This window comes from Oncorhynchus clarkii, chromosome 2, assembly GCF_045791955.1.
Source record: "Oncorhynchus clarkii lewisi isolate Uvic-CL-2024 chromosome 2, UVic_Ocla_1.0, whole genome shotgun sequence".
Lineage (NCBI taxonomy): Eukaryota > Metazoa > Chordata > Actinopteri > Salmoniformes > Salmonidae > Oncorhynchus > Oncorhynchus clarkii.
This window is the reverse complement of record NC_092148.1, coordinates 14278311-14348962: the sequence shown is the minus strand read 5'-3', so window position 1 is coordinate 14348962 and position 70652 is coordinate 14278311. Positions and strand designations below refer to the sequence as shown.

At 45.3% G+C, this 70652-nt stretch overlaps 4 protein-coding genes and 1 pseudogene across 5 annotated transcripts in view; 3 read left to right on the top strand and 2 right to left on the bottom strand.

Annotated features, from left to right (window-relative positions):
• Positions 1-13151: 13151 nt before the first annotated feature.
• Positions 13152-26098, bottom strand: LOC139422372 (DNA-binding death effector domain-containing protein 2-like). 2 transcript variants are annotated; one of them, XR_011635733.1, is made up of 7 exons: positions 26030-26098; positions 24807-25330; positions 24514-24642; positions 24242-24388; positions 15257-15644; positions 14933-15045; positions 13152-14817 (listed from the first exon to the last, which is right to left on the bottom strand). XR_011635733.1 is itself a non-coding variant. In XM_071173583.1 (6 exons), exons 2-6 carry the CDS (start codon positions 25291-25293, stop codon positions 14811-14813), a joined length of 1158 nt encoding a protein of 385 aa, XP_071029684.1. In that variant the 5' UTR covers positions 25294-25330; positions 26030-26098; the 3' UTR covers positions 13152-14810. The 2 variants fall into 2 exon arrangements, 1 of the variants encoding a protein (XP_071029684.1); XM_071173583.1 differs by lacking the exon at positions 14933-15045.
• A 6333-nt stretch (positions 26099-32431) lies between these two features.
• Positions 32432-34274, top strand: LOC139379716 (zinc finger protein OZF-like). The gene is made up of 2 exons (XM_071122491.1): positions 32432-32672; positions 32877-34274. The coding sequence occupies exons 1-2, from the start codon at positions 32501-32503 to the stop codon at positions 34085-34087; spliced, it is 1383 nt and encodes a 460-aa protein (XP_070978592.1). The 5' UTR covers positions 32432-32500; the 3' UTR covers positions 34088-34274.
• Positions 34275-35137: 863 nt separating this feature from the next.
• Positions 35138-39882, top strand: LOC139419169 (zinc finger protein 37 homolog; annotated as a pseudogene).
• A 3869-nt stretch (positions 39883-43751) lies between these two features.
• On the top strand, positions 43752-45887 carry LOC139379700 (zinc finger protein 37 homolog). Its single transcript, XM_071122490.1, has 2 exons — positions 43752-44020; positions 44184-45887. The coding sequence occupies exons 1-2, from the start codon at positions 43825-43827 to the stop codon at positions 45329-45331; spliced, it is 1344 nt and encodes a 447-aa protein (XP_070978591.1). The 5' UTR covers positions 43752-43824; the 3' UTR covers positions 45332-45887.
• A 14903-nt stretch (positions 45888-60790) lies between these two features.
• Positions 60791-70652, bottom strand: part of LOC139422363 (atrophin-1-like) — a 23273-nt gene continuing 13411 nt past the window's right edge. The window contains exons 6-10 of the mRNA XM_071173568.1: positions 70608-70652; positions 69020-70499; positions 68687-68830; positions 61636-61816; positions 60791-61447 (exon numbers count right to left, since the gene is read on the bottom strand). The exon at positions 70608-70652 is cut by the window's right edge and continues 172 nt beyond it. Of these exons, the coding sequence (XP_071029669.1) occupies positions 61414-61447; positions 61636-61816; positions 68687-68830; positions 69020-70499; positions 70608-70652 (1884 nt within the window). The 3' untranslated portion in view covers positions 60791-61413. The remainder of the gene's footprint in view (positions 61448-61635; positions 61817-68686; positions 68831-69019; positions 70500-70607) is intronic.

The following is a 70652-nucleotide window of genomic DNA, read 5'->3' as shown; positions in this document are numbered from 1 at the left end:
GGCAAGCATTTGAGTCAACATGGTCCAGCATCCCTGTGGAATGCTTTCGACACCTTGTAGAGTCCATGCCCTGACGAATTGAGGCTGTTCTGAGGGCAAAAGAGGTGCAACTCAATATTAGGAAGGTGTTCCTAATGTTCTGTACACTCAGTGTAAATCATACAGTATAAAAACACACAACAGATAGAAATGTTATAATGAAAACAAATACTGCTTTTTATTCATTGCTCTGTTTTGTTCGACATGCAAGAGAAGAAACAGCACCCTCCACTCCAACAGCGTCCAGGCTTCTCCTTCTTCTTCTCATCCCCCTCTTCCTCTCTCACTGCATTCTCTCGCTGTTCCATCACCAGCTGGCAGCACGATGACTGGGGCGCCATGGTCATCAGGCTCTGAAGCTCCTCCACCTCCTCTCCTTCCACCTCTGTCACCATGACAACCACCTCATTGACCCCGGTGACATGGATGTGGATCTGGCTGGCATCCCTGGTGCTCATTGGCAGAGGGCTGCTGGGCTGGGAGAGCAGAGTGGTGGCGTCAGTGGGTTCCATGGGGTCGGAGAGATGCGCGGCGGCGGTGGTGGGAGCATCAAACTTCACCACCTGGGGCCAGGGGTGGGATGGGCTAAACCCTGGCTCAAAGATGGAGTCACGGCAGAGCTGAGAGCGCTGAGCCTGTTCCACCTGTGGCAGGGCATGCTGGGATAGTAGCGGTGTTGTCGGGGCTGAGTTCGGGTCCAGACTGAGGTTGTTCATAGAGCCCCTGTCGGGTCCATCATCGCCCTGGGTGGATCCACAGGCTGGTGAGTAACCAGGAGGGGGTGCGCTGGTAGGCAGCAGCAGGTCAGTGCTACTTATACCACAGCCTGGTCCGAACACTTCAGGGAACATCTGTGACTGGAAGAGCTCCTGAAGGGAAGGGGCAGTCTCAGCCGCCAGGTCCACAGGGAAGACAGTTGGCGGTTGGCTTGGAGAGTCAGGCCCAGGGATGGTGGTCTCCAGGAGCATGGTGTTGGTCACAGCAGGCTGGGGCTCCTCCATGGTTGAATATGTTGCCCCAGAGTTCTCCAGGCCTAGATCCCCTAACTCTTTGAAAAAATGTTTTTTTAGAGAGACAGGGTCTTTATTGAGGAAGTCACTGCTCAGAGCTGGACCATCGAAGCAGCCTTTCAGTTGACCGTCCAGTTCTCTGCTGAAGTCAGAGTTGGTGCGCATGAGCCTGGGTGTCCCTGGTTCCTGGCTTGGTGTTGAGAAGGACAGGCCTCCAAACATCTCTCTGCTCATCAAGGGATTCCTCTGGCAGTCTGGCTGGCCATCGAATAATACCACCTCTGAGAAAGGCAGTGAAGGCCCAATCAGATTTTTCTCTGGGGGTTGGTCCCCCTTGCTGTTCTCCATGTCTGCTGATCAAACTATGAAGACATTTGAAAATTCCTAGGCTTTATTCAAGGTGGGCGTGGTCAGAACGCAACATTATTACCCATAACATTGTTACATCAAAGTTGTGATCCACAATAAAACAAGGTAGTCATCATAGCTGTGAACCGCGAAACACGTAATAATGTGTTTCATGGTTCTAAGACTTTTACCGTCATGGCGGGAATGGAGAGAACAGGAAAATAATGAATGATGTTTTCACCGCTGCAGAACACACACAACATAGCCTACCTGTTACCCAAATTGCCAGAATATATGTTAATATGGTAGCCTAGGCTATTTTCGTAGCTTCACACTATAATAGCATATAGTTGCACAACTAAATGCTACTTTGGAACAAGCCCATAGAAAGGTGGTTTTAGGCCAAATGCGGAGCTTTGGGTCTCTATTTATACTTAACCAAATTTACACCACATATTTTTTGTACAGTAAATTTACACACAAAATGGATGGATCTTCCTACCTTTTCAAATTCACTAGTCACTCGCACAATGACCACAGGCCCACATGGAAGAGATGGGTAGATTATATTTGAACCTTGGTTGTTTATATTTGAACAGTGATTAATATAGATTTCAGTACCTTGAGTTAAGAATGCTGCAATATTATTTTAGTCTTTCTAACTTTAGATAGTAGCCTATGTTGAACATTAGAAACACCGTGGAACTAATTGACCAACATCAGTAAATCCGCGCGGATTAATTGTATCGTTGTTGGACACCTGATATTATTCCTGCTGGCACCGTTCGAAAACCTAGATCCCAACCATTGTGAGCGCGGGCTGAAAAAGCCCACGTCCTTTCTGGAGATGAAAAGCGAGAACCAGAGTAGAAAGACCAAGCTTAATATCCAGAATAAGACCAAGAGGTGAGTTATGAAATATACATATACATGTATGTTTAGCTTATCCCTTTTTATACATTGAAAACCTGTTAGCTCCTCGGTTCGGACCAAACATGTCCAGAACTGATTAAACAAAATAGCAACGCTTCCATTTCAGTTCAAGTTTGGGTATGAAATTAGAATTTATAAAATGGCAAGTTTGTAGGAAATTGCAGCCAACATTCATGTTTTAAGCACATCTGATTTTTAAGAAGACGTTTGGACACAGGCGCTCTGGATCCTTTGACGATGCCGACGATATCTCATCAAACAGTGGATGCCTTGGCACTAACAAGTTTCTGTTTTAACTAAATGAGTTATGATTAAAGACATTTACCTTTAGGTACAGTTGAAATCGGAAGTTTGCATACACTTAGGTTAAAGTCATTAAAACTCGTTGTTCAACCACTCCACAAATTTCTTTTTAACAAACTATAGTTTTGGCAAGTCGGTTAGGACATCTACTTTGTGCAAGTCATTTTTCCAACAATTCTTTACCGACAGATTATTTCACTTATAATTCACTGTATTTCAATTCCAGTGGGTCAGAAGTTTACATACACTCAATTGACTGTGCCTTTAAACAGCTTGGAAAAATACAGAAAATAATGTTATGGCTTTAGAAGCTTCTGATAGGCTAATTTCCATAATTTGAGTCAATTGGAGGTGTACCTGTGGATGTATTTCAAGGCCTACCTTCAAACTCAGTGCCTCTTTGCTTGACATCATGGGAAATTCAAAAGAAATCAGTCAAGACCTCATAAAAAAAATTGTAGACCTCCACAAATCTGGTTCATCCTTGGGAGCAATTTCCAAACGCCTGAAAGTACCACGTTCATTTGTACAAACAATAGTCCCCAAGTATAAACACCATGGGACCACGCAGCCGTCATACCGCTCAGGAAGGAGACGCATTCTGTCTCCTAGAGATGTACGTACTTTGGTGCAAAAAGTGCAAATCAATCCCAGAGCAACAGCAAAGGACCTTGTGAAGATGCTGGAGGAAACAGCTACAAAATATCTATATCTATATCCACAGTAAAACGAGTCCTATATCGACATAACCTGAAAGGCCGCTCAGCAAGGAAGAAGTCACTGCTCCATAAAAAAGATAGACAACGGTTTGCAACTGCACATGGGGACAAAGATCATACTTTTTGGAGAAATGTGCTCTGGTCTGATGAAGCAAAAATATAACTGTTTGGCCATAATGACCATCGTTATGTTTGGAGGACAAATGGGGAGGCTTGCAAGCCGAAGAACACCATCCCAACCGTGAAGCATGGGGGTGGCCGCATCATGTGTGGGGGTGCTTTGCTGCAGGAGGGACTGGTGCACTTCACAAAATAGATGGCATCATGAAGCAGGAATATTATGTGGATATATTGAAGCAACATCTCAAGACATCAGTCAGGAAGTTAAAGCTTGGTCGCAAATGGGTCTTCCAAATGGACAATGACCCCAAGCATACTTCCAAAGTTGAGGCAAAATGGCTTAAGGACAAGGTTTTAGAGTGGCCATCACAAAGCCCTGACCTCAATCCTATAGGAAATTTGTGGGCAGAACTGAAAAAGTGTGTGCGAGCAAGGAGGCCTACAAACTTGACTCAGTTACACCAGCTCTGTCAGGCGGAATGGGCCAAAATTCACCCAACATATTGTGGGACGCTTGTGGAAGGCTACCCAAAACGTTTGACCTCAGTTAAACAATTTAAAGGCAATGCTACCAAATACTAATTGAGTGTATGTAAACTTGTGACCCACTGGGAATGTGATGAAAGAAATAAAAGCTTAAATAAATCTTTCTCTCTACTATCATTCTGACATTTCACATTCTTAAAATAAAGTGGTGATCCTATCTGACCTAAGACAGGGAATTTTTACTAGGATTAAATGTCAGGAATTGTGAAAAACCGAGTTTAAATGTATTTGGCTAAGGTGTATGTCAACTTCTGACTTCAACTGTATACTCTACACATGCATCTAAATCTATTTACTTTGTTTTAGTCCAAAAGTCACCAGACGACTGAAAAGGTGTCTTTGGATTTTCCCACCTCTTGACCTGTGAGTAAGTGTGAATAGGCTACACGTGCCTGTACTGTACTGTTTTCTATATGAAAGGTAGACTCTGCAAAATGACCTTGGCACAAGCAGCACCACAGATATTGAGATGAGCCAGATGCCAGACTTTCCTCCCCATAGACATTAAAACCCTTCGATAGCACCGACGTCATTCTCGTATCCCTATGGAAAAATCCCGATGGCTCATGAAGCTGGAAATATTTGAATTTGAAACGCCCCATATTGCTGAATGGGTCAAGGCTAGATGGTATCTGGCTTTTGTCAAATTAGCATCACAAGTTGAATCTTTTTGGATTTTAGATAACTAACCCGTTTCCTAACCTTACCTTAACCTATATATCCTAACCTGCTGTTAATTATCCTAACCTGCTGTGTAAGTTCTCCTAACCTGCTACGAAGTCAAATCTAATGTTAATTTGTCAAAAGCTAGATCCCTTCTAGTCATGACCTGCCTAATAGGGCTGAATGGCACCAACATTTCTAAGGATAATTGAGAAAGTGGCCAAAAGTAGCAAAGGACACATGCAAAGAGCTTGCACGAGGAAGCACACCTCTTCGTAGCCTGGCGGCCTGTGATTGGTCTGTGTCAGTACATTGGTCTGGTCTGTGTTGGGTTCCCGAGTGGTGCAGTGGTCAAGGCACTGCATGTCAGTGCTAGGGGTGTCTCTACAGACACCCTGGTTCGAATCGATGCTGTATCACAACCAGCCGTGCTTGGGAGTCCCATAGGGTGGCGCACAGTTGGCCAGTGAAGGCCGTCATTGTAAATAAGAATTTGTTCTTACCTGACTTGCCTAGTTAAATTAAGGGTAAAACTTTTTTTTTTTAAATGTTGTCCTGTGAGGACTAGTAGTCAAAATGGATCAGTATTTAATTTAATATATTGATTTGTAGCGAACTTTAAAATAATTCACTGTGGGATCGAACTTGATCATAATAAACACATTTTAGCGGCCAAACCAGCTGTTTAAAAAAATTGTTTGGCCATTCTAGTTATCATACTTTATATAGGCTTTCTAAGGCAGACCAGGGGTTTTGGCACCACTAGGTTGCTATGCAGTAGCTGACCAGCAGAGCACTTGGCTTCACGCTCTCAAACAGTCACACACAGTATCTGCACAGGTTTGCTTCACACTGTTACAGCGTGGTAGCCAGGGGACCAAAACAGCAGAAGAAGTTGAGCCTTGCGCTTCAATGCTTAGTTGTTGTGGAAATTGACCTACTATGCTGTTTACTTTCTGCATCTACGTCATATCGCTGAATTTACATTTAACTCAGTTCTTGTAATACATTTCCTCTCTCAGGGAGGAGGATGCAGCTCCGGTCCCTGTGTCAGACTCCACCAGAGAACCACCAGAGACTAGGATGTCAAAGAAGAAGAAGACTTCCCCAGACCACCTGTCACACAGGATGCACAGGATGCATGATGGCCCAACTGACACCAGTAGGCAAGTCTCAAACATTCAGTACTCGTTTTTGTTGTAAAAAATCAAATTAACACACCTGACATGCATCTAAACCCATTTCCATTGTTTTAGCACCAATACCATCCCAAAGAGAAGGTGCCTTTTCCCAACCCTGTGAGTAACAGAGTTACACAATTAAATTAAATGAACAATTCATGATTTGTGAGTGTGACTGCGCATTTGACCACCTCATTCAGGAAGTCTGAGCCAGACCCAGTCCCTCTCTCTGATCCAGTCCCAGTCCCTCTCTCTGAGCCAGACCCAGTCCCTCTCTCTGAGCCAGACCCAGTCCCTCTCTCTGAGCCAGACCCAGTCCCTCTCTCTGAGCCAGACCCAGTCCCTCTCTCTGAGCCAGACCCAGTCCCTCTCTCTGAGCCAGACCCAGTCCCTCTCTCTGAGCCAGTCCCAGTGCCTCTCTCTGAGCCAGTCCCAGTGCCTCTCTCTGAGCCAGACCCAGTCCCTCTCTCTGAGCCAGACCCAGTCCCTCTCTCTGAGCCAGACCCAGTCCCTCTCTCTGAGCCAGACCCAGTCCCTCTCTCTGAGCCAGACCCAGTCCCTCTCTCTGAGCCAGACCCGTCCTTCTCTCTGAGCCAGACCCAGTCCCTCTCTCTGAGCGAGACCCAGTCCCTCTCTCTGAGCCAGACCCCGTCCCTCTCTCTGAGCCAGACCCAGTCCCTCTCTCTGAGCCAGACCCAGTCCCTCTCTCTGAGCCAGACCCAGTCCCTCTCTCTGGGCCAGACCCAGTCCCTCTCTCTGAGCCAGACCCAGTCCCTTTCTCTGAGCCAGATCCAGTCCCTCTCTCAGAGCCACACCCAGTCCCTCTCTCTGAGCCACACCCAGTCCCTCTCTCTGAGCCACACCCAGTCCCTCTCTCTGAGCCACACCCAGTCCCTCTCTCTGAGCCAGACCCAGTCCCTCTCTCTGAGCCAGACCCAGTCCCTCTCTCTGAGCCACACCCAGTCCCTCTCTCTGAGCCACACCCAGTCCCTCTCTCTGAGCCACACCCAGTCCCTCTCTCTGAGCCACACCCAGTCCCTCTCTCTGAGCCAGACCCAGTCCCTCTCTCTGAGCCAGACCCAGTCCCTCTCTCTGAGCCAGACCAGGTTCCTCTCTCTGAGCCAGATCCAGTCCCTCTCTGAGCCAGATCCAGTCCCTCTCTCTGAGCCAGACCCAGTCCCTCTCTCTGAGCCAGACACAGTCCTTCTCTCTGAGCCAGACCCAGTCCCTCTCTCTGAGCGAGACCCAGTCCCTCTCTCTGAGCCAGACCCCGTCCCTCTCTCTGAGCCAGACCCAGTCCCTCTCTCTGAGCCAGACCCAGTCCCTCTCTCTGAGCCAGACCAAGTCCCTCTCTCTGGGCCAGACCCAGTCCCTCTCTCTGAGCCAGACCCAGTCCCTTTCTCTGAGCCAGATCCAGTCCCTCTCTCAGAGCCACACCCAGTCCCTCTCTTTGAGCCACACCCAGTCCCTCTCTCTGAGCCACACCCAGTCCCTCTGAGCCACACCCAGTCCCTCTCTCTGAGCCAGACCCAGTCCCTCTCTCTGAGCCAGACCCAGTCCCTCTCTCTGAGCCAGACCCAGTCCCTCTCTCTGAGCCAGACCCAGTCCCTCTCTCTGAGCCAGACCCAGTCCCTCTCTCTGAGCCACACCCAGTCCCTCTCTCTGAGCCACACCCAGTCCCTCTCTCTGAGCCAGACCCAGTCCCTCTCTCTGAGCCAGACCCAGTCCCTCTCTCTGAGCCAGACCCAGTCCCTCTCTCTGAGCCACACCCAGTCCCTCTCTCTGAGCCACACCCAGTCCCTCTCTCTGAGCCACACCCAGTCCCTCTCTCTGAGCCACACCCAGTCCCTCTCTCTGAGCCAGACCCAGTCCCTCTCTCTGAGCCAGACCCAGTCCCTCTCTCTGAGCCAGACCAGGTTCCTCTCTCTGAGCCAGATCCACTCCCTCTCTCTGAGCCAGACCCAGTCCCTCTCTCTGAGCCAGACCCAGTCCTTCTCTCTGAGCCAGACCCAGTCCCTCTCTCTGAGCGATACCCAGTCCCTCTCTCTGAGCCAGACCCCGTCCCTCTCTCTGAGCCAGACCCAGTCCCTCTCTCTGAGCCAGACCCAGTCCCTCTCTCTGAGCCAGACCAAGTCCCTCTCTCTGGGCCAGACCCAGTCCCTCTCTCTGAGCCAGACCCAGTCCCTTTCTCTGAGCCAGATCCAGTCCCTCTCTCAGAGCCACACCCAGTCCCTCTCTTTGAGCCACACCCAGTCCCTCTCTCTGAGCCACACCCAGTCCCTCTGAGCCACACCCAGTCCCTCTCTCTGAGCCAGACCCAGTCCCTCTCTCTGAGCCAGACCCAGTCCCTCTCTCTGAGCCAGACCCAGTCCCTCTCTCTGAGCCAGACCCAGTCCCTCTCTCTGAGCCAGACCCAGTCCCTCTCTCTGAGCCACACCCAGTCCCTCTCTCTGAGCCACACCCAGTCCCTCTCTCTGAGCCACACCCAGTCCCTCTCTCTGAGCCACACCCAGTCCCTCTCTCTGAGCCAGACCCAGTCCCTCTCTCTGAGCCAGACCCAGTCCCTCTCTCTGAGCCAGATCCAGTCCCTCTCTCTGAGCCAGATCCAGTCCCTCTCTCTGAGCCAGACCCAGTCCCTCTCTCTGAGCCAGACCCAGTACCTCTCTCTGAGCCAGACCCATTACTTCTCTCTGAGCCAGATCCAGTCCCTCTCTCTGAGCCAGATCCAGTCCCTCTCTCTGAGCCAGACCAAGTCCCTCTCTCTGAGCCAGATCCAGTCCCTCTCTCTGAGCCAGACCAAGTCCCTCTCTCTGAGCCAGATCCAGTCCCTCTCTCTGAGCCAGATCCAGTCCCTCTCTGAGCCAGACCCAGTCCCTCTCTGAGCCAGACCCAGTCCCTCTCTGAGCCAGACCCAGTCCCTCTCTCTGAGCCAGATCCAGTCCCTCTCTGAGCCAGACCCAGTCCCTCTCTGAGCCAGACCCAGTCCCTCTCTCTGAGCCAGACCCAGTCCCTCTCTGATCCAGACCCATTCCCTTTCTCTGAGCCAGACCCAGTACCTCTCTCTGATCCAGCAGAGACCAGCAAGCCCCAGCAGAAGGCAGGAATCTTCAACCCACTTGCCACAAAGCGACTGAAGAGGACCAGGTCAGTTTACACTTTAGTCATAGTTATTTCATACTATATTCACACCATTAGTTAGTTGAATCCCAATTTCTAATTCCACATTGTCAATATTGTTTTCTATTCTAAGATTTTATTTTGTGTCAATTCTACCTCAGAAAGTCTGAGCCAGCCCCAGGTGTAACGGTTTTCTTTAGGTGAAGGAGAGTCGGACCAAAACGCAGCGTTGTGATGATTCATGTTTGTTTAATAAAGGAAAAACTATACATGAATAAACTACAAAATAATGAAATGTGAAAACCTAAACAGTCCTATCTGGTGCAAACACAGAGACAGGAACAATCACCCACAAAACCCAACACCAAGCAGGCTACCTAAATATGGTTCCCAATCAGAGACAATGACTAACACCTGCCTCTGATTGAGAACCATATCAGGCCAAACATAGAAATAGACAAACCAGACACACAACATAGAATGCCCACCCAGATCACGTCCTGACCAACACTAAAACAAGGAAAACACACACGAACGATGATCAGAACGTGACACCAGGCCTTCTCTCTGAGCCACCAGAGAGCATGAAGTCAAAGAAAATGGAGATCCCAGGTCCACCTGCCCAAAGAGACTTAAGAGGACCAGGTCACTCTCCAGTTCTCATATTATAGTCACACTATTATGTAGTCAGTTGAATCTCAATGTCTTATTTTCAGATTATATTGTCCACATTGTTTTCTGTTCTAAGATATCTGTTTCATTTGTGTCTGTTCTATCATGTTCTACCTCAGGAAGTTGAAGCCAGCCCCTCTCTCTAAACTTCCAGACACCAGGAAGTCAAAGAAGAAGAAAATAATCCCTGGCCCACCTGCCACTCAGCAGGTGAAGAGATCCAGATTTCCTCCCAGCCCCTGACCACTAACCCAGTGAAGACTAGACGTAGGCCACCTTCAGCCACACCCCCTACCTGTGAGATAGGTGTAACTACGTTTACCTTGAGATCGAAGGTAGCGACAAGCCCTACCTTGATGTCAGGTGTAGTCACATCCCCATCTAGCGGTGAAGCCTTTTCCACATCCCCTGAGAGGAAGAAGATGAGGAAGAAGAACCGGAAGAGGGCTAGGTGCTGTCATGACGTTGGCCTCTTTGGCAAGCCCATCCCCCTCTCCCTGCCTCCCCCTTTCCTCCTTCAACTAGGTTGCTGTGGTCAGAGAGACGTCATAAATTCCTGAGAATCTCCTCATGGACACACAGTATAGAGAGAGTAGATTTTCATGGAGAACAAAGGAAATCCTTCCACCTCACAGAACTTGAGGTACAAACAAATGCCATGTTCCGGAGTAAGTATAAAAGATCGGTGAAGAATCCAGCTACGAACTAGTCTGTTTGTCACAACTTGGGGAAGCTCATGGGAGACGGTGTGGCCACATTACCATAACGCTGTTTATATAATAGTCTCAGATATGAGGTTTACATCTAATTGTTGTATAAGATGAATGAGTGAGTATGATACTGTTTGTATAATTGTGTAATATGATTTTGGACTGTTTAATGAAGAAAAATACAATTCCCTTTTGATTTGAACTAAATCAGAGGACCGCTCCTGACCCCAGTTAGGGTCAGGCCTCCTGGGACAGCCCCTTTTCTGCCATTCTGAATAAAAACCAATTTTGAGAAATTATCAACAGACCGAGCTTACCTCAATTACGAGATGGCTAAAGGTTGAAGACCATGTTTTTCTCCATTAGGGGAGACAAAGGCTGTAGGCCATTGCTGAATCTTTTAACCATACCACGTGGTTAAACTCTTAGACTATCGATACCAACAGAATAAGAACAAGTCTTTGATATGACTTACTAGTCTGCAGCTAGGAATTCGGTATCATTGAACGCGAAGAACGACAACCGCCAAAACATCCATTCTATAACGAATTCTATCATTCTATCACTCTGAACAATCCCCTCTAACCACAACCGAGAGAGAGAGGGAGAGAGACGGACAATTCTACAAAATAAACAAACTTTTCACCAGCGATCAAGACGATAAACTGAGCGTAAATATATATATATTGATTGCAATTGTACCCGAATGAGTGAGCGTTCATGTGTAAAGGATTAGCATTTCAATTGTTATAATTATCACTCTGTAGTGACTTCTCAGCTGACCCCCACTCCCCATTTTGTCCACCAAGCCGCGATGACGGTTTAGCCCACTAGGGCACATTCTCCTATCATTTCTTGTAACCATATTTACCTTTGTTTGTTTATGCATTTCTGTGAATTACTTAGTTAGTAATAAATAAATGATTTAAGACAATTGATGTATGGATGACTCATAGTGAAGACTGGTTTCTTGCAGATTATGACGTTTGTAATGAGACTACCGTGAGGTAAAGTAAATAATTAATTAATTCGAAGACTAATTGATCAGATAAAATATCTGAAAAGTTATTTTAGGAAATGATAACTTTGTAATCTGAATATTTTTCCTTGGTGCCCCGACTTCCTAGTAATTGCGGTTACATGATTAATCAGTCTAATCGCATAATAACTAATTACAGAGAATCTTTGATAAAAACTGTCTTCAGTTAATGATAGTAAAGACACGACAGTGCAGTGGTGCGGCCTCCCTGAGAGGAAGATTAAGAAGAGGGCGAGGTGCTGCCCTGTCCCGTTGAACAACCCCTTGTCTGTCTGTCGGTTGCAGAGGGCCACCCAGGGCAGGAAGCCCTGTGTGTGGTGTAAACGGGAGAAAGAGTGGATGAACACCATCTGGCAGTGTGAGGCCTGTCAGGTGGCCCTCTGTCTCATACCGGGCAGAAACTGCTTCAGGGCCTGGCACAAGACTCACAAGTGGAACGAGGAAGTCATCTTCAGTCTGTTTTCTTAAATGTTGTCAAATATGTGGGTCTGGAGCCTCAGCATGAGATGTTAGTGGTTTGTGGTCAAAAAGGCCCACTTTCAGTTCCTGGTTCATATTGTTTTAGTAGAATTCAGGCATACATACATTAAATAAGAAATATTTCCTTTGTGGATGTTTTTGCAAAAAAAGGAAGTTTGAAAAGTTTGCTACATTTTCTTAAAAGCCTTTTTCCTCATGTTGTTTAAGTTGACATATTAAATACATTGTTAAAAAACAAATATGCCTCTTTCAAATGTGTGCACTTTGAACATTACTTTACAGTTCTTGTTCTTACAGCTAACCATGGTCCAAACAGTATCTTTCAATGCTACTTACAAAGACAAGGGAACCCAAAAAACAACCATGCGCAGTGCCTTCAGAAAGTATTCATACCCCTCAACTTATTCCACATTTTGTTGTTACAGCCTGAATTCAACATGGATTAAATCATTTTCTCACCCATCTACACACAATACCACATAATGACGAAATGTGTTGTACTCCGTGATGTGTTGGATTTTCCCCAAACATAACACTTTGTATTCACGGCAAAGTTAATTTCGTTGCCACTTTTACTTTAGTGCCTTATTTCAAACAGGATGCATGTTTTGGAATATTTGTATTCTGTAATTGTTAGTATTGTGGAGTAACTACAATGTACATCCTCAGTTCTCCTATCCCAGACATTAAACTCAGTAACTGTTTTAAAGTCACCATTGGCCTCATGGTAAAATCCCTGAGTAGTTTCCTTCCTCTCTGGCACCTGAGTTAGGAAGCATCTTTGTAGTGACTGGGTGTATTGATACACCGTCCAAAGTGTAATAACTTAATCATGCTCAAAGGGATATTCAATGTCTGCATTTATTTTTAACCCATCTACCAATTGGAAAACCTCCCTGGTCTTTGTGGTTGAATCTCTGCTCGACTGAGGGACCTTACAGATAAATGTGTGTGTGATACAGAGATGAGGTAGTCATTAAAAAGTCATGTTAAACACTATTGCATTATTATTTTTAATTGTTTTACTCCTTGACTTATTTAGGTCTGCCATAATAAAGGGGTTAAATACTTGTGGACAAGACATTTCAGCTTTTCATTTTTAATACATTTGTAAAAACCATTATCCCACATGAACATTATGGGGTATTGTGTGTAGGCCAGTGACACGTCTCAATTTAATGCATTTTAAAATTCAGGCTGTAACAACAAAATATGGAAAAAGTCAAGGGGTGTGAATATGTTCTGAAGGCACGGTTACATCAGACACAAGAAACCTTCGATAAATCATTTATTTTTATTTGAAATAATTCCAACTTTCCACTGATATATTAAACTAATATACAGCACTTTTGCAGTGCCTAAATAAAAATATCCAGATACTTAAACAAAAGTTCACCCTAAATTAATGAACTAGAACACACAGTATTTTTGTTATTTTCTCTTATGGACAATACAAAGCTACACTAACGAATCCATATACCAAAACACGGAAAAAGCAAACACTACTAAGGTTTTCCTGAGTGCCTCTCTAGTCCTCCATCCCTGGTCCCATAGGGCTGTGTGAACCAGACACAGTGCTGTAGCAGACCAGGCAGCATGGTTGTATCAGGGGACTTATCCTCCAGAGGATGAGGCGGCTGTCCAGGAGCTGAAAGGCGGGATGGAGGTGGGGATCCTTCTCCCTCTTCCTCTCTTTCCTTCTACCTCTCCTCTCTTTTTCCTTCTCCTACCTCTCCCCCTTACTATTTCTCCTCCCATGGTGGTGGTGGAGAGACAGAGGGGGTTATTGATCCCACTCAGAAGAGTTCAGGCATTAGTTCCACCAGGGTGAGTAGACTAGAGACAGACAGCGCTCTGTGAGCCACTAGTGGGGCCTACAAGTCAGGGCTGAGTGGAACTAGGGTGTATCCTTCTGATATTGATCTCCTCTACATCAGTTTTATTGACTGAAGCACTGTCCTGTGCTTCAGTTCCAAGCCGGGGTGAGCACAGCCTAGTGTGTTATCCCAGCTGCTGTTCAACAACTTGTGGTGATGAGTTCTCCATGGTTGGCTGAGGTTGAGAGGTAATCTCACTCCTATCATCTACTGGCATCTGAGATGAGATGGCCCCTGACCACAGCCATCAGGCCCTGGGTTAGCATGATGGGACTACCAGTGGCTTGTGATCATGATGTGTGTGTGGACTGGAGTTCTCGAAGGACCAGCTATTTGTCCACTACACTGTCCTCAGGTAGTCTTCACTTCGCTATCTATTTCTAAATCTCTCCCAAAAGGTCAAAACATAATCTTCAGTCATTTCCCCATCATCTCTCCCTCAGTGTCTGAGAGCTGCAGTCTCGCTCATCTTTTCAAAATCATACATTTCAATGGAAACACAAACTAATATTAAGATGGGTGAAGTTCGCCTTGCAGGGCATCTCACACGCTCCTCAAACATAACCAGGGATGCTCAGCATTAGCGCAGTCTAGTTGGTATCTGGGCTGTCACTGTTAGCAAGAAATGTCTCTTGGCTTCAATGAGTCTTACAGGCAGCTCTGATGGTTCATCGTGTGGATGATTTTAAGAGTGTTTATGTTAGATACAGTGGTAGTTTGTGTGTGTGTGTGCTACAGTGGAAGTTTAGTTTGTCTCTGTGTGTGTGTGTGTGTGTGTGTGTGTAACAAAGGCAGTCTCTTCCTCAGTGCCCTGAGGGCATCTAGGCTCAGCGCAACTTGTGTTATCAATTCCAAACAGAACAGTGTGTCAAGTCTTTTAGTCCAGTTTGCCTTTGCTCCAAGTTTGGCTGTTTTCCCTGGGGACTATTCATTCCCCTGACCTAGGAGTGGCTGTATCCTCTATTCTCAGCATGAGAGACTTAAAAAGGAGAGAAAAAAGAAAAATGTTCCTCTTCATATTTTATTCTCCTTTTCATTCCTCTATCCTTGGGCTCATGACCTGCAGAGGGAACATGGTGGAGGACGGTGGTTAGAATTACAACTATTATTCATCGTCTCTGAGGATTCTAGAACTGTTGTGTGAACTGACATGAGCCGGAAATGATTAACACAACCTCGCACAGCTGCCTGTCTGTCTGTCAGAGCCGAACGTCCATAACCAGCTTTCTCAGGTTGGGTCTAGGGAGTATGACAACGTGAGACCAGGTAGTGTATATGGCTCTGATGCCTGTGGGCAAAGTTTGCCATCTAGTGGTTATTGGTGGCATTACATAGCTATTCCAATTCATGACCACCAGTCAAGTCCACATCTATGACCCCCATCCCCTGTAGCGGTCACCATGGCCCCAATACATACCACAGTGTAGATAAGTACTTTAATCAACCAGCTTACTAACACAGTATAACAGAACCAGAATGGAGAGAGCAGTGAGGCTCACCTGTCTCGTCCCCAGCAGCCGGCCTGTTGTTCCTGTGCATCCAGCAGCAGTCTGCGACCCTCCTCGTAGTCATCCTGGTCCACACTGATCAGCAGCCGGACCCCCTCACTCCCCGCCGCCCTCCGCAGAGAGTCTGTGATGAACACCCCCTTCAGGGCCTCTAGCAGCGCTCCACTCAGATAGTCCCCCCAGAAGGCCTCCAGGTTGTCCAGCTCAGAGAACTTGATGTCGCAGATGATGGAGCCCAGATCGCGGGCGCGCAGCACGGAGGTGGCACGACTGAACAGCTCAAACTGCCGCTCCAGGGGCTGCTGCTTGTCCGAGGAGACGCTGCCACGCAGAGCCGACTCATGCTCCCAGTATTCTGCTCGCACACGCAGACGAATGTCTGCAGGGAGGGGGAGGGTGAGGAGAGGAGATGGAGGGAGGTAGGGGAAGAGTGCAGAGGAATGGGTAGTAGAGGGAGGGTGGTGGAGGGGAAGATGTAGGGGATCAGAGAAGAGTGGTAGATGTAGAGTAGGAAACAGGTGGCAAAGAGGTGAAACAATCAAAAAGGGACAGAGGGAAATGGTGGAAGCAGGAGATTGAGTGGGGTGAGATATCATGTACACATGAGAGTGAAAACCAAATAGGAGGAGGGTGGGATCATTGAGTCAGAACAAAGGGAAGAGAGATGGAGGGACAAAAACACAAAAGAAAATGATGAGAAAACTTTTCAAATAAAGCCGTAATCACAGAATATTATCTGAAAAAAATGGTCAAGAACAGGCTATGGGAGGGTTGATAGACAAGTGCCAAAGTAAAGAATATTTAAGGGGAGCATACTACATTCAACAGGACTGTATCTGACATTAAACTAGTGATTAGAGTAGGATACCACATAGAAATACTTACTGGTGTAGGACACTGCTGTATCATTAACTACAGTTGATAACAAAAGTCTGTCTTTAAGAGTGATACAGGTGAGGCAGAAGACAGCTGTGGAGCACAGAGGTGAATGTAATACCAACCAGGCCGTCCGTCTACCATCACTAACCTGACAGTGGGAACAAATATGACCTGTTCGGGTCCAGAAGAGCATCACTCAGGATTTACTGTATGACTAAACAGATCTATTTTTCACAACACCCACTAAAAAAATCTGCTGTTGTAGTACTAGAGTGAAATCAGAGGATGGATAACAAGCATATTCATCAGGGAAGAACACCACAACACCACTCTGTACAGTTCTAATAGTCCACTCCCCATCATTATTCACCCAGGAGATTTCAGCCAGGCACTGTAATCTACACAAAACCTCTACACACTGAAAGCTAGAGCTATAACTATGTAATCCATTTCTCTGAGCAATTACAAAGCGTGTTACACTGTACTTACAGTAATAATTAGTTATAGGTGGCACAAAACAGGCATAAATAAAATGCTATTTGTTGCAAGTGTTGTAGGATTTTGTTAGGTCACTCTTTAACACTGTAAACAGCCCTTGGGATGGATAGCAACCTTTCAGTGACATGTTTTTGTTCTGTTTCAGCAACAGGATAATTAGCGGTCATGCAGCAACAGCACAGTGAGAAGGGTCAGGAGATACATACTGTACTGAGCAAAGGCAAGCAGACCTCTGTCTCATCCTCCTCTACTGCCATTATTCACCAAGCGCCCAGCAGAACCAGCGTCCTTCCGACTTTGCTGCAACAAAAAATCCAAACCTTCCCAGTCCCACACTACCCCACCCTACCAGAGATGTGCATAGATTGGCAAACTTTGTTTGAGATACATTAGTTTCACGGCAACATGTTAGCACCAAGCTAAAAAATATATATTAAAATTAGAATATTCTTGTCAAATAATGTTTGTCGCCAACATGGAGGATAGTTTGTCAAACTGTATATCTGGATTTACCCCACCCACCTTGCCCTCCCCAACTTCATGTAACAGAAAATGGAGGAACGATAAAGAGTAGAACTGGATTTAAAAAGAGAGAGAGAAGGAATATGGAACAGAAAGGGCAGAAAGGATGGGGGGGACCAGAGGTCCAAAAACTCACATTGAAAATTAGACCACAGTCTTATCTCTCAAAACACCTGTGGATGTGAATACAGGGAACCGGGTACCTACACATACCTTGGTCTCTGAAGACACCGAGACAGGTTTGGTTAAAGGAGACACTGACAAATAGTTGCTTCCTCTAACGAGGACACAAGAAATAGAACCAGACAATTTAAACTAGAATGTTGTACCAAATGAACCAGGGACATGACTGTGCCTTAGAATATGTGATTCATTTGAGTTCTTTGTCTCCATCCACATTATTGTTCAGGCCCATGGGGGACAGCCCCTGGAGGGGGCAGCTTTGGAAAATGCCAACATTAGAAATGCAAATGTTGAATTGATTATGAATTTCTTAACATTTGTAAGAAAGAAAACCAAACACTGGATCCTTCTTTCTTTGCTTCATAAGGTTGTAATGAGGAGGCTATACAAACACATACCACTTGGACCATCGGGGAGGTTAGACGGCAGGTAGCCTAGTAGTCAGAGCGTTGGACTAGTAACCCAAAGGTTGCCAGATTGAATCCTCGAGCTGACAAGGTAAAAATCTGTCGTTCTGTCCCTGAACAACAGGCCGTCATTGAAAATAAGAATCTGTTCTTAACTGACTTGCCTAGTTAAATAAAGGTCAAATAAAAAAGACATCCTCAGGTTAGACAGATCTCCTACATTTACTGCCAACATTGAAAACATGCTCTGATGTACAACACAGTGTATCAATGATGTATCTTAAGATCAACTGCAAGTAGATTTGTAGATAGCTAAAATATGTGTTATATCACATCAGGCCAAATATGATAATCATGATCATATTTCATGAAGGTCAACTGTTAGTTTGCACACAAAGAAATCGGATACAGAAGGTGTTTGGAATTTTTTTTTTCTTCCAGGAGGCAAAGTTATGGTACAAGGAACATTTCTGTCTCTATTGATACAGCAGCTCTTAGGACATTTGTCAATTAGGTTGATAGAGAACAGTAAGACGCATACAGTCCCGAAAATAAGACTAAATCCACACAGCCCCATAATCTGACATGTTGTGAAAAAAATAGTTGAAGGGTTGCCTTCCCTCATCACTACTCCAATGTCTCACCAACATCTCCACATTGTTACTCTGGGGAGATGTTTCTGCATGTAAAATCATGGACCATTTCAGGAAATACAGATACCTCTCGTCTAAATTGTCAATTTGGGGGTATTTCGTATCATAAAATACACAGTTTGTCCTTAAGGCAGTGTTTCCAAACTCGATCCAGGGGACCCTAAGGGGTGCACGTTTTGGTTTTTGACCAAGCACTATACAGCTGACACAAATAATCAAAGCTTGATGATTAGTTGATTATTTGAATCAGCTGTGTAGTGCTAGGGCAGAAACCTACATGTGCACCCAGGGGGGGCCCCAGGACCCAGTTTGGGAAACCCTGCTCTAGGGGATACATTTATCTCTCCCTGCCAGCAGGGTGTCAAATCAGCTAAAACAGGATGTGCAGCTGACAAGGCACAGTACTGCTCTGAGAGGAAACTGAAAGTCAGCTTCAAGCTAATAACATCTGAAAGTTACCAGGACCAATACCCCTGTCAATTGTCGATATGGTAAAACATGTCAGATAAATAAACTGAGTAAAACTGGAACAATTGTGCACTTTTGCAATGTACAAGTCTAGTGACATGGGTCATATACTGTGTGGGGACTGTGACATCAACACCTACTACACAATGTCCCCATACTTCTAAATGACTGCTCCTTCCTACCTACTTGTGAAAAATGGACTTGCTGAGAGCACCAGGAAAGAAGGCCCTTAAAAACAATGGGAACATAGTGATTTTGTTAAGGTTACAGAGTCCTTTACACTTCATCAGAGACAGATAGATCCATTTAGACAGAACATTAGGAGGGACAACTTTCATTTTCTCCCTTTAAAACAAGGAGTTGGTTAGATTCTCCATTCACCCCACAGAAAAGTACCCATTTACGAGGAGTCACTTGGTGCGAAGAGCTTCAACTCTTTATCGATCCGTTTTTCTGCTGAACGACAGACCAAGAGAGGGAGGGAGGGAGAGAGGGAGGGGTAGAGAGAGACAGGTAGAGAGACCTCTCTCTATTCCCCTTTGACCAAAGCTCTTTCTTTTTTTGGTTTGTGTGGTTTGAGCGTTTAGTGTTCGTTCTCTCCCTCTCAGTGTGTGTGAGAGGATGTTTTTTCCTGACACACGAGTCGGTCTGTTTTGAACTGCGAACATAGAGAAAGGAGAGAAAGAGAGAGAAAGAGACAAGCACAGTTGGATTGGATATCTGTCAATTTGGTTGTTTCTCAAGATCAAGCAGGCAAGCTTAACACTGGTTCAAAGGCAATCACTTGGAGTTTGAATTGTTTTTGATGTCTCCAAGTCCACTGTTTAACATTACGGCTTACGTGGACTGTTTTACGTCGCTTCTAAATCGTAAGTTACAGTTTGGCATAAGAAATTGTAACCACAAATAACTGAAATACTGTAACTGAAACGCTTGAACTGAGAAAAGGAACTGATGTGAAAACAAACTGACTGGTAAGATAGTAGAGGTAGTAATGGGTTTGGTCTGAATGCTGTGAGGCAGCATTGGACTGGACTGCCCCATCTATCTCTGCTCCCCACACTGGGAGCTCATTCAGGGGTCAGAGATGAGATACAGCATGCGGTTACACAGCCCTTAACACAACACTGTTGGGTCATTTTCCTCAGAACTGCTCGAGCAAAGGTTCCAGAGAAGCTGTCGGCGGCCATTTTATGTTCATATAAAGGATAGATTTCGAGTTCAGACTGACAAGAGGACTGAGATCAATGGATCTCTGAGACCAGTTTGACATTTTTAAATTGAGATTCCAGAATGGTTTTGGTCTCTTTTTGTTTTAGTAAACCAGAATCAGTTGGGTTGTTTGAATTCTGAGAAAGGTATTTGTGATCACTGACCAGAGGTATCTACTGAAGTTGATGCCACAAGAACCACTGGGACTCCATTTTGATGGCTGCTTTAGAAGAGTAGTTTACCCCCAAACTAAAGTTAATCAGATGTTTTCAGTATGCATGTAGTGGGATATACACCAGACTAGACAGTGTGGAATATGCACTCAGTTATCACTTTTGAGGAAAACATCTGTCAAACTTTGGCTTTGAAGTGAACTACCCCTTTAAGAAAAAAATGTTCAGGTCAGTTTGAGCTTTGAGTCATTTGGAGAGTCAGAGCATGGTATTCAGAAGAGGGGTCAGGTTCAAGGTTGCATTACGGTGATTAAGAAACTTCTGGAATATTCTATGCATATTTCCGAGGACACTTTGGTCAGTTCTGTGAAACACTGAGGCCAACACCCCTCTTTAGAGTAATAGACACAAAAAAAAATCATGGAACATTCCAGAACACTTTGTGGAGAGCACACTTTTTTTCTGAATGGGGTAAGGAGGAACAGGATAGCTAGAATAATACACAGGCATTGAACACAGAGCAGAGTGGCAGCCCCCCCTCGTTCTGAGGGGGAGGGCCTCTTTACCTTGGGCATCGGGCCAGACTGACGAGAGAGAGAGCGACTGAGGTGAGCACACACTGCAGATCGTACGGACAGAGTGAAAGGCCAGACCAGACTTTTTTTTTTGTCCAGCCTTTCTCTCCGCTCTCTAGGTCCGCTCTCTAGGTTACTCGATCTGAGTCACAATCCTGAGTCAACCTGGTGGGGATCAAATGCGGAGTCAAGACAGCAACATGTTCAGAGGCAAAGCAACAACACTGTGTATGGTACATGGCTGGGACTGTGAGGGCAAGGCTACTGCAGAGGGCAAGGGGCAGGTATCCCTCGGTAGATTGTTTAGGGTTTGATCACTGGGCACTTAGTGCAGTTGATTTAGAGAAGGCTGTTCTGATCGACGGGGACAAAATGGCACATTTGAAAGGGTTGCAGTGTTATGTTGGAGCACTACGAAGTCAGTGGAAAATCATAAACATATTTGTCTCCCTGAAGAAGAAGAGACTTCATGGATTGTGAAAAGTTGTTGAAATCAGATCATGTTGATAAATAAGCAGTATCACTCATCAGTATGTGTCAGGCTGTGGGAGTGGCTGTGTCTGGGATAGCCACAGTACGAGGGGTTAGTTGGCTGTCAGGTAGGCTAGGTACAGCAACAGAACTGGAAGGGCTAAGGGCCTATTGACCTGGGCCCGGTTTCCTGATAGCGATTGAACTTAGGCTTACGAGTGTTTTAACGATGCATCTTTCCTATAACGGCCAAAGATGTAACATGTGTTTGCCATGTAGAGAGAATGCGCGTCGTTGTGGCTTGTGTCGATACTGACAGGATCGAAAGAAAAGCAACGCTGCTCTCGGATCAGCTCTTTCTCCACTCAAATCTTACCTTAACATCCAAATTATTCCACAACACTGAAGACGGATCAGCTCCTAAAAGCTTATCACCTATGGCTTCCAATATTTAGGAGGCTGATTCTAATCCTTACCCTGTGATAATGCACTCAATCACTATATGGCACATTATTGCACACATTAGGCTGCACAGCATGAAATAAATACAGACAAATTACAGACTGTAGCCTACAAGTACAGTAGCCAAATAGAACTCAATGATTCAAATAGCCATTTAGCCTACTGTATATATATTTTAATGTACACATCTGTTTTAATTTCAAGCATCTTTTTATACGCTGCTTGTTTGTATCAATTGCAAAGACATTGCCAACTTGTATTGGTTGTCTGAAGTGATCAGTGGTCACAGAGGCGGAGAAGCCATGTGATTCTATGTTTAGCGGAGCTCTTCTGTGTGTAAAGTGACGCGGGAGGGCAAAAAAAGCATCTAACGACCCACTTAGCGGTTCTATGAGTGGTCTGAGACAGGCGTTAGATTACAAGTGTAATGTTAATAACAAAGGTTTTGGGAAACAGCTCTGAGATGTAATAAATGCCCCGACGAAGGTTCTAACAAACTTAGCTTTAAGATGCTTTTGGGAAACCGGACCCTGGTCTGGGAAGATGTCAGCAAGTGTGAGGCTATCAATTCAACTTATATGTTCAGTACACATTCAGAAATTCAGCGGGACTTTCTCTAAACTTTATGTTTGGGATCGGAGAAGACAGACAGTACTACCAACATAAGAGACAGGAGACCTACCAGGCAGGGTTCTTAAGAACAGGAGCTGAAAAAAACTGGGTAAGAGAGAGAGAGGGAGATACGTGGGGGGGAGATGAAAAGTGAGAGAAGGAAAAGAAAAATGGAGAAAGGGATAGGAATCTCTCTTTTTGGAACACCAGCAGTAGTTATGTAGCCTGGATACCAGCCTGTTTGAGGTATCATTCCACTCGTTGTCATGCCAAATGAGTGACAAGGAGTGGCATGATCGCACAAGCAGATCTGGGACCAGGCTAGTAGTTATGCTATATGAAGAAGAAAGACAAGCTCGGCTGACAAGTGTATAGCAGACGTATAAGTGAAAGACAGGTGGTTTACTGTCTTCTACACTCTAACTGTCCTTCCCCTGGGCCTCAGTCTGGACCACAGGCTAGTTATTACGAGGCAGCATTCCAACCATGTGTGGCAGCTATAGTATGTAGGTCTAAAGCATACATTTTCCACACAAGTATTGTCACAAAAGAGCAAGACAGCGTAACATTATTTTTGTCTGCACAGAACAGACTAAATTGCTCTGTTTAATGAGCTTGTGGGTTGACGCAGAAACGTCCCATTGAAACATAACACACTTGTGAGTTTAAGGTTGAATGCCACATTGAAATGCCATGTCCTACTACTACACGAAGCCTGCTGTGATGTGTGGAGCTCAGACAGAAACGCTGACTCACACTGCTGTGCATTGGGTGTGTGAATTCCTCTCAGGGTACATCTCAATAGCCTAAAGAGGCTTCCTTCCATTGTTTCCTCCCCTTTATCAGAATGGCCAGGATAGGTAAAAAGCAAGTAATAAGGCTGGATGCTTATTTAGTTTGCGACACTAGTGGGTAATGGTGAAGACAATGGCTGACATAGGCATAGTATATTTGATAGATGGAAGTTGTAGGCGAGCCAACCCAATTCCCCTCTGTGCTAAGGTCATCATGAAACAGAACAGATAGATTTCATTTCATTCCGTTTCAGGTTGTTGTTTTTTGCTTGGCCGTGCAAGCAGACTATCCTTGTGTGGACGTCTACAGAATCCCTCCATTGTGAGGATGTTAGTGTGGCAGGAAGCACACAATCAAAGACCCCGGGAGTGTGTAAAACGCTGTCTGAAACCCTGGTGATAATGATTGAGTGTGAGACAGTTTGACCACCACAGAGAGCATATGATGACCAGGTTGAGGGGTTAAGTCAGGTCAAACACAGCCAGTCAGTATGGGTTGTATTTACTGATGAGCGGTCACTCATTCACACATGCTCTGCTCTGACAGTATTGTTACAGCACACTCAGTCCAACATGCCTGCAGGATAGTATTGATCTCCCAGGAGGCCCATGCAAACCATTCTCAAACCAGCAAGGGTGGGACAGTCAACTTATGGTCAGGGTATAAGCTGAGCAGAGGGAGCAAACTGAAGTCGTTATCTTATGTGAGGACATGAACACGGCACTGGCTGGATTTAAGGTTGTTTGATATGGGTATTTTAAGTTTAAACTTACTGGTGAGACAAGGTGGTGACTGGGACATTCTGATATGGCAGAGATTTTTAGTATCATCACTGTTAAGGGCTGTTGGGGTGATGGTGCTTACAGCTTCTCATTAGAAGTGATATAGAAAATGGATGTAAGCCAGAGAGAGAGAGACTCAGACACATGTATAATGGCAAGAGAGGAACCCAGAGAGAGTGTGGTGAATGAGCAAGTGGGTTAAAGAGAGAGATGGAAAGAAAATAGAGAAAGAGAAATGGAAGGGAAACTAGAGAGAAAGAGAAAGACATGGAGGCGGGTCTTACCGCAGGTCACTTTCTCAGGTATAGGTGGGGGAGGAGTTTCAGGGATGCCCGTTCTTCTCCTGTGGGCAGTGGGCTTGCTGGTCCAGCGGCGGCCTTTACCCCTCTTCTTCCGTAGGGGGGCGGGCGTTGGCCTGGCAGAGTCAACACCTATTGGACAGACACAAATCCAGCAATGCTTAACTGGTGCAAATCCAGACAATTTCAGAAACAGTCACTGACATTTCTTAGAGACAAGTTCAGGCATGCACAGATTGTACCGGAGTGTAGCTTACCCCCCCTCCATTGCTGTGTGGCGTGTTCGTTGTGTGATTCTGTCTGTGCACAGGGGTCAGTCAGTCCAGATGTGCACACCTGTCTTTTGTCCTCTGTCCCGTAGTCCACTCTGAAACGTTCTGGTGATACTGAGAGGTAGATTAAGGTCAGACACTGACACAGCAGAGTGTAGACAGACAGGCAGATAACACACAGCTGGGAGGAGTAGGCCTACAGGTGATTATGACAACATTGTCTCTATTACTGCATGTTGGCTTCCAGTTATGAACAGCACTCTGTTACAGTCCCTTACCTGTCCTCCTTTTCTTGCGGGACACCAAAGGCAGGAGGTCGTGTCGCGTCAGGACTCGTAGCAGCTGCAACAGGGGCTCCAGGTTACCCTCACTGAGGTACCCACGTCTCTCCAGCTCCAGCAGCAGTTCTAGCCCACTCTTGGGCTTGTGGCGGGCAGCGGTAGGGCAGGCCAAGGCAGGAACCTTGGGCTGTAACCGCCGCCAGGCCTCCAGGAGCACTGGGCTGGGGGAGACTCCTTTACTGGCCTCAGGGTCTTCCTCACCGGGCTCGCTGGTCCAGCCAGCTGGGTCCAAGGGGTGCCCTCCAGCCGGATAGGTCTCATCCAAGAGGAACGACAGCACCTCAACGTCTGTCTCTGTCAGTTGAGAACCGACAACTTCAAACATCTCGTGTAGAGAGAGCATCCCATAGTACGTCAGGCACTCAGTCTCGTCCCAGTACAGAGAGTCTCGGAGAGAGTACCTTGGACGACGCATGGTTGCCATTGTTAACAAGCTAGCTGGCTATCCTTTCCCAATGCACCTAGGCCATTGTGATAAGAATAAAGTTAATTAGACAATGTGGGTAGCAATGAAGTAACGACTCAAAATGTCAAACTAAACAACAGGACTGGCTAGGTTTATCAGTTTATCAAATAACAAGCCAGCCAGCAGCCACAACGCGAATGGACCACGAGATATTGACATGCACTGTTACAGGCTTTAAAATGCAACCAACTGTCTAATAATAACCGATTTGGCGGTGAACACAAAGCTACTTCGTTTTCGTTGTGGCTACGTTGGAGAGCTCGAGATCTCGCCGAGCCACCATACCTTGCAAGTACAAACTGTGTTGACAGTGCAACAAATTACGTTACGTAACAGACGTTCCACTGCTGGAAGAAAAAAAAACTGCACTTTACATTTAGATTGACAGCCCTTGAAAACGGTCAAAAATAGAGATGGTCATTCAAACATTGCTACATTTATCTCGATTTGATAGTAAGCTAGATGGAAACATCAAAATAATTAGTTGCAGCTGGATGAACCATTTGGGTAGCTAGCTAGCTAACGTTAGCTACGAAATTATCGCTAGCTAGCAACAACAACAGCTGACTATACCATAAAGATGAATCAAGACGTTCAAATACACGTAAAGACTAGAAATGCGGTTATTCATTGTCAATATAATATTGTTAATCGTTGCAACAAGCTAAATAATATGTTATTTTGTGAAACTCACCTTCGTTGTTCGACGATGGTCAGTGTTGTCAACACAGCTGGGGTGTATTCATTAGTCAGGTTCGGTTCTAAAACGTTTTGTCTGTTGCAAAACGGAAACCGTTTACTCTCGGAACCAAACGGAAGCAAACAGAAAAAATGGAACAGAAACGGAACGAAGCGGGGAGGGACCTGCCTAAATGTGTCCAATATAAACTCTAGTTTTCGTTGCAAAACGTTTACCAACAGACAAAACGTTTTGCAACTGAATCAACTAATGAATACGCCTCGTCTCGCACGCAGAGCTGGCAGTAGAACAACAACAAGCAGTAACCAATCACTGCACTTATTTTTAGGACGTGTTGGCGAGGAGACGAAGATGATGCTGTAGTCAGAGGCCTACTCATTCTATACATGACGAACGCGAATGAGGCAGTATTGCAGATTCAAAACAGTATAGTGACCTATCAGATCATTTCCCCCAGAATATCTAATACATATCCTCTTATGTACATGTCGTTTTCACCATTTACTATGACCAGCACCGCTATGCTATTGCCACAAGAAATCACGCCCTATCGTGTATTAATGCTATTTTAATGGAGGATTTTAAGGCTACATATAAATGTGCTCTGTGCATGCGTGTGTCTATATGGCAGTGCTGACTATATGAGCGCTGAGCTCCCACAGATCCATCCGGACATGATGCTGCAGGTCTCTTCTCCAGCTCCGAGAAGGGTTGGTCTCTCTGATGGTGAAGGCACACACTGTCTCCCCTCACAGCACTGGGCTCTTTCTACCTGGGAGAGTCCACAGAGATACATTGATTTTCTATACATCCAATGGCCATAATCTATGCGTATTATATCCTGTATTATTACAAGAGTAAAGATTGTCTTGGGGCCCAACCACTTTGCACCATAGATCTAACCCACCTCTGTGCATCTCCAATACAATGTCTCTCACCTGTTCCTCTGGACTGTCAATGACCACCAGATCTCCGCCCTGTTGAACACAGTCAACTCGACCGCTGCTCCAGCTCCTCCTCAGTGGAGAAGAAGTAACACCTGGAGGAGAAAATCTTTCAGCCCTTAAGAAAAGGTGTGTGAGGTGAATGTACACAAACACACACACACGCTCACACATAAGAACACATTCATGCACGTTGCACACACACATGCACAAACATACAGAAACAAGCATACACAGACAATAACATATACATGCACATTTCACAAACACACACAATAACATATTCATGCACATTGCACACACACACAAACACGCAGTATATAGTGCATATAGATGTAGAAGGACAGATAAATCAAGACACTGCTGACCTTGGGTGATCTGGTCTCTGAGTGGACAGTGTCGGTCCACAGGCAGGAAGTTGACCAGCTCTGTAGGCATCTTCTGAAGGGAATTCCTTTCCCTCACCGTGACAACAAAGTCTCTGTTCAAAATCGCATCAGTTTCAAAGAGACTTATGAGATCTAACTGAAGTTGGTTTTTAGTCTCTGCGACCCTCACATGCTCTCACCTCAACTGGTCATAACGCTTTGATCACACCAACAGTGTCTTTGTGCAAAATGTTATGCAGCATCATCTGGATATGTTTGCAACAAAATTCAACATTTACCTTCTGCTACCATTTCTGTCGAGCCATCGAGGCATACAGTTTGATAATTCCAACGTATGCACCACACAGAACGCACTGCAACTGCCTCTGCAATGCTGGAAGGCAAAAGTAGCATTCCATTGGAAATGAATGTACTTCTGGTGTACCAAAATGCAATGACGCTGTCGGTGTGATCGAGACGTTAAGCTGCACTGATGTTCAGGTGTTGTCTCTGTGACCGTTCCCTGGTTCATCTGAGATCTTTTATCTCTCTCTGTAGTTGGTTTTTAGATACTGTTGGTTTTTAGATGCTGTCAGGTCTATGTAGTTTCTTTTTTTACAATTAGTTGTTGGATGTCAGTAGGCCTTCATACTCTCTTTCTAATTCGTTATGAGAAGCAGCAAGATCTCTGTGTTGCCTCTCTGACTGGTCCTTGGTTGCGACAAGTTACATGTAGTCTCTCTCCAGTTGGTCCTCAACCACAGCCACATAGCTGTTCATTTTCTGTAGCTCAGCTTGAGTTGAAGTCAAAGCATCATTTTGGATCCAGACCTGGTTCTTGGATGTGAGGACGGTGTCGTAGTTGTCCCTCATAACCTGAAATTATGCCTTCAGTCAGGTGCAACTGAGAGAAGCTGTGTAATCTGGTGAGATGGACACAAAGTGTGAGTGTTAACAATTAGAGTATAGTATACCGTCTTAGTATATGCTGCCTTTAAGGTTATAGTGTGGCACAGAGCCATGTATTTAGATTTTCTAAATACATGGCTCTGGAGTGGCCAAGGTCCATAAGGATGTGATGAAGAATATGCCTATTGTGTACTCTTGTAATCATAGACCTGAGATGGTTAGGATTGATAAAAGCAGTATCCAGGGGCTTGAGGCATCACTACAGACCCGGGTTCGAACGGGAATCCCATAGGGTGGCGCACAATTGCCCCAGTGTCATCCGGGTTGGGAGAGGGTTTGACCAGGGGGCTTTACTTGGCTCATCACGCTCTAGAGACTCCTTGTGGCGGGCCGGGCAGTTGTAGGCTGACTTCGGTCGTCAGTTGAACAGTGTTTCCTCAGACACATGGGTGCGGGTGGCTTCCGGGTTAAGCGGGCAGGTGTTAAAAAGTGCGGTTTGGCGGGTCATGTTTCGGAGGATGTATGACCAGACCTTCGCTTCTCCCGGGCCTGTTGGGGAGTTACAGCGATGAGACAAAATCGTAATTGGATCGCAATTGGATATCACAAAATTGGGGAGAAAAAGGGTGTACATTTAAAAAAATAAAAAAAGAATAATGCATTATCCAGGGGCAACACTGACCTATTCAAATAAGAATCATTATACAGGTCATTGTTTGAAAAATCAAGGTAGTCTAGCTGTTAAGCGGGTTGGTCCAGTACCCAAAAGGTTGTTGGTTCGAATCCTCGAGCCGGCAAGGTGGAAAAATCTGCTGTTCTGCCGTTAATTAACCCCCAACAACTGCTCCCCCTTACAAAAAATTACTGCGGTTTTGAAAGTGCAGAAAGTGCAGTTCACTGTGGTATTTTGGATGCAGAATAACTGAACTGTAGTTATACAGCACTCTAACTGCAATTACACTGCTACATTTCTGCAGTAAAAATACAGCTGTTGTTTTGGACGCAGTACTGCACTCTGACTGCAGTCTTTTTCTGAAAAATTCAGTTGAGAATGTAAACATTATATTTTCGAGGACGGGTGAAATAATGGATGTTGAAATGAAAAACCAAACAATTGAAAGCAAAATGTATAGAATTGTAAACAAAGACATCAAAAGCAAAACCCAAATAATTTGTTATAGAGTTTTGCTCTCGCTTTAAAATTACTTGCTTACAAGTTGAGAGCAAAACTCTACGAGAAATGATAAAAAATATATATATGAAAACGAATGCAAAAATAATTTCCGGTTAAACTTTCCCAGCAACCAATGCAATTGAATACATTTTGCCTACGCTCTTGCCTGCATTAACTACCTTTTGGTTGCGCTACTCGTATCTTTGCTTTCGATGTCTGTTTCTTTGCTTTCACTGCCAGTCTTTTCGATTGCGAGTTTTGGCATTATTTTCCGTGAAGGGTGTAAACAATGAGTCTCCATTGGTCCGCTAGTTTTGGAGTGACGGTTGTGACTGTCACCACGGATAAATCCACTATAATTGAACATTTCAATAAGCATTTTTCTGCGGCTGGCTATGCTTTCAACCTGGCTACCCCTACCCCGGTCAACTGCACTGTACCCCTCACAGCAACTCGCCCAATCCTTTCCCATTTCTCCTTCTCCCAAATCCAGTCAGCTGATGTTCTGAAAGAGCTGCAAAATCTGGACCCCTACAAATCAGCCGGGCTAGACAATCTGGACCCTTTCTTTCTAAAATGATCTGCCGAAATTGTTGCAACCCCTATTACTAGCCTGGTCAACCTCTCTTTCGTGTCGTCTGAGATTCCCAAAGATTGGAAAGCAGCTGCGGTTATCCCCCTCTTCAAAGGGGGGGACACTCTAGACCCAAACTCCTACAGACCTATATCTATCCTACCCTGCCTTTCTAAGGTCTTCGAAAGCCAAGTCAACAAACAGATTACCGACCATTTCGAATCCCACCGCACCTTCTCCGCTATGCAATCTGGTTTCAGAGCTGGTCATGGGTGCACCTCAGCCACGCTCAAGGTCCTAAATGATATCTTAACCGCCATCGATAAGAAACAATACTGTGCAGCCGTATTCATTGACCTGGCCAAGGCTTTCGACTCTGTCAATCACCACATCCTCATCGGCAGACTCGATAGGCTTGGTTTCTCAAATGATTGCCTCGCCTGATTCACCAACTACTTCTCTGATAGAGTTCGGAGGGGCTGTTGCCCGGGCCTCTGGCAGTCTCTATGGGGGTGCCACAGGGTTCAATTCTTGGGCCGACTCTCTTCTCTGTGTACATCAATGATGTCGCTCCTGCTGCTGGTGAGTCTCTGATACACCTCTACGCAGACGACACCATTCTGTATACTTCTGGCCCTTCTTTGGACACTGTGTTAACAACCCTCCAGGTGAGCTTCAATGCCATACAACTCTCCTTCCGTGGCCTCCAACTGCTCTTAAATACAAGTAAACGAAATGCATGCTCTTCAACCGATTGCTGCCTGCACCTGCCCGCCTGTCCAGCATCACTACTCTGGACGGTTCTGACTGAATACCTAGGTGTCTGGTTAGACTGTAAACTATCCTTCCAGACTCACATCAAACATCTCCAATTCAAAGTTAAATCTAGAATTGGCTTCCTATTTTGCAACAAAGCATCCTTCACTCATGCTGCCAAACATACCCTCGTAAAACTGACCATCCTACCGATCCTCGATTTCGGCGATGTCATTTACAAAATAGCCTCTAATACCCTACTCAATAAATTGGATGCAGTCTATCACAGTGCCAACCATATTGTCACCAAAGCCCCATATACTACCCACCACTGCGACCTGTACGCTCTCGTTGGCTGGCCCTCGCTTCATACTCGTCGCCAAACCCACTGGCTCCAGGTCATCTACAAGACCCTGCTAGGTAAAGTCCCCCCTTATCTCAGCTCGCTGGTCACCATAGCAGCACCCACCTGTAGCACACGTTCCAGCAGGTACAGTATATCTCTCTGGTCACCCCCAAAACCAATTCTTCCTTTGGCCGCCTCTCCTTCCAGTTCTCTGCTGCCAATGATTGGAACAAACTACAAAAATCTCTGAAACTGGAAACACTTATCTCCCTCACTAGCTTTAAGCACCAGCTGTCAGAGCAGCTCACAGATTACTGCACCTGTACATAGCCCATCTATAATTTAGCCCAAACAACTACCACTTCCCCTACTGTATTTATTTTGCTCCTTCGCACCCCATTATTTTTATTTCTACTTTGCATATTCTTCCACTGCAAATCTAATATTCCAGTGTTTTACTTGCTATATTGTATTTACTTCGCCACCATGGCCTTTTTTTTGCCTTTACCTCCCTTATCTCACCTCATTTGCTCACATCATTTATAGACTTATTTTTCTACTGTATTATTGACTGTATGTTTGTTTTAACTCTGTAACTCTGTATGTGTCGAACTGCTTTGCTTTATCTTGGCCAGGTCGCAGTTGTAAATGAGAACTTGTTCTCAACTTTCCTACCTGGTTAAATAAAAATAAAAAATAAAAAATGGAGACTCATTGTTTATGTCTTCCTCTAAAACACGCCCTTCACGTAAAAATAATGCCAAAACTCGCAATCGAAAAGACTGTCAGTGAAAGCAAAGAAACAGACATCGAAAGCAAAGATACGAGTTAGCGTAACCAAAACGTAGTCCATGTAGGCAAGAGCGTAGGCAAAATGTATTCAATATAATTGGTTGCTGGGAAAGTTTAACAGATATATATATTTTTTGTATAATTTGTCATAGAGTTTTGCTCTCGCTTTAAAATTATTTGCTTACACGTTTTGGGGTTTTGCTTTTGATGTCTGATTTTTGTTTACAATGCTATACATTTTGCTTTCAATTGTTTGTTTTTTGATTTCAACGTCCATTATTTCACCCGTCCTCGAAAATATGTTTACATTCTCAACTTTATGTTTAATGTTCACGATTTATTTTATTTTTAATTCAATACATATGGCGTGACATTGATCCCATACAACTGACTGACTATGTTTCCTGTTCCAAAAGGACAACAATTTGAAGCACCGAAGTCGCATTCCGTTCCAGCAGGTGGCGATAGTGCAAAACGTGTTTGCCGCCGTGCTCAAAGGAACGCCCTCCTTTGTTAACCGCATACAGTGTCTACGCTATGTTGTTGTAAATGTTCCTGTCATTATCCGTTAGCAAGCTGACACAACTTTTTTCCTCAAAAAAATGTCTAATATACAGTTATTGAGAGTGTTTCTCAGCCAGAGATTGACAATGGCAGCTGAGGAGATATTCGGCGTCATTGAAGAAACGATAGCAGAGTACCAGGAAGAGAACAGCCGTCTGCGTAGCATGCTCGATGTAGTTATTAAACCAGATATACTATTACACAGAATAGGTGTGTGACTGAGGCTGCTTGCTGTTATATTTTAAACGTTCTTTGCATATGTCAAGTGATCAATGTCATGATTTATCGACAAATGACAATGTAGCTAGCTAGCTATGTTAGTATCTATCTAAATACCTAGCTAGCTGTCTAACTAGAATACTATTCATGTCAACATTTTAGATGTTTTATTTAATTCTCTATCCTTCCCTCCAGACATCCAACAGTCCACCCACCACCCTGTATCTGAAAAGGAGGTTCTCCCTGAGCAGCAACACTGTGAGCAGGAGTGGAGCCCCAGGCTGGGGCAGGAAGACCCACATTACATACAGATAAAAGAGGAACCGGAGGAACTAGAGTCATCTTTGAAAAATGACTACAACCACCAGGACCTGACTCAGTCCTCACTTCTTTATGAAACCCAAAGTGAAGACTACGAAGAGACGTACTGTCTTCCCAGCACCTCAACTGCACAGAGGAACTACTCCCTACCCAGCACCTTAACTGAACAGAACATGATACAGATCAAATCAGAACTTGATGCAGAAGACAATGGAGTATCAGAACCATCCCGTGAGCCTCAGCCCCTATTTGCAGAAAATCTAGAGTCTTCTGCAGCTCAGAGTAAAAACATGAAATGTGTCAAAGGGGTAGAGAGTAGACCTCTGTCAGGTTCAAAGCCACTTAAACCCAAGAGATCACCATCAAAGAGATTACAGACAGTAAGAAAACAAAGTGCCTATATCCACTGTAAATTTTGTGGAATGTATTTCTCCTACTTAGCTTCTTTAGTGAATCATGCAAGAAAGCATGCACAGGACAAAGAATGTCTATGTGGTGTGTGTGGAATACACTTAGAGTCCACAGAAAGTATGTTAGATCATCTAGAAACCCACGTTGGAGCTAGAGTTTGTCATGTTTGTGGTACATTTTTCCCTGGGAGTGCTGAGCTGAATGATCATATGAAGGTTCACCCAGGGGAGAAATCGTTTCGCTGTCCTGATTGTGGCAAGTGTTTCAGAAAAAATCCAGATCTCACAGCGCACAAGAGGATTCATACAGGGGAGAGACCGTACCGCTGCCAGTTTTGTGGCAAAGGATTCAGTCAGAGTGGAAACCTGGCTGTGCATATGAAGAGCCACTCTGGGGAGAAACCGCATTGCTGCCCTGTTTGTGGGAAATGTTTCAGCAGTAAATCTTATATGAACACACACATGAAGATTCACACAGGGGAGAGGCCATTTTGCTGTCGTGTATGCGGAAAATGTTTCATAAGAAACCCTGATCTGACAGTCCACATGAGGACTCATACAGGGGTGAAACCATATAAGTGCCAGTATTGTGGCCAAGGATTCAAGCAGAATTATCACCGGAAACTACACATGAAGATCCACATGGGAAAAACCATATCATTGCCATCTTTGTGACATGTATTTCAGCACTAGCACCCAGTCAACCGGTCTTGAGATTTCACATGGAAGAGAAGGTGTCACTGCCATGACTGGCAGAGGCTTTGCATAGACTGGAAGTTTGGGAGGACATATAATGACAATGCACAGAATACTTTAGTGTAGAAAATACTGACTGTAGACCTGGTTTGTGATACATGTTTCACTCAGCCGCTTTATTGAGGAAATATATTACTCGCAGTGACTATTAATGTGGTTGTTTCACCTGTTTTGAAATCACTAATTGTAAGTTGCTCTGGGTAAGAGTGTCAACTAAATGACCAAAATGTAAATGCAAGAAGTCCAATTGACACAGGAGAGAATCCATATAATTGTTTTATGAAAAACATACATAATGCAATGATTGCTGCTAAATGCTTAAAATGGATGAACTCCCCTAGAAGATACGAGAAGAACATTCACATGAGGGAGAAAACATAATGACAACCCGACAAAAAACCTCATGACAACGTGACAGTCGTCCCGTGTAGGGAGAGTCTTTCAGACAATACAAGAAGTGCATTAAAACATCTAATTCCCTAAATCTGCTGTCATTCTTTATTTCTATGAAATATATCCCTCTTCTTTCTTTAATTAATTGCAGACATGAGGATGTTGGATTAGTGATAGCATTATGGTGTATTCTATTTTTTGTGTACTTTTGTGATCAAGGGAGGAAATGATTGATCTAAACTTCAGATTTGCACCAGTAGTGCTGGAGCAGTGCCACCAGCTCTGCAGTCTTTCACATTTAGGTCTATTTGCAGGATTAGAATAGAAATGTACAGACACTGGAGGAACAACAATAGATTGGGATATACTTATTCAATCTGATTAATGACGAGAGATGAATTCATTTTGCTCAGTAATCAGTGTCCTCTTCTCAAAGGCAGAATAGACTAGTGCAAACTGCAGGAGCTTCACGACCTGCGCCTTCCGCTCCAGCAGGGGACGACAGTGCAAAATGTATTATGTCGTGCACGCACAAAGACTATATAATGACGAGATGCTCATGTCTCCGCCCTAACAATGGGAAGGTAGGCGACGACCTTGGGTAAAAATAAAATAAGCCCATGTAAGCGCATTGGGCTTGTTTTGGACAGAGTTAGGGGAGAGTGAAACCTCTCGCTTCGCCTCAGCGCTCTTTATATTTTCGACTTGGTAGCTATCTAGCCAACTTTCCTTCTCTACAAATTTCTAAAATAGAGTTATTGAGAATGTTTCTAAACCAGAGATTGATAGCGGCAGCTGATGAGATATTTGGTGTCGTTGAAGAAACCCTAGCAAGGTACCAGGAAGAGGTTTCTCGCACAAGGGAGGAGAACAGTCGTCTACGGCTCACGCTCGATATCCGTACTAAACCAGATATCAAGTTACATAGATAGACAAGGTGTGTTTGTATTTTCATTTAATATGAGACACGATAAGCTATCAATGTAATAAAAGGTTGAGTGTAGATGGTTCCAATATCTGTAAGAAGAATACTCAATCTTAAACCCATCTAACTACCTGGCTAACAATTATAGGGAGATTTTTTTTTTTATGTTACCCGTAATCGTCCCAAGTTTGATTGTCTAGTTTTCCTTTAGTTATGGAAACATTCTATCTTTGTTAGCAAAGACATTCTGAGAACCCATTAGCATGTTTTGGTGTTAAAGTTAGAACATTCTCTTTTTAATGTCACACAGATCTTATCAAGAACGTCGTTACAATATTATCAGAATATATAACAATGTTCTAGACGCGCTTTATGGTACGTTTCAAAAATATTTCTGTCTGGTTTTCGGATGGTTAGGAAACTATTCCAGCAACGTCCCACAAATTCTACACAGGACATGGTGCCAAGTTCTCAGAATGTAAGATGTTCATGTTCTAGACACATTTCATGGGAACATTGCAATAACATTTCTGTGTATCAGTTGTCAGCAGTCGCCTGATTTGTCCAGAAAGAAACGTTCTCCCCCCCAAAAACCATTACACATCACACCTTGTTACTGTTGCCAAGCCCATTTAAGACCCTGATTAATCCATTCACAGCTCTTTGTCTGTTGGCAAAGTTAAGGTTACTCACACACCCACAGTGCTTTTAACACACTGTTTTCAACTACCACATTTGACATGCATGATTACATTGTGCATGTTGATTTGTAGTAATTATTATGCAACATGTGGGATTTGAACTCGCAACCGATTTGTTCATGGCAATCAGATCATCCTGCTACGCCACCATGTCTGTGTCAGTTATCAGTTAATTGGACTATTCTCTCATTGATTTGATTGACTTATTTCAACAATTGAAGGGCTTTCTATATTATCTAATGTTTGTGCAGCATATTAACCTGTTTTAATGATACTCCTCAATCACTAGGATCAATACGTTTGTATTGAGTGTACTTCAAAGTCAATTCACCCTATTGCTTACACATATCAAGTTGTTTCAGGTATACTCAAGTGTCTAGGGAGGAGGGTTAGGGTTTCTTCTTGACAGGGCCTAACTATTGATGAGTGTTGAGTCAGTAACTAAAAGGTTGCTGGATCGAATCCCTGAGCTGACAAGGTAATAATCTGTCTTTCTGCCCCTGAGCAAGGCAGATAACCCACTGTTCCCTGGGCACCAAAGACCTGGATGTCGATTAAGGCAGCCCCCCTGCACCTCTCTGATTCAGAGGGGTTGGGTTAAATGCGGAATACACATTTCAGTTGAAGGCATTCAATTGTACAACTGACTAGGAATCCCCCTTTCCCAATGAGCTCATGCCCTAGAGCATGGCTATCCAGCTCTGTTCCTAGAGAGCTACCATCCTGTAGGTTTTCACTCAAACAATACTATAGCACACCTGATTATCCTAATTAGCTGGTGGATACACTGAATCAGGTTAGTTACAACTGGGGTTGGAGTGAAAACCTAGCGGAGGGTAGCTCTCCAGGAACAGGGTTGGAGAGCCCTGCCCTAGAAATAACCCTCATTGGGACAGTCGTTAGGTTGTTTGTCATTGGTGCTAGTGGCCTTGGTTTGAGACCCGCAGGAGAGTCGACCTACTCTCACATTCTTAGCAATATGTTAGTCTTTATTTGGCAACAGTTACAACACACCCATGTTTGAAGTAAATCTCTGTTAAAAGTACACCCAAGAAAATATTTTATTGATCATAGTGATTCAGAAGTATCATTAAAACAGGTTAATATGACCCATCAATATTAGGCAACTATAGAGAAAGCCCTTAAATTGCTGGAATAAGAAAATAAATAAGAGATCAATCAGATTAACTGACAGCCTACTTTACACAGACATGATGGCGTAGCAGGAAGATTGGAGGGGTTGAGAGTTCAAATCCCAGGTGTGGACATGTTGAATAATACTTACTGATTAATTGAACATGCACAATGTAATTATGTATGTCAAATATGGAAGTTTAAAACACAGTGTTTTAAAAGTACTCTGTGTATGAGTTTCCCTAACCTTGCCAACAGACAAAGATTTGAAGGAATCAGTTGTTCACCAATCAGGGCCTTAATTGGCTGGGCAACAGTAACAAGACGTGATGTGTAAAACATTTTATATTGTGGACACATGTTTTTGCAAGGTTCCTATTAAACATGTCTCGAGCATTCATATCTCATGTTCTGAGAAAATGACAACCATGTTCTGTGTATGTTTGGTGGGACATTGATGAAATATTCTCCTAACCAGCAGAAAACTGGAGACATGAATGTTCTTGCAAAATTCCCATGAAACATGTCTAGAACATTAATATATTACGTTCTGAGAACATGGTAACCATGTTCTGGGTATGTTCTATTTGACATTAAGGGAATGGTCTCTTAGAAACATGCCTTGTACATCCCAGGAACATTCCTAAGAAAACATTAGTTAATGACCGAATGAGATGCTTAAGGAAATATTCAAATAAAGTTGTGGGAACATTTTGTTGTTAGCTGGGTACGTCAATTCAGCTCTTGAATTTTCTATTTCATCCCTCTCTCCTCTCCAGATCTCCAGCAGCTAACTGTCACCGTATCTGATGAGGGTGTTTCCCCTGAGCAGCAGGAGTGGAGCCCCAGTCTGGGGCAGAAGGACCCAGAACCCACACGGATGAAAGATGAACAGAATGAACCAAGGACCAGTCAGGAGGATGAGAATCATTTCAATGAGTTTATCAATTCTTACGGCTGTGTATCAAGTGACTATTATCAGGACCCAACTCAGTCCTCACATGGAGAGAGATACTCTCTACCCAGCACCTCAACTGAACAGATCAAAACAGAACCTTATGTAGAAGACTATGGTGTATCAGAACCATTCAGAGAGCCCCAGCCCTTCTCTGCAGTAGATACGGAGTGTTCTGCAGCTCAGAGTGAAAACAGAGGACATATTGACATGATGGAGTGTGGAGGACCTCTGTCAGGTCTAATGTTAAAGCCTCTCAAATCAAAGAGAACAAAGACAGTGAAAGGACAAAGTTCTCATAGTGTTAAGGACAGGAAATTGAACCATCTAAAATCACACTCGAGACCCAGTGTAAGCTGGGATGCTGCTCCTAGTTGTAAGGTATGTGGAAAGCAATTTGACTCCATGGCGTCTTTATTAAATCATGTGCAAACGCACACACAGGATAAAGAACATCTTTGTGGTGTGTGTGGAAAATACTGTCAGTCTACAGAAAGTATGATGGATCACCTACAAACTCACATCGGAGCAAAGTGTTGTCATATTTGTGGTAAATCTTTTGCTTGGGATGCTTTCCTGAAAAGGCATTTGAGGAGTCATACAGGGGAGAAGCCGTTTCACTGTCATGATTGTGGCAAAGGATTCAGTCAGAGTGGAAACCTGGCGGTGCATATGAAGAGCCACTCTGGGGAGAAACCACATCGCTGCCCTGTTTGTGGGAAATGTTTCAGCAGAAACCCTGATCTGACAGTCCACATGAGGACTCATACAGGGGTGAAACCATATAAGTGCCAGTATTGTGGCCAAGGATTCAAGCAGAATTATCACCGGAAACTACACATGAAGATCCACATGGGAAAAAACATATCATTGCCATCTTTGTGACATGTATTTCAGCACTAGCACCCAGTCAACCGGTCTTGAGATTTCACATGGAAGAGAAGGTGTCACTGCCATGACTGGCAGAGGCTTTGCATAGACTGGAAGTTTGGGAGGACATATAATGACAATGCACAGAATACTTTAGTGTAGAAAATACTGACTGTAGACCTGGTTTGTGATACATGTTTCACTCAGCCGCTTTATTGAGGAAATATGTTACTTGCAGTGACTATTAATGTGGTTGTTTCACCTGTTTTGAATACACTGACTGTAAGTTGCTCTGGGTAAGACAGTGCAATTATGTTTCACTGTTAGTCTACACCTGTTGCTTACAAAGCGTGTCACAAAATGATTGATTTGATTTGATTGCTGCTAAATGCTTCAAATGGATGAAGTCCCCTAGAAGGTCGGAGAACATTCACAAGAGGGAGAAACCATAATAACAACCCGCTGAAAAACCTCCTGACAACACGGCAGTAGTTTCCTGTGTAGGGAGAGTGTTTCAGACCGTACAAGAGGTGCATTAAAACATGTAGTTCTCTGAATCGACTGGCTTTATTTCTATGAAATACAGTGCCTTCAGAAAGTATTCATACCCCTTGACTTATTCCACATTTTGTTGTTACAGCCTGAATTCAAAGTTGATTCATATTTTTCCTCACCCATCTACACACAATACCCCATAATAACGAAGTGAAAACATGTTTTAAGAAATGTATTGAAAATGAATTACAGAAATATCTCATTGACGTATGCACACCCCTTAGCTCAGGTGCATCCAATTTCCTTTGATCATCCTTGAACTGTGGCTACAACTTGATTGGAGTCCAGCTGTGGCCAATTCAATTGTTCAGACATGATTTAGAAGGAAACACACCTGTCTATATAAGGTAACACAGTTGACAGTGCATGTCAGAGAGGGCAGATAGGCAATCTAGGGCACTCAGGCTGTGCGATGGTGCATGTAAAACTACACCGGTGGAGGCTTTACAAGTATTTAATGGGGAAATGCCACTAACCCTTAAGAGTTAAGTGTACCCTGGCGTACTGGGCAAGACTGGAGGGTAGTATGGGAGATCATCCTACACTGACAGTATTGGAAGACTGCTGGTAATATGAAAGATATCAAAAGAGGGGTTTTGACCCAGAGATTTGGAAAAGGGGTTTATAAAGATGGACACCAGGGAGCTTGTTATAGAGCCATCTGTGGCAATAGGACATGTGTTACTGTGGTTTTATACAAGACCACATGTCGATTTTAGCCTGATCGAAGAAAAGAAACGGTGGTGTGAAGACGATCATGTAGCAACAATAGTGGATCAATATATTACTGATCAGTTTTATTCTTGTCTTGCAGTGCATACAGATGGTTCAAAGGATCCCATGAATGGGAAGACAGGAGCAGGAGCATTTATTATTGAGTTCGATGTTAATCTCTGCAAGAGGCTAACAAATGATTTATCTGTAGATTCAACAGAAATAGTTGTGATAATTGTTGGATTGCAATGGAAGATTAGCAATATGTTCGGACTCTACATCTGTTTTGTGTAGTTTAAGATCTGGAAAGCATTTCGCTACATCCACAATAACGTGCTAAATGTGTGTTTGTGACAAATAAAATTTGATTTTGATTTGAAAGTCAGAACATGAGGATTTATGGGTAGAAATAGTGCTGCTGTTGTTGGGCTTAAATTAATGATATTGACATGCAGTTCTGTTGGATTCCAGCTCATAAAGGAGTTAATGGAAATTATATAGTAGATATAATAGCCAAAAAAGCAGTGAAAATAATATTGTGGATATACAGGTGCAGTTGGGTAGAGATGAAATTAAAACATTGATTCGGAAAAATGGGTTAGATTGCTGGCAGAGACAATGGGATGAAAGTAGTAAGGGCAGACATTTTATAGTACAAGGAAATCTGTACGGGAGATAGTGTCATATAATGGGAACAGAAGGGAGGAAGTTATGTTGTGTAGGATCAGATTAGGGCATACGGAATTGAATTCCTCTTGGAAATTGATAGGGAAGCATGGTACTGGAATGTGTAATGGATGTATGGTAGAGGAAATGGAACATATTATTTTGTGAAATGTGTGATGTAGAAAGGGAGAGGTTGTTTGACAGGGTCAGAAAGGTTGGACGGGAATAGGGAGAAGGTGGTATTTTATGTGGGGATGACGGGAGTAGTGAGGTTTGTAGGGAATTATTTTATTTTATTAGAAGTTCAGGGTTAGTTGAGAGAATATAGTGGTATATATAGGTCGTGACCGGCCTCACACTCCAGAACAGTAGGAGGGTTAGTTGAGAGAATATAGTGGTATATATAGGTCGTGACCGGCCTCACACTCCAGAACAGTAGGAGGGTTAGTTGAGAGAATATAGTGGTATATATAGGTCGTGACCGGCCTCACACTCCAGAACAGTAGGAGGGTTAGTTGAGAGAATATAGTGGTATATATAGGTCGTGACCGGCCTCACACTCCAGAACAGTAGGAGGGTTAGTTGAGAGAATATAGTGGTATATATAGGTCGTGACCGGCCTCACACTCCAGAACAGTAGGAGGGTTAGTTGAGAGAATATAGTGGTATATATAGGTCGTGACCGGCCTCACACTCCAGAACAGTAGGAGGGTTAGTTGAGAGAATATAGTGGTATATATAGGTCGTGATCGGCCTCACACTCCAGAACAGTAGGAGGGTTAGTTGAGAGAATATAGTGGTATATATAGGTCGTGATCGGCCTCACACTCCAGAACAGTAGGAGGGTTAGTTGAGAGAATATAGTGGTATATATAGGTTGTGATCGGCCTCACACTCCAGAACAGTAGGAGGGTTAGTTGAGAGAATATAGTGGTATATATAGGTTGTGATCGGCCTCACACTCCAGAACAGTAGGTGGTGGTGTATGCACCTGCCAGTTGGTTGCGATTCGCCAATAAAAACTTAAAGAAGAAGTGCGTGTCAAAGCAGAATCTATACCATGAAGTCCAAGGAACTCTGTAGTTCTCTGAGATACAATTGTGATGAGGCATATAGCTGGGGAAGGGTATAAAACAATGTCTAGAGTGTTGAAAGTTTCTGAGAGCTTAATGGTCTCCATCGTTGGGAAATTGAAAAGAATGTGGAACTACCCAGACTCTGCCTAGAGCTTGCCTTCTGACCAAACGGAGCAACCGGGCAAGTAGGACCTTGGTCAGGGAGGTGACCAAGAACGCAATGACCACTCAGAGTTCCTTGGCTGTGATGGGAGAACCTGCCAGAAGGACAACAGTCTCTACAGCACTTCGCCAATCTGGGCTTTATGGGAGAGTGGCCAGATGGAAGCCACTCCTGACAAAAAGGCACATGACGGAATGCCTGGAGTTTGCAAAAAAGGAATGTGAAAGACAGATCATAAGGCAAAAGATTCTGTGGTCTGGTGAGACAAATTGAACACTTTGGCCTGAATGCAAAGCTCTATGCCTGGAGAAAACCAGACACAGCTCATCACCCGTCTAACACCATCCCTACTGTGAAGCATAGTGGGGGCAGCATCATGCTATGGGGATGCTTTTCAGCAGCAGGGACTGGAAGACTGGCAAGGATAGATGAAACAATGAATGGAGCCAAATACAGGCAAATAATTAATGAGAACCTGATCAGAGTGCAAATGACTTTGGACTGGGGTGAAGATTTGCATTCCAACAGGACAGTGAACCTAAGCATACAGCCAAAGCAACATTGGAATGTCTTCAGAACAATAAAAGTTATTGAGTCACCCAGCCGAAGCCCAAACTTGAATCCCATTGAAAATCTGTGGAAAGACTTGAAGATTGCTGTTCATCGCCGCTCCCCATCTAACTAAACAGAGCTTGAGAAAATCCCCAAATCCAGATGTACAAAGCTGATACAGACATACCCTCGACAACTCAAAGTTGTAATCACCTCCAAAGGTGCTTCTACAAAGTATTGACTCAGTGGTGTGAATACTTATTTAAATTAGATATTTATGTATTTCTAAAAACATATTTTCACTTTGTCATTATGAGGTACTGTGTGTAGATGGGTGAGATTTTACTTTTTTAGATACATTTTGAATTCAGACTAACAACAAAATGTGGAATAAGTCAAGGGTTATGAATACTTTCTGAAGGCACTGTACATCACTCCTCTTCTCTTCCTTGAATTAATTGCAGACATGAGAATGTTGAATTAGTGATAACATTATGGTGTATTTTATTTTTGGTGTACTTTTGTGATCTAGGGAGGCAATGATTGATCTAAACTTCAGATTTGCACCAGTAGTGCTGTAGCAGCACCACCAGCTCTGCAGTCTATTACATGTAGGTCTATGTGCTGGGCTTTAATAGAAATGCACACACTGGAGGACCTCCAAGAATAGATTGGGAAATACTTATTCAATCTGATCAATGATTAGTACGAAAAGGGATTAGAGATGAATTCATTTAGCCTATTAATAATCAGCCCTCTTCTCAAAAGCAGCACAGCCGGCGTCACCTGCAGGATCGCGACCTGTGCCTGCCGCTCCAGTAGGGGGCGACAATGCAAAATGTATTATACCGTACACGCACAAAGACTGACAGCGCTCTTTGTCTTGTTTACTTTGTTCACGTTGGTAGCTCGCTGGCTAACTTGGCTAGCAAGACAGCTTTTCTTCTCAAAAATGTCTAAAATTGAGTACTTGAGAGTGTTTCTCAACCAGAAATTAACATCGGCAGCTGAAGAGATATTTGGTGTCGTTGAAGAAACGATAGCAGAGTACCAGGAAGAGGTTTCTCACACAAAGGAGGAGAACAGGCGTCTACGGAGCATGCTGGATATTCGTTCTAAGCCACAGATCAAGTTACACAGACGAGCAGGTGTTTGTTTTAATAACGTTAATTTCATATGAATTACGATTAGCTTTCAATTTAATTAATGTTGTAGAGTATTTACAAAATCAAGTTCTGTAAAAATATAATTATTGCAAGCCTAGCTACGTCTCAAGTCAGCTTTTGAGTTTTCCCCCCCCATTATCTCCAGACCCCCAGCAGCTCACTGTCACCGTGTCTGATGAGCAGCAGGAGTGGAGCCCCAGTCTGGGGCAGAAGGACCCAGAACCCACACGGATGAAAGATGAACAGGGTGAACCAAGGACCAGTCAGGAGGATGATAATCATTTCAATGAGTTTATCAATTCTTACGGCTGTGTATCAAGTGACTATTATCAGGACCCAACTCAGCCCTCACATGGAGAGAGATACTCTCTACCCAGCACCTCAACTGAACAGATCAAAACAGAACCTTGTGTAGAAGACTATGGTGTATCAGAACCATTCAGAGAGCCCCAGCCCTTCTCTGCAGTAGATACTGAGTGTTCTGCAGCTCAGAGTGAAAACAGAGGACATATTGACAGGATAGAGTGTGGAGGACCTCTGTCAGGTCTAATGTTAAAGCCTCTCAAATCAAAGAGAACAAAGACAGTGAAAGGACAAAGTTCTCATAGTGTTAAGGACAGGAAATTGAACCATCTAAAATCACACTCGAGACCCAGTGTAAGCTGGGATGCTGCTCCTAGTTGTAAGGTATGTGGAAAGCAATTTGACTCCATGGCGTCTTTATTAAATCATGTGCAAACGCACACACAGGATAAAGAACATCTTTGTGGTGTGTGTGGAAAATTCTGTCAGTCCACAGAAAGTATGATAGATCACCTACAAACTCACATCGGAGCAAAGTGTTGTCATATTTGTGGTAAATATTTTGCTTGGGATACTTTCCTGAAAAGGCATTTGAGGAGTCATACAGGGGAGAAGCCGTTTCACTGTCATGATTGTGGCAAAGGATTTACTCAGCGTGGACACCTAAACTTACATATGAGGAGCCACACAGGGGAGAAACCACATCAATGCCAGGATTGTGGCAAATGTTTCAGCCAGAATACATCTCTGATAGTGCACATGAGGACTCACACAGGGGAGAAGCCATACATGTGTCCTGTATGTAGAAAATGCTTTAACACATCAAGTATGTTAAAGAAGCATCACACAGCTCACAAACATATAGGTGTCTTGAACGTGGCCAATGCCACAATGGATACAGACCATACGGAGCCACATGAAGAGGGTTTACAAAGAGGAGAACACATGACTGTTCCCTGTGTGGGGGGAGAGAATCAGACTGCAGACTGAGAGACACGTGAGAGGAGAATCAGGACATAGCCCTCCTCAGGACACTGCTCTCTGATTAATATCATGTTCTAACAGAGAGCAGTTAGTGGGCTTCTGAGTAGCAGGAGTCCCTGCTCATTAGTTATAGGATGACACAGAGGACATGGTGTGATCCACTGTTCTCTGTCTGTATATAAACTTTGCATTGGTCTTTAGAGTAATATGTCTTGTTCATATATGGTAATATGTCACAATACATCTGCCCTGATGTTGCAAACAGCCTAGTATTCAGAATGTTTGTTCCCTTGTGTTTAGTGTGGTAAGATCTTCCATACACCAAATTACATACTTACCTCTGAGCCTAATGCCAAAATGCACCAAGGGAAAAAATATATATTTAATTTCATGTGTATTTACATGTATTGAGAATTGGTATGATACAGTTACTCTATGTTCAATGGGAACTAAATATACCACCTGAAATGAGAGCTGCTTCTTTCAACCAACCCAGATATTGTACATTCCCAGACATCCATAAAGTACTACAGAATAAATGGCTGATAATGTGTTCATTGAAGTGTCTTTTTTTTAAGCTTCTCTCTTCTCTGGCAGCATTGCGGGATCATGTTGGGAACCAACCATGCAACCATTATCTGATGAAATCAATACAAGTGTTAGGAAAAGGACACAGGCTCCAAACTTTAAATAAAAGCCCTTTTAATTCTCTGTAAAGGCAGTGGAAATATCTCTGAGCTGTATATCAGATGGCTGCATCTACACAGTAATAATTTAGTGAGTTATACTGGTGTGGACACAGACCCTGTTGCACGAAGAGAAGCTCCATGGGGTAGGGACGTCCCAAGAGGAGTTCGGTCAGCTGGAGGAGGAAGCGCTCGCTTGGAGGTTGTGTTGTGGTGCACAAGATTTGAGGTTTGTTTGAATGACTTCGTGCCTGGAGAACTGTGTGGAGTCAGAACTGGGTGAATGAGTTGCTGATGCGTGAGAAGTTTGGAAGTCTGACAGCCGGAAAGGAGGCAAGTAGTGAGGACGAAATGGAGAAAAGTTTGGAGAAGGAACAGCTGTGCTGGAATGCGAACAGAATGGGTGTCAGTTCTGATGGTCTGGAGTGGGAGGATGCGGGTCAAGGAATGGTCAGTAGTGGAAAGACAGGGAGAATAGAGCTGACACTGAAAGCAGTGGTTGGTCTAGTAAAGAAAGCATAAAGAGGGCCAAGGTAAGAAGCAAGAGTAATAATGTGTGGGAGTGGAAAGTGGTGATTGTGTTTGATGAGACGACAGGGCCTCATTTACACCCTATCCAACTAACCAATGCAGTACAGAAAGAGATGGGTGAAGTCAGATTAGCCAGATTAGCCCAGCTCATTGGAAATGGTAGATTCTTCATATTTTGTTGTAGCCTGATGGAAAAGCTTAATGGGAAGAATATTAAAAGTAATGTCCCTGGTGCCAATACTAGGTTGAGGGGAGTGATTGAGGGCAAAAGGTTGATCGGTAGGAAAGAGGGTCAAAGATTAGTGAATGCTTATCAATGCTGCTGACTTTTGAGAAGGTTTTACCTAGACAAGTACAGAAAGGATTCATCAGGTTCAATGTCAGAGAATTTGTCCCATACACATTGCTGTGTTTTAAATGCAGAAGAATGGGACATGTTGGTGCTCAGTATAAAGGACAGAAAATATGTGGGGAACATGGTTACGGTGAATGTGAGAGCAATGTGAAGGTAATTCTTGGGGGGGCATAGTGCAGCATTTGTTGGATCCCAGGTGCAGAGAGAGGCTCATAGCTATAGAATCAGTCATGATGTATCATATGCAGAGGCTGTAAAACAGATTAGTGGAACTGATTGAGCTACAGTGTGGAATGATGGAGCTTCCATGGTGGAGCTTCCGTGACGGAGCTTACTGCACTAAGTGGACCTAATGTCCTAGTGCTTCTACTGGACCTGGCATGGTTTCGAGACCTGTTCAGAAATCTTGTGCTTATGAATATGCTGGGTCAAAGGACACTTTGATAGTGAATGAAGTTGACTTCATAGCTTTCATTGGTAAGGTTATCAACACGACTCAGGTTGTGGAAAGCAGAAATGCCAAGTTGAAGGTTATTGTGGATGCAGCAAATGTTGTTATTGGGAGTAACAGATGTTACTGTTGAAATGGTTGTAGACATAGACATAGCTGAATAAACTTAAGGGTGGATTGTTTCAGTGTAGCCGATGTGAAATGGCTAGCTAGTTAGCGGTGGTGTGCACTAGTGGCGTTTCAATCGGTGACGTCACTTGCTCTGAGACCTTGAAGTAGTGGTTCCCCTTGCGATGGGTAACGATGCTTCGAGGGTGACTGTTGATGTGTGCAGAGCGTCCCTGGTTCGCTCCCAGGTCGGGGCGAGGGTACATCAGCATGATATAGATCAAGTTTAATGGGTTGTGGTGGCGTAGCAGTTTTTGGGGGGGGTAGAAGTTAGTAGGGATCTATTGTTTTATTGAATTTAATTTGCTTGGTAGTACAGAATTAGGCAGACCATGATTGATCGCATTCTCCAGCACAGTATGTGAGGACATGCACTTTAAACGGTTGTTTTCGCGGACCGCCATGATATCATAGAAGAAAACTGTCGCATTCCACTCCAGCAGAGGGCGATAGTCAATCATTTGTGATGCCCTACACAGAGGGACATGCACTTCTGTGTTTATATTCTGCAGAAGTGCATGCTAATTTTGCATGGAAGAAAATAAACAATAAAAACTAAAAGAGAGTTGAAGAGAGAATTTCTCAACCAGAAATTAATAGTGGCTGCTGAGGAGATATTTGGGGTCGTTGAAAAAACGATAACAGAGTACCAGCTAGACGTTTTCCATACGAAAGAGGAGAACGAACGTCTTCGTGGGCTGTTGATGTTGCACAAAGGAGGTATGTAGCTTCATTCAGTCAATTGTTTGTAGCGTCTAACCACATACAAAATGGGAGGGGTGGCTACACGGGTGTCTATCTAATAACGTTAGCAAGCTTTCTACCCAGATCAAAAATGTTTGTCAATGGTGAGTCTTCATTGAAAGTGCTGGTTACAAAACCTAAATGTACAGTGAAGTCCGGGGAACTGGCCTTAGAGCTGAGATCCTCAACATGTGAAACAGCGCCACTGCATTTGTTCCCAGTTTTGTTTTTGAAAAGGAGGAGACGAGCATCCAGCAACGCAACCTGGTATCAACGTTTCATATTATTCTGTACTTAATTCCGAAGCTTTCCATTTAGTATTTGTTACGTTTCATATGGTATGTATTAATTTGTGGATGTCCATCACCCATTTTGTGTATGTTACTAATTACAATTTGTGTGATGTTATAAATTTGCTAAATGTACAATATGTTATGCATTTGAAAAACGTTGTTACGAATTCCAATTAGTTTTGGCTAAAGTTAGCTAGGTGGCTAACGCTAATTTTATCTAGCTGGCTAACGTTAGCTAGGAGAGGTGTTAGGGTTAAGAGTTAGGTTAAAGAGTTAAGGTTAGGGGAGGGGTTAGCTAAGTAGTTGCAAAGTAGTAAGTAGTTGAAAAGTTGCTACACGCTACCTTTGGGTTACTAGACGTTTCCATTATACACCCATCCATCCACCCTGACCAACCACCCTCCTTTCATTTTTGCCTTAAAGTAGCGTTCTGTCTTATGTAACCATACCAAACGTAACATATCATACTTATTTGAACATCCAGGACGTACTTTTACTATGTTACGTCTAGTCTGAGACCAGGCTGAGCAAAGTAATAAAATAAAAATAGTAGAAGTTACATACACTGCTGTTCTACGCATGCAATGATGTCTGAGGGAATAAAACATTGTTTGTTGTTTGAAGTGACAACTTTGTCGTTGTGATATTCCAAACAGATGTGGCAGTTTTACCAAAACGTATTCCAACTTTAACAGATCTACATGTGCAACTGTTTCTCATTCCCTCCAGAGTCCGACTGCCAGCAGCAGGCTGAAGCTACTATCACTTTGGTTGCAGGTTGCCCCTGAGCAGCAGCAGTCATGTACTCAAGAGTGGGGCCTCCGTCTAAGACAGGAGGACCCAGAGCCCACAGTGTAAAGAGGAAGAGGATACCCACTGGATCAGTGAGGTTGAAGAACACATTCAAAAGCTGGAGTCTGATTCCAAAGAATATCCAGACCAAGTATCCACTTCTGAAGGTGGGTTCACTGACAAGCTCTCAACACATATCACCAAGCCATAACATTGGTCAGTGGTTATACAGTGCATTCGGAAAGTATTCAGACCCCTCCACATTTAGTTAAATTACAGCCTTATTCTAAAATGTATTAAATAGTTTTCCCCCTCAATCTACACACAATACACCATAATGACAAAGCAAAAACAGTTATTTTTTAGAAATGTTTGCAATTAATTTTTATATTGTTTAACTTATTTACATAAATATTCAGACCCTTTACTCAGTACTTTGTTGAAGCACCTTTGTCAGTGAATACAGCCTTAAGTATGATGCTACAAGCTTGGTACATCTGTATTTGGGGAGTTTCCCCCATTCTTTGCAGATCCTCTTAAGCTCTCAGGTTGGATGGGGAGCGTCGGCTGCACTGCTATTTTCAGATCTTTCCAGAGATGTTAGATCGGGTTCAAGTCCATGCTCTGGCTGGGCCCCTCAAGGACATTCGGAGACTTGTCCCGAAGCCACTCCTGCGTTGTCTTGGCTGTGTGCTTAGGGTCATTGTCCTGTTGGAAGGTGAACCTTCACCCCAGTCTGAGATGACGTGAGGCTTGGCATTCAGACCAAAGAGTTATATCTTGGATTCATCAGACCAGAGAATCTTGTTTCTCATGGTCTGAGAGTCCTTTAGGTGCCTTTTGGTAAACTCCAAGTGGGCCTTTTACTGAGGAGTTGCTTCTATCTGACCACTCTACCATAAATACCTGATTGGTAGAGTGCTGCAGAGATGGTTGTCTTTCTGGGAGGTTCTCCCATCTCCTCAGAGGAGCTCTGTCAGTGACCATTGGGATCTTGGTCACCGACAAGACCAAGACCCTTATCCCCCCGATTGCTCTGTTTTGCCGAGTGGCCAGCTCTAGGAAGAGTCTTGGTGGTTCCAAACTTCTTCCATTTAAGAATGATGAAGGCTACTGGTACCCTTCCCCAGATCTGTACCTCGACACAATCCTGTCTGAGCTCTACGGACAATTCCTTAGACCTCATGGCTTGGTTTTTGCTCTGACATGCACTGTCAACCTTGTGACTTTATATAGACAGGTGTGTGCCTTTCCAAATCATGTCCAATCAATTGAATTTACCACAGGTGGACTCCAATCAAGTTGTAGAAACATCTCAAGGATGATCAATGGAAACAAGATGCACCTGAGGACAATTTTGAGTCTCATAGCAAAGGGTCTGTAAATAAGTTATTTCTGTTTCTTATTTTTAATACGTTTGCAAACATTTTTAAAGCTGTTTTCACTTTGTCATTATGGGGTATTGTGTGTTAATTGATGAGGAAAAATATTATTTAATCCATTTTAGGATAAGGCTATATTGTAACAAAATGTGGTCAAGGGGTCTGAATCCCTTCCAAATGCACTGAACATCCCTTTGAGCACATACAGTGCCTTCAGAAAGTATTCACACCCCTTGACTTTTTTCCCATATTGTTGCGTTACAGCCTGAATTTAAAATGGATTACATTGAGATGTGTCACTGGCTTACACACAATACCCCATAATGTAAAAGTAGAATTATGTTTTTAGATATTTTTACAAATCAATTAAAAATGAAAATCTGAAATGTCTTGAGTCAATAAATATTCAACCCTTTTGTTATGACAAGCCCAAATAAGTTCAGGAATAAAAATGTGCTTAACAAGTCACATAATAAGTTGCATGGACTCACTCTGTGTGCAATAATAGTGTTGTACATCATTTTTGAACGACTACCTCATCTCTGTCCCCCACACATACAATTATCTGTAAGGTCCTTCAGTTGGGCAGTGAATTTCAAATGCAGATTCAACCACAAAGACCAGGGAGGTTGTCCAATGCCTCGCAAAGAAAGACACCTATTGGTAGATGGGTAACATTTTAAAAAGCAGACGTTGAATATCCCTTTGAGCATGGTGAAGTTTTTAATTACACTTTGGATGGTGTATCAATACACCCAGTCACTACAAATATACAGGTGTCCTTCCTAACTCAGTTGCTGGAGAGGAAGGAAACTGCTCAGTGATTTCACCATGAGGCCAATGGTAACTTTATAACAGTTAGAGTTTAATGGCTATGATAGGAGAACTGAGGATGGATCGACAACATTGTAGTTCGTCCACAATACTAATCTAAATGACAATGTGAAAAGAAGGAAGCCTGTACAGAATACAAATATTCCAAAACATGCATCCTGTTTCCAACAAGGCACTAAAGTAAAACTGCAAAAAATGTGACAAAGAAATTAACTTTATGTCCTGAATACAAAGCGTTATGTTTGGGGCAAATCCAACACAACACATCACTGACTACCACCTTCCATATTTTCAAGCGTGGTGGTGGCTGCATCATGTTATGGGTTTGCTTGTCATCGGCAAAGACTAGGGAGGTTTTTCTGGATACAAATAAACTGAATAGAGTTAAACACAGGCAAGATCATATAGGAAAACCTGGTTCAGTCTGCTTTTCAACAGACACTGGGAGACAAATTCACCTTTCAGCAGGAAAATAACCTTAAACACTAGGCCAAATTTACATTGGAGTTGGTTACCAAGACGACATTGAATGTTCTTCAATGTCACTTGAAAATCTATGGTAAAGACTTGAAAATATCTGTCTAGCAATGATCAACAACCAACTTGACAGAGTTTAATAATACAAATAAATAATAATGGGCAAATATTGTACAATCAATGTGTGCAAAGCTCTGAGAGACTTACCCAGAAAGACCACCAAAGTTGGTTCTAACACGTATTGACTCGGATGTGAATAGTAATGTAAATGAGATATACCTGTATTTAATTTTCAATAAATTAGCAAACATTTCTACAAATGTTTTTACTTTGTCATTATGGGGTAATGTGTCAGGGGAAAAAAAACATTTTTAATTCAGGCTATAATACCATTTTTTTTTTGGAGTACTGTAAGTCAATGAGTTACTGAAGGCACTACCTTATTATAACACGTGTGCAGTTGTATTTATAGGTCATGCTCTTTGAAATCAGGGGTCATTTTATTAGTTGAAAGCCCTGGTGACACTGTGTCCTTTCTCAGGGATTGACATTAAGCGTTGCCCTATTGCCTGGGGCAAGTGAACTGAGGAGTTGTACAAGTTTAGCTTGCTCTGAGGTTGTTCCATTGAGAAGTATTTCATTTTTCATTTTAAGTGAAAACTATCAAACTGTATAGAATTCCAGTAGCCTAAAACTGATCTTTCTGGTTTCTTCCTATTAATTAATTAAAAGACAGAAAATGTATGACAGACAGGCAAGTTAAGCCTGACCAGAGAATTTTGTCACTGATCACCAGCAAAATAAAATAATTCCAATACGGATCTTTCTGATTTCTGCACTATGTGTAAGGGAAAGGCAGACAATAGATGGCATCTCTGCGTGTAAATAGCTCATTTACATTTTTGGGCAGGTGATAAGAAACATTTCTGACTCTAATTTGAATCCCTGCCTTTCTGTTCAGCAGATTCACATTCCAAATGGAGACAGAAGGGTCAGTAAATGAAGCCATCAAACTGAAAGGCATCCTCAATGACAACAGAATAGAGAAAGTGATTCTGCCCTCTCAACCTGACTCACTGAATGAGCTGATATCAACACTCAAGGAGAAACTGCATCTGACGTTTGATTTCAGTCTTCTTTATGAAGACCCTGATTTCAACAATGAGCTCTTCAACTTAGAGACCATTGAAGACTTGCCTTCTCCTAGGGCTACGGTGAAAGTTTTGCGAATACCACGTGACACAGACCTCGGCAGAGCGGTTAGGAAGGTGGCCTGAGGTATTTGTCATACCCACTTTCTCGATGGAAGTTGAGTTTGCTCTGAGAGATGCTATTGTGCATATCTGAGACATGAAACAGTGCTGAAAATAACAAGGGATCAAAAACACAACATTCTTGATAGGATGGCTTGGACAATCTTCAATTTAATAGCGTCCCCAAGTGACAGAGAAACAGAGGCTGGAGATGGTCCACGAGATGACGAAAGAAAACAGAGACCTGCCACTCATCAATCAACACATGCAGAAGACATTTGCTCTCCGACACCAAGAAATAGTTAAATCCAGTCCCACGGTAGAACATCTCAGAACACGCTGGCCAGCACTCTTCCTCGAAGCCCAGGTTAAGCAGACTAAGAAAAGTTGTCTTTGTCCAGTCATGTGCTCATAACAATCTACATTTCCATTGCAGTTCAGACCTTTTTTGATGCATGTCACATGGGCTTCTGGTTGTACTCACAAGTCATGGTTATCAGTAACAACATTCTCAGGGCAGGCTCAACTGACATAAATTGGGATGTTCTGTGTGCTTTGTCTTTTCCTTTAGGTACATGCTGAGTTTCAGAGAATCACCAACCAGAGCCTGCAGCAGACGTTCTACTCTGCCTTGGACCACCACACGCCCCACCGGCTGACCCTGTTCAGGGAGAAGGAGGGGAAGTCCACCACCCATGGAGGGAAGTTCTCAAGCATCCTGAGAGTATACAACGAGCAGGTCAGTGGGATTCACTTGATCAGGGATAGACAATCTTGGTGTGGCTGCAGACTCTTGTTTCAACCAAGCAGTGACACACCTGGTTCACTTGATCAACTAATCTTCAACCAATACTTTGTTTACTGCTTGGTTGGAACAAAAGCCTGCACCCAGGCTTGTGTATAAGATTGGCCACCCGTGTGCTACATGGACATGTGCTTCAGCTATTAGCTGTGACTGGAACCAGATTAGATTACTCCTATGTTGGGGTTGACGAGCTCAACTTGCTGGATTATTTAAATGCTAAATGACATTGTGACATTGTGACATCACCGTCATCACCGTGGCCCGTTCTGCAGTCCTGGCTGGTCTCCCTTTGTTGTTACGTGAGGTTAGTTCTGATGTCTTCAAAATCTGCGAGGTACTCACCTGGTTTTACAGCCTGTACCATTATGAATGCATTATTTTGTATTGTGTTTTTTAAACTTTTTTCCTCTGTCAATAAAGTGGGAGAACTCAGCAACCCTGGTATACTGGATGGAGTTTCCATTCTCTCAGTGGTGGGCCAGCACAATGAGGTGGTGGGTGGTATACCCATCAGACCGGCCCATGTATCCATTGTTCTTGAGGATAAGATCGTCATGACTAACTCCCGCTCCTGGCCAGACGCTCTCGTGGTTGTTTTTGGGTTACTCTACTCCCTCCATCTGAACTACCCCAAAGCCCTGGGCAGCACCTTTTAGTTCATGCAGAAAGTCTTCCTGAATCTCGACGATGGAAAACTGAAGCCCAAGCGGCTAGCGCTGAAATATGAACTGTTGGCATAATTCTGTAGTGATGAGATGGAATTTTACTTTGAGTGACCTCCTATATGCCGAGCGAGTGGTTTGAAAACAATGGTTATTTTTGTTTGGTTTGCTTTTATATTTTTGTACGTTTTTTGTGCAAGTAATGGATTTGATATTATATTTCAATTCACTTATAACCCTTTAATGTGAAAAGAAGACACAGGTCAGTCAACACATTAACTTGCCACATACAGTCGATCTGCGACCCAGTTCTCTACCTTTGTTATACAGCTGCAGAAAACCCCCAAACGTTTTCTAGAAGATTTCACCTTTGCAGACATTCCGACTGGCACAAAATACATGTTGATAAGAGGTTTATGAAAGTGTCTTTACCTGCTATTGTCTATCTTCTCTGGCAGTGTTGCGTGATCCTGGCCTTCTATCTGAATTCTAAATGCTCACCAAGACACAGGACTATGTCTTAACTGTTGTAACACACTGAGTATACGCTGAGTGTACATTATTGTGTTGCACCCCCTTTTGCACTCAGAACAGCCTCAATTCGTCAGGCATGGACTCTACAAGATGTCAAAGCGTTTCACAGGGATGATGGCCCATGTTGACTCCAATGTGTCCAACAGTTGTGTCAAGTTGGCGCGATGTCCTTTAGGTAATGGACTGTTCAGAGATGACGTCTGTGTGTGTTCCGTCTGACTCCTGTCCAGCTGAGGTTTCTCCACGCTGCCGGCACAGCTCCATGTCAACTTGATGCAAACACTGGTATCTGTGAGACGGTTTCTCTGTCAACACAGCTCACTGGTTTGTCTGTCTGTCTCGTTGGTCTGCCTGTCGCTGGTATGTGTGTCTGTTGCTAGTCTGGGAGGTAGTGTTGGTCGCCTTCACAGTTCTCTCAGACACAAAGGTCTCTGTGTGTGTGTTTTTGTGTGTGCGCACATGCAAGTGAGTCTGTTCTTAATTACATGGAGCGCCATGTCAGCATATTTCTCAGCTTGTGAATGGATGAGTGAGTTAATGAGTGAGGGTTTATATGTGTGTTTTCCTACGACTAAGGGAGTAGTTATTAGATTTCATTGTCATGCAGCCTGAGCCCTCCCCCTTTGACTGACACTGAGAATACTTCACCAGATTGGCAAAAACAAGAAACTATGAAATGCCTGTGACTCCAATTAGTATATAATCAAGGGAGACTGTCAGTCAGTCCATGGCTCTGTGATCACATAAGTAGTTCACTTACCGGTAGAACAGACGGCACCATTGACAGAAAGTCTTGCCTGATTGAACGCCGAGGGAAGCCTGGTACAGAAATGTCCATTTACTTAGAAATTACATGATTCAAATGGTAATTACACTAATTACACTAATAATTTGATTGGCGAAACTTCTGTGTTAGCCAAGCTGCAATGATGGACAGGCCATGTAAATGACATCTATTTATTCTATGCAACCTATTTCTACGTCTTTGACATTGTCCTTCTCACTCACCCTGGTGAAGGATGGCTCTAAGAATATCTCCCTGATGTGATGTCATCAGAATGGAATGTCAGGATCGTCCTGTAGATGCTGCAATACAGAATGCTGCCGACATACTTATCTAAGGTGACTTTAAACGCCACACAACCAACTTACCATGGAATATCTCCGCTAAACATGAGGGCAGGAGAAGGCTAATAGCACTTGTGACACTAATATACCTCTGTTTACTTCTTTACTACTAATGAACTCTTGTTGAATGCATGTTATTCCTATGGTTAATGCAGAGTACAGTAGCTGTTCTGAATGGCAACATGGCTGACTATACAGCGCTATAAACAGACTATAAGGCAAAGACCCACACTGTCAGTTCCTAACTGTAAATAGAGATCAAAGTAAAATAGTTTTATGTGAACAGTCAGACCGTAGCATGCTAACATAGTACGGTCCAGCTGCATATGCAATTACCATGTAAATACTGGATGGTTTTAACTTCACTTGGTATAAAGAGGGGATCGTAAGCCACACCATCACATGTACTGTATGAATAGGATGAAGTTGCCTCTTTGTGGTTGAAACATTATTAATACAAACTATAGGAGCATTTATTCTAAACAGCACAGAGGCATTTGTCACATTTAGCCTAGAACACATTCAGCCCTGAGCTTCTAACAGCATCGGTAAATCATACGATTCCAGCTCCTCCTATCAGTTTCCTTCTTTCTTTTACAGTGTGATCTGGAATGTTGGCTTTACAGGGATGGTGCTCACTGGTGCTACACAGCTTTCATGTCTCACACTCATCCCATACATATGTCTCCTATTAGCTACACTCGCCCAGAGAGAGGGACGAAAGGGAAGGAGAGAGGGGGGGAAAGGGGAAGGAGGGGAGGGAGAGGGGAAGAAGGAAGAAGAGAGGGAGGGAGAGAGGAGAGGGAAAGGAGAGGGAAAGGAGAGGGAAGGAGAGAGGGAAGGAGAGAGGGAGATGAGAGAGAGGGGGCGAGGGAAGGTAAGATGAGAGGGGGAGAGGGAGGGAGGAGAGGGGAAGGGGGAAGGAGAGGGCGAGAAGGAGGGAGGGAGAGGGAAGGAGAGAGGGAGGGAGAGAAAGGGAGTGAGACAGTTGGGTGAGGGAGAAGAAAGGAATTCGATATACAGTACCAGTCAAAAGTTTGGACACCTACTCATTCAAGGGTTTTTCTTCATTTTTTAATATTTTCTACATTGTAGAATAATAGTGAAGACATCAAAACTATGAAATAACACATGGAATCACGTAGTAACAAAAAACTGTTAAACAAATCAAAATATACAGTGCCGTGCGAAAGTATTCGGCCCCCTTGAACTTTGCGACCTTTTGCCACATTTCAGGCTTCAAACATAAAGATATAAAACTGTATTTTTTTGTGAAGAATCAACAACAAGTGGGACACAATCATGAAGTGGAACGACATTTATTGGATATTTCAAACTTTTTTAACAAATCAAAAACGGAAAAATAGGGCGTGCAAAATTATTCAGCCCCCTTAAGTTAATACTTTGTAGCGCCACCTTTTGCTGCGATTACAGCTGTAAGTCGCTTGGGGTATGTCTCTATCAGTTTTGCACATCGAGAGACTGACATTTTTTCCCATTCCTCCTTGCAAAACAGCTCGAGCTCAGTGAGGTTGGATGGAGAGCATTTGTGAACAGCAGTTTTCAGTTCTTTCCACAGATTCTCGATTGGATTCAGGTCTGGACTTTGACTTGGCCATTCTAACACCTGGATATGTTTATTTTTTAACCATTCCATTGTAGATTTTGCTTTATGTTTTGGATCATTGTCTTGTTGGAAGACAAATCTCCGTCCCAGTCTCAGGTCTTTTGCAGACTCCATCAGGTTTTCTTCCAGAATGGTCCTGTATTTGGCTCCATCCATCTTCCCATCAATTTTAACCATCTTCCCTGTCCCTGCTGAAGAAAAGCAGGCCCAAACCATGATGCTGCCAACACCACGTTTGACAGTGGGGATGGTGTGTTCAGGGTGATGAGCTGTGTTGCTTTTACGCCAAACATAACGTTTTGCATTGTTGCCAAAAAGTTCAATTTTGGTTTCATCTGACCAGAGCACCTTCTTCCACATGTTTGGTGTGTCTCCCAGGTGGCTTGTGGCAAACTTTAAACAACACTTTTTATGGATATCTTTAAGAAATGGCTTTCTTCTTGCCACTCTTCCATAAAGGCCAGATTTGTGCAATATACGACTGATTGTTGTCCTATGGACAGAGTCTCCCACCTCAGCTGTAGATCTCTGCAGTTCATTCAGAGTGATCATGGGCCTCTTGGCTGCATCTCTGATCAGTCTTCTCCTTGTATGAGCTGAAAGTTTAGAGGGACGGCCAGGTCTTGGTAGATTTGCAGTGGTCTGATACTCCTTCCATTTCAATATTATCGCTTGCACAGTGCTCCTTGGGATGTTTTAAGCTTGGGAAATCTTTTTGTATCCAAATCCGGCTTTAAACTTCTTCACAACAGTATCTCGGACCTGCCTGGTGTGTTCCTTGTTCTTCATGATGCTCTCTGCGCTTTTAACGGACCTCTGAGACTATCACAGTGCAGGTGCATTTATACGGAGACTTGATTACACACAGGTGGATTGTATTTATCATCATTAGTCATTTAGGTCAACATTGGATCATTCAGAGATCCTCACTGAACTTCTGGAGAGAGTTTGCAGCACTGAAAGTAAAGGGGCTGAATAATTTTGCACGCCCAATTTTTCAGTTTTTGATTTGTTAAAAAAGTTAAAATATCCAATAAATGTCGTTCCACTTCATGATTGTGTCCCACTTGTTGTTGATTCTTCACAAAAAAAATACAGTTTTATATCTTTATGTTTGAAGCCTGAAATGTGGCAAAAGGTCGCAAAGTTCAAGTGGGCCGAACACCTTATTTTAGATTTCTACAAAGCAGCCAACCTTTGCCTTCATGATAGCTTTGCACACTCTTGGCATTCTCTCAACCAGCTTCATCTGGAATGCTTTGCCAACAGTCTTGAAGGAGTTGACCACATATGCTGAGCAATTGTTGGCTGCTTTTCCTTCACTCTGCGGTCCAACTCCTCCCTAACCATCTCAATTGGGTTGAGGTTGGGTGATTGTGGAGGCCAGGGCATCTGATACAGCACTCCGTCACTCTCCTTCTTGGTCAAATAGCTCTTACACAGCCTGGAGGTTTGTTTTGGGTCATTGTCCTGTTGAAAAACTAATGATAGTCCCACTAAGCGCAAACCAGATGGGATGGTGTATCGCTGCAGAATGCTGTGGTAGCCATGCTGGTTAAGTGTGCCTTGAATTCTAAATAAATCACAGTGTCACCAGAAAAGCACCATCACACCTCCTCCTCCATGCTTCACGGTTGAAACCACACATGAGATCATCCGTTCACATACTCTGCGTCTCACAAGACACATCGGTTGGAACCAAAAATCTCAAATATGGACTCATCAGACCAAAGGACAGATTTCCATTGGTCGTGTCAATTGCTTGTGTTTCTTGGCCCAAGCAAGTTTTGTCCTTTAGTAATGGTTTATTTGCAGCATTTCAATCATGAAGGCCTGATTCACGCAGTCTCCTCTGAACAGTTGATGTTGAGATATGTATTTTACTTGAACTCTGTGAAGCATTTATTTGGGCTGCAATCTGAGATGCAGTTAACTCTAATGAACTTATCCTCTGCAGCAGAGATATCCCTGGATCTTCCTTCCCTGTGACGGTCCTCAGGAGAGCCAGTTTCAAAGTAATGATAGACTGTTTCTCTTTGCGTATTTGAGCTGTTTTGGCCATAATATGGACTTGGTCTTTAACTAAATAGGGCTATCTTCTGAATTTCCCCCCTACCTTGTCACAACACAACTGATTGGCTCAAACGCATTAAGGAAAGAAATTCCACAAATTAACTTTTAACAAGAAACACCTGTTAATTGAAATGCATTCCAGTTGACTAACTCATGAAGCTGGTTGAGAGAATGCCATGAGTGTGCAAAGCTGTCATCAAGGCAAAGAGTAGCTACTTCAAAATCTCAAATATAAAATATAAATTTGATTTGTTGAACACTTTTTTCTTTACTACATGATTTCATGTGTTATTTCATAGTGTTGATGTCTTCACTATTATTCTACAATGTAGAAACTAGTAAAAATAAAGAAAAACCCTTGAATGAGTAGGTGTGTCCAAACTTTTGACTGTTACTGTAGGCTTTATGTGTGTTTTATATAAAAACCAAGACAGAAATGCTATTGTCTGTGTGTTGAGAGAGAGAGAGAGAGAGGGGAGGGCGAGAGAGAGAGAGGGGAGAGAGAGAGAGAAATAGAGAGAGAGAGGGGAGAGAGAGAGAGAGGGGGGGGAGAGAACATACTGTACACAACCACATCAGAGACCCATATATTTTCCCCAAAAAATGATGTAGTTTATCTTTTTCCTTCATTTGCATCTCGTTTCACAATAAAAAATTAAAGAAACCGCCATACCATGAAAATGTAATAAAATAACAATACAAATAATATGTATATAGAATTATAGAATTATCAACAAACAGACAATAATAATAACAATACTATTAATCGTTAACATAATATGACATTTCTTAATCGCTGGTCTCATGCATACTCATACACCACCTGTCCGTTAGGAAAGAGAGGGCGATTACTAAAAATACAACCAGGAGTTCAACCAGTTCAGAATAAGCGCCTAGCTACATGCAATGAAATAAAAGAGAGCCTCATGTACACATTCTTCCTGGCATAAGGTCATTTACACCAGACTGTACTGCATTATATTGCTGCTCCCACCTAGTATACTGTACAGGGCACAATACAAAACTGGAGTTGAACAACATACGCTGTGATGCGCCCAGAGTCTGGGGCTATGGTATAGTACAGACAACACAGACTGTGAGCAACGTTTTCACTCCTCTCATCCCTCTCTCCCCTTTTTTCATCTGGTTTCGCAATCAGTTCATTTCTCCTCAGGTTCCTATGGTTTGATGCTTCCTTCATTGTTCTTAGTGCTTCTGTCTTGTTGTTTTCTTCTTCCTTTGCAGATATTTCTTTGTCTTCCGTGGGCTTGTTCCCCCTCTCTGTTTCCTCCCTTACAGGGTCTTGTCGCTTTCCTTCTTTAAGTGGCTGAGGAAGAGAGAAGAGACTGTATGAGACAGGGTCAGGGATGATGCACACACACACGCACACACACGCACGCACGCACACACACACACACGCGCGCACACACACACACACACACACACACACACACACACACCAGACACAGTCTCCCCACACCCCACCCAGCTCCCCTGGTCCCATTAGTAGGCTACCTGTAGTACTCGTCCTGGGTGAGGGAGTGGTGGTGGTGGTGGTGGATCCACTGCTGTTCCAGGGCCAGTCTCTGGATCTGCAGCTCTGCGCTCTGGGCCTGCTGCATGGCCTGGAGCTGGTGGGCCGCTGACATGGAACCTGTCAGAGAGGAGGGCTGGGGCAGCTCACGGAACGGAGCGCCTGGAGGGGGAAGGAAGAGGAAAGGGAGAAGAGGAGAGACAGGTGAGAAGAGGAGTGGAGAAGGGAGAGACAGGTGAGAAGAGGAGTGGAGAAGGGAGAGACAGGTGAGAGGAGGAGTGGAGAAGAGGAGAGACAGGTGAGAAGAGGAGTGGAGAAGGGAGAGACAGGTGAGAGAAGGAGTGGAGAAGAGGAGAGACAGGTGAGAGGAGGAGTGGAGAAGAGGAGAGACATGTGAGAGGAGGAGTGGAGAAGAGACAGGTGAGAGGAGGAGTGGAGAAGGGAGAGACAGGTGAGAGGAGGAGTGGAGAAGAGGAGAGACAGGTGAGAGGAGGAGTGGAGAAGAGGAGAGACAGGTGAGAAGAGGATTGGAGAAGAGGAGAGACAGGTGAGAGGAGGAGTGGAGAAGGGAGAGACAGGTGAGAGGAGGAGTGGAGAAGAGGAGAGACAGGTGAGAGGAGGAGTGGAGAAGAGGAGAGACAGGTGAGAGGAGGAGTGGAGAAGAGGAGAGACATGTGAGAGGAGGAGTGGAGAAGAGACAGGTGAGAGGAGGAGTGGAGAAGGGAGAGACAGGTGAGAGGAGGAGTGGAGACGAGGAGAGACAGGTGAGAAGAGGAGTGGAGAAGGGAGAGACAGGTGAGAGGAGGAGTGGAGAAGAGGAGAGACAGGTGAGAGGAGGAGTGGAGAAGAGGAGAGACAGGTGAGAGGAGGAGTGGAGAAGAGGAGAGACATGTGAGAGGAGGAGTGGAGAAGAGACAGGTGAGAGGAGGAGTGGAGAAGAGGAGAGACAGGTGAGAGGAGGAGTGGAGAAGAGGAGAGACATGTGAGAGGAGGAGTGGAGAAGAGGAGAGACAGGTGAGAGGAGGAGTGGAGAAGAGACAGGTGAGAGGAGGAGTGGAGAAGAGGAGAGACAGGTGAGAGGAGGAGTGGAGAAGAGGAGAGACAGGTGAGAGGAGGAGTGGAGAAGGGAGAGACAGGTGAGAGGAGGAGTGGAGACGAGGAGAGACAGGTGAGAGGAGGAGTGGAGAAGGGAGAGACAGGTGAGAGGAGGAGTGGAGAAGAGGAGAGACAGGTGAGAGGAGGAGTGGAGAAGAGAAGAGACAGGTGAGAGAAGGAGTGGAGAAGAGACAGGTGAGAGGAGGAGTGGAGAAGAGGAGAGACAGGTGAGAGGAGGAGTGGAGAAGAGGAGAGACAGGTGAGAGGAGGAGTGGAGAAGGGAGAGACAGGTGAGAGGAGGAGTGGAGAAGAGGAGAGACAGGTGAGAGGAGGAGTGGAGAAGAGGAGAGACAGGTGAGAAGAGGATTGGAGAAGAGGAGAGACATGTGAGAGGAGGAGTGGAGATGAGGAGAGACAGGTGAGAGGAGGAGTGGAGAAGAGGAGAGACAGGTGAGAGGAGGAGTGGAGAAGAGGAGAGACAGGTGAGAGGAGGAGTGGAGAAGAGACGGGTGAGAGGAGAAGTGGAGAAGAGACAGGTGAGAGGAGGAGTGGAGAAGAGACAGGTGAGAAGAGGATTGGAGAAGAGGAGAGACAGGTGAGAGGAGGAGTGGAGAAGGGAGAGACAGGTGAGAGGAGGAGTGGAGAAGAGGAGAGACAGGTGAGAGGAGGAGTGGAGAAGAGGAGAGACAGGTGAGAGGAGGAGTGGAGAAGAGGAGAGACATGTGAGAGGAGGAGTGGAGAAGAGACAGGTGAGAGGAGGAGTGGAGAAGGGAGAGACAGGTGAGAGGAGGAGTGGAGAAGAGGAGAGACAGGTGAGAGGAGGAGTGGAGAAGAGGAGAGACAGGTGAGAGGAGGAGTGGAGAAGAGGAGAGACATGTGAGAGGAGGAGTGGAGAAGAGGAGAGACAGGTGAGAGGAGGAGTGGAGAAGAGGAGAGACAGGTGAGAGGAGGAGTGGAGAAGGGAGAGACAGGTGAGAGGAGGAGTGGAGAAGAGGAGAGACAGGTGAGAGAAGGAGTGGAGAAGAGGAGAGACAGGTGAGAAGAGGAGTGGAGAAGGGAGAGACAGGTGAGAGGAGGAGTGGAGAAGAGGAGAGACAGGTGAGAGGAGGAGTGGAGAAGAGGAGAGACAGGTGAGAGGAGGAGTGGAGAAGAGGAGAGACAGGTGAGAGGAGGAGTGGAGAAGAGGAGAGACAGGTGAGAAGAGGATTGGAGAAGAGGAGAGACAGGTGAGAGGAGGAGTGGAGAAGGGAGAGACAGGTGAGAGGAGGAGTGGAGAAGAGGAGAGACAGGTGAGAGGAGGAGTGGAGAAGAGGAGAGACAGGTGAGAGGTGGAGTGGAGAAGAGGAGAGACATGTGAGAGGAGGAGTGGAGAAGAGACAGGTGAGAGGAGGAGTGGAGAAGGGAGAGACAGGTGAGAGGAGGAGTGGAGACGAGGAGAGACAGGTGAGAGGAGGAGTGGAGAAGAGGAGAGACAGGTGAGAGGAGGAGTGGAGAAGAGGAGAGACATGTGAGAGGAGGAGTGGAGAAGAGGAGAGACAGGTGAGAGGAGGAGTGGAGAAGAGGAGAGACAGGTGAGAGGAGGAGTGGAGAAGGGAGAGACAGGTGAGAGGAGGAGTGGAGACGAGGAGAGACAGGTGAGAGGAGGAGTGGAGAAGGGAGAGACGGGTGAGAGGAGGAGTGGAGAAGAGGAGAGACAGGTGAGAGGAGGAGTGGAGAAGAGAAGAGACAGGTGAGAGGAGGAGTGGAGATGAGGAGAGACAGGTGAGAGGAGGAGTGGAGAAGAGGAGAGACAGGTGAGAGGAGGAGTGGAGAAGAGGAGAGACAGGTGAGAGGAGGAGTGGAGAAGAGACGGGTGAGAGGAGAAGTGGAGAAGAGACAGGTGAGAGGAGGAGTGGAGAAGAGACAGGTGAGAAGAGGATTGGAGAAGAGGAGAGACAGGTGAGAGGAGGAGTGGAGAAGGGAGAGACAGGTGAGAGGAGGAGTGGAGAAGAGGAGAGACAGGTGAGAGGAGGAGTGGAGAAGAGGAGAGACAGGTGAGAGGAGGAGTGGAGAAGAGGAGAGACATGTGAGAGGAGGAGTGGAGAAGAGACAGGTGAGAGGAGGAGTGGAGAAGGGAGAGACAGGTGAGAGGAGGAGTGGAGAAGAGGAGAGACAGGTGAGAGGAGGAGTGGAGAAGAGGAGAGACAGGTGAGAGGAGGAGTGGAGAAGAGGAGAGACATGTGAGAGGAGGAGTGGAGAAGAGGAGAGACAGGTGAGAGGAGGAGTGGAGAAGAGGAGAGACAGGTGAGAGGAGGAGTGGAGAAGGGAGAGACAGGTGAGAGGAGGAGTGGAGAAGAGGAGAGACATGTGAGAGGAGGAGTGGAGAAGAGGAGAGACAGGTGAGAGGAGGAGTGGAGAAGAGGAGAGACAGGTGAGAGGAGGAGTGGAGAAGGGAGAGACAGGTGAGAGGAGGAGTGGAGACGAGGAGAGACAGGTGAGAGGAGGAGTGGAGAAGGGAGAGACAGGTGAGAGGAGGAGTGGAGAAGAGGAGAGACAGGTGAGAGGAGGAGTGGAGAAGAGACAGGTGAGAGGAGGAGTGGAGATGAGGAGAGACAGGTGAGAGGAGGAGTGGAGAAGAGGAGAGACAGGTGAGAGGAGTGGAGAAGAGGAGAGACAGGTGAGAAGAGGGGTGGAGAAGAGTAGAGACAGGTGAGAGGAGGAGTGGAGAAGAGGAGAGACAGGTGAGAGGAGGAGTGGAGAAGAGGAGAGACAGGTGAGAGAAGGAGTGGAGAAGAGGAGAGACAGGTGAGAAGAGGAGTGGAGAAGGGAGAGACAGGTGAGAGGAGGAGTGGAGAAGAGGAGAGACAGGTGAGAGGAGGAGTGGAGAAGAGGAGAGACAGGTGAGAGGAGGAGTGGAGAAGAGGAGAGACAGGTGAGAGGAGGAGTGGAGAAGAGGAGAGACAGGTGAGAAGAGGATTGGAGAAGAGGAGAGACAGGTGAGAGGAGGAGTGGAGAAGGGAGAGACAGGTGAGAGGAGGAGTGGAGAAGAGGAGAGACAGGTGAGAGGAGGAGTGGAGAAGAGGAGAGACAGGTGAGAGGAGGAGTGGAGAAGAGGAGAGACATGTGAGAGGAGGAGTGGAGAAGAGACAGGTGAGAGGAGGAGTGGAGAAGGGAGAGACAGGTGAGAGGAGGAGTGGAGACGAGGAGAGACAGGTGAGAGGAGGAGTGGAGAAGAGGAGAGACAGGTGAGAGGAGGAGTGGAGAAGAGGAGAGACATGTGAGAGGAGGAGTGGAGAAGAGGAGAGACAGGTGAGAGGAGGAGTGGAGAAGAGGAGAGACAGGTGAGAGGAGGAGTGGAGAAGGGAGAGACAGGTGAGAGGAGGAGTGGAGACGAGGAGAGACAGGTGAGAGGAGGAGTGGAGAAGGGAGAGACGGGTGAGAGGAGGAGTGGAGAAGAGGAGAGACAGGTGAGAGGAGGAGTGGAGAAGAGAAGAGACAGGTGAGAGGAGGAGTGGAGATGAGGAGAGACAGGTGAGAGGAGGAGTGGAGAAGAGGAGAGACAGGTGAGAGGAGGAGTGGAGAAGAGGAGAGACAGGTGAGAGGAGGAGTGGAGAAGAGACGGGTGAGAGGAGAAGTGGAGAAGAGACAGGTGAGAGGAGGAGTGGAGAAGAGACAGGTGAGAAGAGGATTGGAGAAGAGGAGAGACAGGTGAGAGGAGGAGTGGAGAAGGGAGAGACAGGTGAGAGGAGGAGTGGAGAAGAGGAGAGACAGGTGAGAGGAGGAGTGGAGAAGAGGAGAGACAGGTGAGAGGAGGAGTGGAGAAGAGGAGAGACATGTGAGAGGAGGAGTGGAGAAGAGACAGGTGAGAGGAGGAGTGGAGAAGGGAGAGACAGGTGAGAGGAGGAGTGGAGAAGAGGAGAGACAGGTGAGAGGAGGAGTGGAGAAGAGGAGAGACAGGTGAGAGGAGGAGTGGAGAAGAGGAGAGACATGTGAGAGGAGGAGTGGAGAAGAGGAGAGACAGGTGAGAGGAGGAGTGGAGAAGAGGAGAGACAGGTGAGAGGAGGAGTGGAGAAGGGAGAGACAGGTGAGAGGAGGAGTGGAGAAGAGGAGAGACATGTGAGAGGAGGAGTGGAGAAGAGGAGAGACAGGTGAGAGGAGGAGTGGAGAAGAGGAGAGACAGGTGAGAGGAGGAGTGGAGAAGGGAGAGACAGGTGAGAGGAGGAGTGGAGACGAGGAGAGACAGGTGAGAGGAGGAGTGGAGAAGGGAGAGACAGGTGAGAGGAGGAGTGGAGAAGAGGAGAGACAGGTGAGAGGAGGAGTGGAGAAGAGACAGGTGAGAGGAGGAGTGGAGATGAGGAGAGACAGGTGAGAGGAGGAGTGGAGAAGAGGAGAGACAGGTGAGAGGAGTGGAGAAGAGGAGAGACAGGTGAGAAGAGGGGTGGAGAAGAGTAGAGACAGGTGAGAGGAGGAGTGGAGAAGAGGAGAGACAGGTGAGAGGAGGAGTGGAGAAGAGGAGAGACAGGTGAGAGGAGGAGTGGAGAAGAGGAGAGACAGGTGAGAGGAGGAGTGGAGAAGAGACAGGTGAGAGGAGGAGTGGAGAAGAGACAGGTGAGAGGAGGAGTGGAGAAGGGAGAGACAGGTGAGAGGAGGAGTGAAGACAAGGAGAGACAGGTGAGAGGAGGAGTGGAGAAGAGGAGAGACAGGTGAGAGGAGTGGAGGAGAGACAGGTGAGAGGAGGAGTGGAGAAGAGGAGAGACAGGTGAGAGGAGAAGTGGAGAAGAGACAGGTGAGAGGAGGAGTGGAGAAGGGAGAGACAGGTGAGAGGAGTGGTGGAGAAGAGGAGAGACAGGTGAGAGGAGGAGTGGAGAAGAGGAGAGACAGGTGAGAGGAGGAGTGGAGAAGGAGACAGGTGAGAGGAGTGGAGAAGAGGAGAGACAGGTGAGAGGAGAGAAGGGAGAGACAGGTGAGAGGAGGAGTGGAGAAGGGAGAGACAGGTGAGAGGAGGAGTGGAGAAGAGGAGAGACAGGTGAGAGGAGGAGTGGAGAAGGGAGAGACAGGTGAGAGGAGGAGTGGAGAAGAGGAGAGACATGTGAGAGGAGGAGTGGAGAGAGGAGAGGAGGTGAGAGGAGTGGAGAAGAGGAGAGACAGGTGAGAGGAGGAGTGGAGAAGGGAGAGACAGGTGAGAGGAGGAGTGGAGAAGGGAGAGACAGGTGAGAGGAGGAGTGGAGAAGAGGAGAGACAGGTGAGAGGAGGAGTGGAGAAGGGAGAGACAGGTGAGAGGAGGAGTGGAGAAGAGGAGAGACATGTGAGAGGAGGAGTGGAGAAGAGGAGAGACAGGTGAGAGGAGGAGTGGAGATGAGGAGAGACAGGTGAGAGGAGGAGTGGAGAAGAGGAGAGACAGGTGAGAGGAGGAGTGGAGAAGAGGAGAGACAGGTGAGAGGAGGAGTGGAGAAGAGGAGAGACAGGTGAGAGGAGGAGTGGAGAAGAGGAGAGACAGGTGAGAGGAGGAGTAGAGAAGGGAGAGACAGGTGAGAAGAGGAGTGGAGAAGAGGAGAGACAGGTGAGAGGAGGAGTGGAGAAGAGGAGAGACAGGTGAGAGGAGGAGTGGAGAAGAGGAGAGACAGGTGAGAGGAGGAGTAGAGAAGGGAGAGACAGGTGAGAGGAGGAGTGGAGAAGAGGAGAGACAGGTGAGAGGAGGAGTAGAGAAGAGGAGAGACAGGTGAGAGGAGGAGTGGAGAAGAGACAGGTGAGAGGAGGAGTGGAGAAGAGACAGGTGAGAGGAAGAGTGGAGAAGAGACAGGTGAGAGGAGGAGTGGAGAAGAGGAGAGACAGGTAAGGTAGATAGTGACAGAAAGATAGGTACAGTAGGTATCATATTCATGATACAACATAGACAGACAGACAGGCAGGCAGACAGAAAAATAAACAAACAGACTGAAAAAAACAGCCTTTCCTCACCGAAGAGTTGTTGTCGTAGCACCTCGCTTTCAGTGAGGGGGTGTGCCAGGATGGGGGTGCCCAGCGCTGCCCCTGGGTAGGGCAGGCGGGCCAGGGGAGACCCCGATGCCAACGGGTCCATCAGGGGGTGCACCCCGCCCGCCGCTAGGGGCCAATGATGTAACAGGAAACACAAGGAGATATTTAATAAGAGTCACAGCATCAACAACCACGTTAACATCAACATCTGTATCAGACAGGAAGAGCTTTCTCAGGTCCAGCTCAAAAGAGCACTAAATAGTAGTGTGTAGATCATAGTACAAGATCACAACTGTGGTTAGCAGCAGTGGGTACCTGTGTCTTGCTGGTGCAGGTGCAGGTGGGAGTGGATGTGTGAGTGCTGGTGATGATGAGGCGTGACGTTCAACATCTGAAGACGCCCCGGAATCTCTCCTCCTCCTGTTCCTCCTCCTCCACTTCCACCACTTCCTCCACTTCCATTGCTTTCCCCTCTTTCTCTTTCTCTTTCTCTTTCTCTCTCTCGCTCCCTCTCTCGGCCCCTCTCTCCACCGGCTGGCAGCCCCGCTCTGTCTCGCTCTCTTTCTCTCTCCCTCTCTCCACTCCTCTCTCTCTCAGAGGTGGTGGGGGAGCGAGTGGAAAGGGGGTAGGTCTCAGGAGGGGCGGTCACCGGGGCAGGGGCAGGTGGGGGGTGAGATGGGGGGAGGGAGCTGGGAAAGGAGTGCGGTGTGGGGTGATGGAGGGATGAAACAGGGTTGGAGGAGGGTGGAGGAGGAGCAGGCAGAGGTGCAGCTGCAGGGGCTGGGGGTGGAGGGGCTGGTGCAGGTGCAGGGTGAGAGGGGAGCGAGGGAGGAAGCAGGGAGAAGGGGGGAGGGTTGGAGAGGGACTGAGGGGCGGGAGGAGGGTTAGGGAGGCGACTCACTGGGGCTAACGCTGGGTTCTGGAGGGGCGGTGGTGGGGGTGGAGGAGCCTGGGGAGGGGGGGTGCCATAAATGGACACCTCACCTCCACCCCCTCCCCCCAGCAGTAGGGAGTGAGCATGTGCATGAGCGTGTGCGTGGGCATGCGAGTGGGAGTGGGCGAGGGCGAGAGCCGTAGGATCTCCCAAGGAGCCCGGCTGGTACACCCTGTCCTCACTCTTAAACTCAAACCCCGGCTTCATGCGCTCACGGTGGGCTGCCACTGCATGGGGAAACCCCATCCCCCCTAACCCTGCACCCCCCATCCCCCCATGTCCTCCTCCATGCCCCCCTGGCCCTCCCTCCATACTGCCCCCATAGAGGAAACCCAAGATAGCTGCCGCTGTGGCTGCATCAGCAGGCATGTGATGTGGGTGGGCCAGAGCATGGTTCTGGAACTGGGGGAGGAAGAAGGAGGGGTGGACATGGGGGTGGCCATGAGGGTGGCCATGATGGTGGACATGCGGGTGTTGGTGTTGGCGACTAGCCCCGAGGGGGGACATGGCGTGGGGCCGGGCGTACTCGCTCAGGGTCCGCAGTGCCGGGGTGTCAGGGCCCAGGTACGGCCCTCCTAACCCGATCCCCAGAGCCCCCTGTGGGCCAACCACTGTTGAACCCCCCATTGACTGCATGAGGAGGGAGTGTGGGATGTGTTGAGAGAGGGAGGGGTGGAGGTGGGAGTGGTGGAGGTGAGCGTGGGGGTGAGGGTGGGAGTGGTGCTGCTGGGGGTGAGGTTGAGGGTGAGACCCAGGGTTAGAAGAAGAGGAGTTAGGGTCGAGGAGGATGGAGGAAGAGGAGGGGAAGAAGAGAGAGGATCCCTGGCGTTGTATATTTCCATTGTTATTGTCCTTCTGTTGCTGCAGGGAAAGAGGGAGCATTTAAAGAGACAAAATGGAGAAGGAAATTGAGCATTGTGTCCCTCTCCCTCGCTCATCGCCTCCCCCTCCTTGCCTCATTATACTCACTTGTAGATGCCTCTCCAGGTCCCGCTCCCTCTCTCTCTCCCTCTC

Excerpts from the sequence above, each read along its gene's own strand:
- LOC139379716 (XM_071122491.1), top strand. The coding sequence starts at position 32,501 with ATGTCTAATATACAGTTATTGAGAGTGTTTCTCAGCCAGAGATTGACA. Across the intron at positions 32,673-32,876 it reads TATACTATTACACAGAATAG|ACATCCAACAGTCCACCCAC; the intron begins GTGTGTGACTGA and ends CCTTCCCTCCAG.
- LOC139422372 (XM_071173583.1), bottom strand. The coding sequence starts at position 25,293 with ATGGCAACCATGCGTCGTCCAAGGTACTCTCTCCGAGACTCTCTGTAC. Across the intron at positions 24,643-24,806 it reads CCGCAAGAAAAGGAGGACAG|TATCACCAGAACGTTTCAGA; the intron begins GTAAGGGACTGT and ends TCTACCTCTCAG. Across the intron at positions 24,389-24,513 it reads CACACAGCAATGGAGGGGGG|GTGTTGACTCTGCCAGGCCA; the intron begins GTAAGCTACACT and ends TCTGTCCAATAG.
- LOC139379700 (XM_071122490.1), top strand. The coding sequence starts at position 43,825 with ATGTCTAAAATTGAGTACTTGAGAGTGTTTCTCAACCAGAAATTAACA. Across the intron at positions 44,021-44,183 it reads CAAGTTACACAGACGAGCAG|ACCCCCAGCAGCTCACTGTC; the intron begins GTGTTTGTTTTA and ends CATTATCTCCAG.